This window comes from Uloborus diversus, chromosome 6 (genome assembly GCF_026930045.1).
Source record: "Uloborus diversus isolate 005 chromosome 6, Udiv.v.3.1, whole genome shotgun sequence".
Classification (NCBI taxonomy): domain Eukaryota; kingdom Metazoa; phylum Arthropoda; class Arachnida; order Araneae; family Uloboridae; genus Uloborus; species Uloborus diversus.
The window spans coordinates 143,482,549-143,543,496 of record NC_072736.1 but is presented as its reverse complement, the minus strand read 5'-3'; the positions used below and the strand labels follow the sequence as shown (position 1 = coordinate 143,543,496).

The 60,948-nt window shown below is 33.0% G+C and overlaps 1 protein-coding gene across 1 annotated transcript; it reads right to left on the bottom strand.

Moving 5' to 3' along the window:
- Positions 1-19,398: 19,398 nt before the first annotated feature.
- On the bottom strand, positions 19,399-52,801 carry LOC129224328 (COP9 signalosome complex subunit 2). The gene is made up of 13 exons (XM_054858766.1): positions 52,671-52,801; positions 48,626-48,739; positions 46,987-47,067; positions 45,298-45,423; positions 40,528-40,695; positions 38,460-38,564; positions 37,880-37,949; positions 36,146-36,245; positions 33,533-33,664; positions 30,655-30,752; positions 25,079-25,161; positions 21,770-21,828; positions 19,399-19,832 (listed from the first exon to the last, which is right to left on the bottom strand). The coding sequence occupies exons 1-13, from the start codon at positions 52,722-52,724 to the stop codon at positions 19,688-19,690; spliced, it is 1,335 nt and encodes a 444-aa protein (XP_054714741.1). The 5' UTR covers positions 52,725-52,801; the 3' UTR covers positions 19,399-19,687.
- Between the last annotated feature and the right edge of the window lie 8,147 nt (positions 52,802-60,948).

Here is a 60,948-nt window from a genome sequence, read left to right as displayed (position 1 = left end):
TAAGGCAAGGCGTAAATTTAAGTATTTGGTACGGATTCAGAAAAGAGAGTTGGAGCAAAGACTGGCAGATAACATAAACAGGAATCCCAAGAGGTTTTTTGCATACGCTAATTCGGGGAAAGTTCGAAATAGTCATATTGGGCCACTGGTTGATGAGCACGGAATTTTAATTCAGGACGATAGTGATATTGCTAATGTTCTTAATAACTTTTTTTCGAGTGTTTTTAACGATAACTGTATCTCAACAGTTGACACCAACAAGACACAAGCTATAGTACAGCTTGAGGACTTTGTATTTTCCAGGGATGACGTTTTACTTCATTTGAAAAAAATTAAAGAGACTAAGGCTCCGGGGCCAGATAATATTTATCCGAAAATTTTAGTTGAATGTGCAGAGGAATTAGCAGATGTAATCGCAAACCTTTTCAATGCTTCTTATAATTCGGGGACAGTGCCAGAGGACTGGAAGCTGGCTAACATTACACCGCTCTTCAAGAAAGGGTCTAAAGGGAGTGCGGGAAATTATAGACCTGTGAGTCTAACTTCGGTGGTTTGCAAAATTTTTGAAACATTGATGAAAATTAAGATAGTAAATTTTCTAGAGACTAATAATCTATTGACTAGTTTTCAGTACGGTTTTAGGAAAGGTAAATCTTGTGCAACTAATTTATTACATTTCTATGACAAAGTTACCATGGCTTTGGACAATAAGAAGCCTGTAGATGTTGTTTACATTGATTTTCAAAAAGCTTTTGATAAGGTACCGCATGTTGCTCTACTTACCAAATTAGCTGATATAGGAATAGGAGGGAAAACTTTCATTTGGGTAAAAAATTGGCTGACCGGAAGGAAACAAAGAGTAGTTGTAAGGGGAAATTATTCTAATTGGAGTGAGGTCTTAAGCGGGGTTCCTCAAGGATCAGTGTTAGGGCCTGTTTTGTTCATTGTCTTTATGAACGATATTCACAAAAATATTTCTGGGAACATGAACTGTTTTGCTGATGATGTCAAAGTTATGGGGACTGTAGAAAATGAAGAACAAGCAAATCAGCTGCAAGAGGATCTAGATCATATTACGGAGTGGGCTGATAAATGGGGTATGGCTGTTAATGTTGGGAAATGTCAAGTGCTACATTTAGGGCATGGAAATAAGTGTACAAGTTATTATTTGCAAGGTTCAGTCATTAGTCAGGCAGACAAAGTTACTGATCTGGGGGTCCTAATAAGTCAGGATTTAAAGTTTAGCCAACAGTGCAGCATTGCTAGCAACAAAGCCAATAAGATGCTTGGGTTTATCAATAGATCTATTTCAAATAAATCTAAAGAAGTTCTTCTGCCCTTATATAGAAGTTTGGTAAGACCCCATTTGGAGTATGCTGTTCAGTTTTGGTCTCCTTATCTTAAGAAAGACATTAATGTATTGGAAAGGGTTCAAAGGCGGGCTACAAGGCTAATAAGTGGACTTTCCCACTTAGATTATGATTCCAGGCTTAGAAGGCTAAAAATGTACAGTCTTGAGCAAAGAAGAGACCGAGGGGACATGATTCAGCTGTTTAAATTTATTAAAACGAAAGATGTTACGGGGCTGATGTTTAGCACTGAAAACAGGACAAGGGGTCATTGTTTTAAGCTATTTAAATCTCAGGCTAACATGGATATTAGGAAAAATTATTATTTTAGCAGGGTAGTGGAACCTTGGAACAGCTTACCGGAAGAGGTGGTAATGAGCAAAGGAGTAGACAGTTTTAAGAGGGCCATTGATCTTCACTGGGGATTGTAAATTGACTAGGACCAGTCTAGCTGGGCCCAGAGCCTGTTGCTGGTCGTCACTTTTGTATTTGTATTTGTATTTATTGGATCCCAAGCAGTTTCAGAGAATTTTTGTACCAAAAACCATAGGTTCAATCAAGGGGGAAGGGAGTCATTGTGTTCCATGTGACCTCCCTAAAATGGTAGTCTGTATCCACCCCTGGCTTACATGTACAGAATGTAACTACTGTATTAGGATTGACCAGTGCCGTGGTTGGGAGGAAACGCCAGAGTGAGCCCCCCCCCCCTAAAATGATAGTCTGTATCCGTCCCCGCCTTACATGTACAGAATATAACTACTGTATTAGGATTGACCAAAGCTGTGGTTTGGAGGAAACGCCAGAGACATTAATTGTGAATACAATGCAAACGCTATGTAATTTGGTCTCAAAACACCTTTTCTTTCAATGAGTTACCTCAAATAATTTTCATAACTACAGCGCTGGTATTGACTGCATTGAAACCTCTGGGGGGGGGGGGGTAATCCTCCCTCCCCCAGCAACAAAGCTAAAGCTTTATTTAGCTAAAAGACAAGTTAAGTGAAAATCTCATACTGAACAACTTTTTGAATATGATGCGTCACATCTGATTTTAAAGAAGTAAATTTCACTCAAGCGTACTAGTATAGTCTCTGTATCTATACAAACAAATGAAACAAGCCTTATTTCTGTAACATAAGATGCCTAAAGGAAGAATATTTTCCCAAAACAAAACTCAATTTAAGCCATCGTTCATAAGCTAGTGATGGGCATATCAAGTTCTTATAATTGAATCACTCGATTATCACGAGTTCTCGATTATCAGATCTCGAGTTCTCTACTATCAGCTCTAGAGTTCTTGACTATCAGCTCTAGAGTTCTCAATTATCACAACTCGAGTTCTCGATTATCTCACCTCAAGTACTTGACTATCACAGCTTGAGCTCTCGATTATTATATCCCGAGATTTTGATTCAAAATAATCGAGAAGTCAATTGCTCAAGATCTTGATTGTCAATCGCTCAAGTTCTCGGTTTCAAAAGATCTCGATTGTAATCACTCAATTATGAGAAGTACTCGATTATCTCTGGACTATCAAAAGTTCACGATTAAGCCCATCACTTTCATAAACTTTACATACAAATTTTACCTATACTGATCATGTGGAATAGCTCTTATTAACGATCAACGAAGCCAAAGAAAAACAAATAAATTAGATTATTACTTTTAATTATTTCACAGCAGTTTTTCAGAAGGTTTTTTTATAAAACTCAAATTTTGTCTGAAGGAATAACCAAAGGGTAATCTAGAAAAAGTTTGTAAGGTTTCTCGTAGACGCAAACAATTAAACTGTGTCGTTATTTAAACTCTGTGCACATACGGAAGATAAATCATTATCTAAAATATTTATGAAACCATTCATAGAGAAAAGGTTCTTAGCCGCAGCCAAAATCATTATTTTTCAGAGAAGTTTCTTTAGATGAGAAAAAAATATGTATAATACATACTTTCCCCTTCATAATCTGGTCTCGGAGGAGCAGGTGGGTTCTTTTTCTGTCCAAAAACAAGATGTTTCAATATTTTGGCCATAGCATTTAAATTTGTGAGGAAAATCCCAATGTCAACAAAAGATTTCAATTGATTGATGAGTCATCAAGACTTTCACAGACGAGAGAAGACCTTTAACAGATCCCAAATAAAAGTTTTACAGATGAAAAAAAACACTTTTAAATCCCCTGGTTTGATTGAAGCTGCTTTTCCTCCGCAATGCACACGTGTTGAGCTATTGCTAATATGTAAATATCCAGTTGAACTTGTTACAACCGCACATGCTGCTTCTGCTTCTGCATTACAAGTTACAAGTCAAACAGTTCATTCAACACTCGGAGAAACCATAATATTGTCGGATGGCCAAAAATAATTGCAAATCAACGTTTATATTTCCTCCAACAGATGCCGCTAGTAAACATCGGAGTTAGTCATACATGCTAGGCTGCATCTTGCAAAAAAAAAAAAAAAGTTTCCTTTTCTTTCTTTCGGAAAACTTGAAAATCAATTGTTATTTCAATCTTATAAGGTGACAAGATTACTAAGACCCTCTATTTTTTGTTTTCAGCAGAGCAAATTGCAGTCAGAATCCAATGGACAAGTTTTACTTCTGCGTTTTTTTTAATTCTGTATACTCACTTATTTATTATTTACACGCAGATAACACCAGATAACACCTCAAAAATGCTAATGAGGGGTGTTATTAGTTATTAACGGGGACGTTGATACAGATTTTGTTATTTTTGTTTTCATTTAGGGACTCTGTCCAAAGACTGAGAGGAGGCAGAGCCAAGAAAGTCACAAATGATCTGAAAGCATGAAGTGAAGTAAGTGCATTGTTTTGGTTCACGGTTCAGTCGAGATTACACGTCGGTCAATGCAGGAACGATCCTGGGTCCATGGTTACCATATTGGCGACTTCATCTATTTCAAGGCGAGTTCTTATCAATATGACGAACATGATGCCAAAAAAAAAAGTGCGATACCATAAGATATACAGTTGCAGTTTATTTTTCCTTTTTGGAAACACTTCCTGAAGGAGTATGTTCATTCCGATTTTAAGTGTACTTTTTTTCATGTATTTGGTATTTTCAAGAATGGTAAACATCATTAAATGCAAATTAGTTTAAGAAAATAAACTGGTTCGTTCTGTATTCTAAAGTTATATATTTTGAATTATAATAAAACAAACTAAGTGACGTTACAGTTTTTTCGCATTTTTTATGAAATTCCATTCGCACCAAAAAAATCTTTCCTAAATCAGAGATGCTCCTCTTCCCCCTCAAGAACAATGACGTCCCCTATCCTCAAATGCATCCCCAAAATGAGATCCCCTAAACACGACAAAGACAACTTTTAGCAAACCCTCCTCTCCCTAAAAATTTCAATCATGCTGTCTGCTCTGAAGTCCCCCTCGTTGCACTTTATTTATCCATTTATTTAGAAGCTAGACAGCTTCACATAGATAGAGGACTGCATGCCAAGCGCCTTGCCTCCGGACACACACACAGGAAAGATTTACAACACTAGAGAAGGAAATAACACTCAAGGCACAAGCGGGAATCGAACCCACGATCTTCGGCTTGGAAGACGGAGCTTCTACCACAGAGCTACGGAGGCCCCCTCGTTGTACTAACTACCTTAATTTTGATAACATATTAATTGACCCCCTTGAGTGCCCACTCAAGGGGGATCGTGGCACGAACCGTACCATAGAAATTTTAAGGGGTATCCTGGGCGCTGCTCCCGATTGGGGGGAGGGGACAACTACGAAACACATAGATGCAGAGGGGTACCCACCTTGGGGAGGTCATGGCGCACTGCACCATCGAAATTGTTATGCGGGGGGGGGGGGTATTTCGAGTGGTATTTTCCTTGTTATGGGGTCTTATTTTGGAGGGGGTGCACTCTTGCTCTTAAGGGGAGGGGGGAACCCCTAGATGCAGTAATTTTGCAAACTTTTTCTGCCAAATAATAGTTGTAACATTTTTCATTAGAAATGGTTCATTAAAAATTTTAATATTTTCTCTCTTTTCTTTTTTTGTAACATAGATACAGCATAACGCAACTTTCAAGAGAAACAATATTAACTTTTGTGTCAAAATGAACTGTATATCGCTTTTCCAACCCCATGCCGTTATGCATAAGCTTTGGAAAAAGCAGCAATAAATAGTTGGATACTGTGGCAATAAATATTGAGAGTTCAGCGATTGGTAATAAAATATGTATGACCTATTAAGAACGTGAGTAAAGAGCAAAAGTAGTACTTCCTTGCAAATAAAGAAATTCACAGGACATCAGTGGACGCCCAAAAACAGAAGCACAGCCTTAGATATTGGGCTTTTAGGGGGGGGGGGGCCACTTTAATTGGAGTCTCAAGCAATTCTCACTAATCCTTGAGTGCTTATAAAAACACGAAGATTGCTAATGAGCCACAAGTAAGTCCGTCGTCATTTAGGGGGTTCGGGGCATGGGCGCGCATAAGCAAAATTTTAAGGGGGGAGGGGGTCAGATATTTTTTCCATGGTTTAGTAAGATACTTTCCGCATAGAAACCGATTTCAGTACAGATTAGAGTTATTAAAATTTGACATTTTTTACAATTTATTCATTAATGGCTGGAGAAATGTTTTTACTTTCTTGCTAGAAAAAAAGTACTAAAAGCAAGGAAGTTCTAATTTCTAAGGTGGGGCTAGAGCCCCCACTTGCCCCCCCCCCCCTCCATGTGGTCGAAAGGGAGGAAGGTCGAAAGTCCCACTTACTTTGGAAAAACAATGCTTTTTATTAGTTATAAGTGGATAGCGGGCGTGTTTTTCGTTGTTTTCCCCAAGTCAATTCCCATTGAGTGCACACCCCCTCCCTCCATGTCAAATTTCGAAATGAAGGACCGCAGAAAAATATTTCTGATTGTGCTGCCCCCTAATAGAGAATATGTTAGAATTTTTCCCCCCTTCCTCTTGAAAGAAAACGCAAACCTACCTGGACTTAAGGCTACCCACCGGTTTGTTACGTTAAACTATTATTTATTAATTTATTGCAGCGAAAAGGCAAGGAGCAAGTTACTACTTCATTAAGTTATTTACTTAGCCCAATTTATATAATATGTGCATATAAGTATACAAAGGGCAAATGTATGTTCAAACTGACAAACTAAAAAAAATCCTATCCTCTCCTACTCCATGATTAACAGACATTAAATTAACGTGACTAGGGGTGCACCCCCACCCTCCCCGTTTAAAAATTCCCTACTCTTGATTTTCTCCTGCAATAGAAACTGAGTATTTTCCGCATCGTTCCCTTGGGTTTTTTTTTTGCAATGACGAGCCTGTCAGGTGCTTGTACACTCAAAACAGCCTCCATTAAAAAAAAAAAAAAAATCAAAACTATGACTTTTTAGTAATTAAAAAAAAAACGTTTAATACACAAAAATGTTCATATAGCAAACGGATTAAGGAGAAAAAAAACGATAACACTTGTTTAAAATGGAAAAGAATTTTCCAAGTAATGTGTTTCATATGATACATGATAGAATTCTGAATAGATTAAAATTTGACAAACTCTTAATAAAACTCTATGTGAAACATAAAGTTAAATAACAATTCTTAATAAAACTATTTAATATATAAAGCTGAATAATTTTCTTGTAAATATACAGGCGTCTCTCGTATTCGTTCCGTGTAGTATCGAAATCGTGTTATACAAGACTTTTTTAAACTTATTAACATATTTTTTACACTAATTAATCATGTACATAGTAAAAATCATGTCAATATGTATCGTGTTGTATCGAAACCGTGTTATACGAGACTTAGAAATAATGTAAATCAAAGCATGTCTATCGTGTTATATCGAAACCAAGTTTCATGAAAAACAAAGTAAAACCTCATTAGAGTTATCAAACATTAACAGAATGTATTAAACAAAAAAGAAATGTCTTCTTTATTAAAGATAACTTTCGTGTTATATCAAAACCATCATGAAGTATTAAATTGAAGTTTCGTACTGTGTAATATTGAGACCGCGTTGTGCAAGTACCGCGTTATACGAGGGACGACGAATGTACTACAGTAAATTTGTTAAAATCGAACGTCAATTACATTGATTGTATTATAAAATAAAACCTGCTAAGTGTGAAGCATATGCAAAATATAATGCTGTGGTTTTATTTTAATTTAGAAGCAAAATTACCCACTTATAATTGTAATGTGTGTTGTTTAAATGCTAACACTGAAAAACACAATTACAGCATATAACCAAATCCAGAATAAAACATTCTTAAAAATTGGATGGTATGATAAATTGAGGAATGTCTCCACATGCTTTTCAGCACTTATTCAACATGGTGCGAATATTTGTAATGCTCTTGCTCAAATGTTCTTGACATTGGAATATGAATATAGCTTAAAATTACTCCTCTGTTAATTTGAAAGGATAATCTTTTTAAAATCCCCACGGAAAATACATGCCTAATGACTATCATGCTAAACTTGTTACCAAACTACCATATTATTTTTACCATTAACTACTAATATAATGCTTTTGTAGAAAACAATAAATTATACAAGAAAAATATATTTGACCCAAGGAAAGACAATCGTTTTCTTTTAACTATAGCTTTGAAATTTAATATTTAAATACATAATTGAAAAAACTATATATGTCATTGCTTTGACGGGATTTTTGAAACATATCAATAACATAAAGCATATATACCACTACTATTATACACTTAAGTTTTGCTGATACCTTTTACTTAAAAAAAAATGCAATGTTGATTTAATGCTCATTTTCTTTTGATTCCCCTCACTGGAATATGCTTAATTTCTACTTTCCTCATACCTCTAATTTCTTACACCATAAAATTACAGATAGTGATCTCCAACTTTTAATGCTAGCATGCCAAAAAAGTCTTGTAAATGTTTTTTTTTTTACATTCATGAAATTTTTGCACCAGGAAAAACTTTAGAGTACTGAGCTAACTACAGGAATAACTTAGAGAAGCATATTCATTCTTGGTATGATAACAGCAAGAATTTGTTTTAAAATAGAATAATACACAGATTTTTTTTAAGCCAGCTGTGTTATGAATACAAATTGAACATTCAACTTCGGGGCACATTGAAATAATTATTTTTGTACTTATTTTCACAGGAAGTTTGTGCATCAGATGAACTTATAACTGATTTCTGGCTGCAAAGCATAGACCCACCATTTCAAAGATTCTAATGGTTGTTCTTGCTCATTGAAAGGTTTAGTTAAAGCATTATTACCAGCAAAATTAAGACTTTGCAGCAGACTTTAATAAAGTAACTGTCATGCAAAGTCTAAATTCAACTAGTGTCGTGCTTTAAGTTTCCATGAAATCATCCATCTTCTCGCTATTCGGGATCAAACAATTGCCATCTTGGTAAACTAACATGGAGAAACATTTCTGAAAAATATACAATAAGCAAAAAATGTATTCATAATTCACAATACAAATTGAACATTCAACTTTGGGCACACTGAAATAATTATTTTTATACTTATCCCACAGGAAGTTTGTGCATCAGATGAACTTAATACTGATTTCTGACTGCAAAGCATAGACCCAGCATTTCAAAGATTCTAATGGTTGTTCTTGTTCATTGAAAGGTCCAGTTAAAGCATTATTACCAGCAAAATTAAGACTTTGCAGCAGACTTTATCAAAGTAACTGTCATGCAAAGTCTAAATTCAACTAGTGTTGTGCTTTAAGTTTCCATGAAATCATCCATCTTCTCGCTATTCAGGATCAAACAATTGACATCTTGGTAAACTAACATGGAGGAACACTTCTGAAAAATATACAATAAGCGAAAAATGTATTCATAATACAAATAGAACATTAAACTTTGGGCACACTAAAATAAAGCATTTTTATACACATGTCCGCAGGAATTTTGTGCATCAGATGAACTTGGAACTGATGACTGACCAGTGAAAAACCCACAATCTCAAAGATTTCAATCACTGCTCTAACAATGACTGCTCACTGAAAGGTGAACTTATACTTCAGGTTCTATTGACAAATGTACCAGGTGCCCTACTAATTTAATAGAACAGTGTTTCATGCTTAAATAATTTAGCTCTTAGCAAACTACAAAAATCTTTCATTTGTTGCTAGACAAAGTTAAAGTTCAGTAGAGATTAAAAATCTGGCATATAATTTTAAGTAATGAATTAAACAGCTAAATAGTTTCAATTATGTAAGGATTAGGAAATAAGTATTTTACTCATGATAAACACCTATTTGTTACGCATCTATAATGCTGGATAAGAATATACCTAAAATGCATGAATTTTGACAGTAAATTAAACAGCATACTGATTTCTGACACTAAGAATATGAAAATTAATAAATGTTCATTTTTGGCACACCCGGGAAGGCTAATAGGGAGAATATTCAACAAGAAGAAAAGATATGATGGTTGAAGGGAAGGGGACTTAACAGGAAGAACCTTTAGAGTTAATTTTTGAAGGAAACATTTTGCCGGGAAATTGAACAGTTAAAGGGCTATTCCACAGAAAACTGTAATTTTTTCCCGCACGTGACGCTTCGTATATTTCATAAAAAATAATAATTTAAAAGGATAATGAACAAAATTTTGTTGCTTAAGACATCACAAACGCATGTGTGACTTCTTCAGCCAAAACTTTCTTCAAAAATTATTTCTTTTTTATGAAATACAGAAAACGTCACGTGCGGGACAAAATGACCATTTTCAATGGAATAGGCATAGACATATTTTTTTTTCAATGGTTTAAATAATTATTTCTAAACTTATGAGATATGTTTCCTTTGCATTGGAACCATAGCTTTCAAAATCTGCAATTTGTTTCGTCATTGTTGTATTAATAGAGCAAAAATATTAGCTTATCCACAAGCAAGTTACCAGAGGTTGACTTTAGATGTCCCGCACGTGACACATGTAAATAAATTTTAATTTAAATAACAAAATTGTTTCAGAAGTATCTTTGTATCAAATTTAAAGATTAAAAAAATTGCTTACCCCAGTTTCATTAAAATATTAAGAGATATGACGAAATGTTAATGAAATTTAAGCGTATTTTTGTCCCACATGTGACGGAGGAATGGCCCTAAATAGTTTCAACTATGCAAAAGGAAAAGAAAATAAATGTCAGAATGAAGTCATTTGATGCTCAACTACACAGGAGACAGAAAGAATCCTTACTTAAGACTTGATATCTGAAAGAAAGTTAATTTTGGCAGAAAATTAAATTTGCTGCTAAATATTCCTAATTGTTCAAGGAACAAAAATGCTTTATAGTACAATTTTCAATAGCGTTCATTAGAACACATCTTTGCACGCTAATGGCTAACAGGAGGAATCTGCCCTTAAGAATAGATGACAGGAATAAATTTAATTCTGGCAGTAATTAAACTAATTATACATCAAAATGGTTTTACTAAATGAAGGAAATTAATTTACTCACGATAACAGATTTCTAGTTGACGCAGATCTACGCACGCTAAAGGCTGACGGGAACAATTCTGACAAAAGTCAACACGTCTGAGAAAAATGATTGTTAATTTTGGATAATTAAGTAACTCATTAGCATTAATTATGCAAGGAAAAGGAAACATCTAAATGTTTCACAAAGGATAAACGTTTAATGATGTGAATACATGCACGCTTGCAGGAAGACTCCTTAAGGACGTCTTAAAGAAATATACGTTAATTTAGGCGGGAAATTAAAAGAAGCCTAATAGTTTCGATTATTCAAGGGGAGGGGGAAGCAAAAATCTCAAGCACACGAGAAACGTTTATTTAATGCACACCTATGCAAGCTAACGTCTAACAACAATTTCCATATTATATTAGATATCTGAAAGACATCTAATTATGGCATAAATAAATATAAATTTTGTCCGGATAGAAAGTACAGATGCACAGAATGATAATCTAGAAAAAAACCTAAGGCTTAGCCATAATAAATCTTAATACATGCTTTTAGTTTCATGACCGTTGTACTGTCCAACCACAGATTGCATGGAATTTTCAAACGTCCAGATCAACGAATCTATGTGAATAAGGGGGGAAAGTAAAAATTTGATGCGCGTATTCCGCTCATTTGAATGAGACTCTGCTTCTGCAAAAGCTGACATCGGTAAAAAATAAATTTATCCATTTCCGGCTGTAAAACGGTGTTTGTCATTCCATACAATCCGTGGTCACACAGTAAGCATAAATAAAGGAACATGCTCTTTTTCAAAATAAACAAAACAAAAAGATAGAACTTAATATAGTCACATCCAAGAAAATGTTTCACTTACTTTCATGCATATTTAATTGTAAAAATCTCATCATTATTAACACATTACTCATTACTACATTCTTCAAGCCATTTTTTAAACCACACACGAGGTACAGGAAGAATCCTTGTCGCCAAGTCTGAGAATGATATCATTTAGCGCCAAAATATAGGGTTGCCTCCCGTTTATCTGTCAGGATCGTTCCTGCATTGACCGATTTCCGTCGAGATTTAGAAATTTTCATGTGTAAATTTTTTTAAGGTGCTATACATGGAATTGTTTTTTAAAAGGATTCATATCTAATGCTATTCATCGGAAAATGTCTGCTTTACCAGGAATTTCGGAATTGCTGTCTAGCATTGACAAGAAGATCATGGTAGAACTTAGAGATGGTCGAGTATTAATTGGGTACCTAAGAAGCATGGATCAGTTTGCAAATTTGGTTCTTCACAGAACTGTGGAAAGAATTCACGTTAACAGCAAATATGGTGAAATACCTCTTGGTGTGTTTATAATCAGAGGTGATAACTTAGTTTTGCTTGGTGAATTTGATGAAACTTTAGACATGAGTAATGGACTTACTCGAGTATCTCAAGATGAGATTCTCGAAGCTCAGATATTAGAGCAAAAAGCAAAACAAGAAAAAGAAAAACTGCGTGTTAAAGCACTGAAGGAAAGAGGATTTAGTTATCAATTGGACACTACTCATGAAGATTTTTAAAAACATTTCTTAAGTTTTTATGTTTATAATTGCGAAGTTTCATTTTAATGCAAATATTTTTTTAATGTACTCTTCACATCATTTTGATGTCATTTTATAAAAATGTTCAGAATTTGAATTTTTGATATATGTATAAAATTATCTATCTGCTTTAACATTTATTTGCATAATTTGCTTTCAACATTAAAAGTACTGTGAAGAGAATTGCTTCAACGTAGTAAACTTAAAATGTACACATAATATATAACATGATTTTGCCGTAATGCAGTAAAGTTAACTATAACGTTTTATTTTGTTAAGAGATTTTGAGATCTCATTCTATGAATATCATGTTCTTTTATCAATTTATTAAAAAAAGTTTCAAATTTTAAAAGGTTTTGTTTCAATGTACACACAACTGTGTATTTATTTCTGGTATAACAGTAAAACTTTTAAAACATGTAAAACGTGTTTCAGGCAACTCTTTATCATACTTGGTTTCCCCTACAATTTTCTCTTATTTAATTATTTTCGTTTTTCATGAAAATGAATTGTTTTTCTGAGCCATTCCACAGAAAAGTAGCCAGTTTAACCTGCACATGCTAATTCATATATTTCCTACAAAAAGAAAAAGAAAATTCGAAACATTACATAACAAACGTTTATAACCTTCAAAAGATGAATCTAGACAAACTGAAAAATTCAACAAAGTCAGTCAGAAAATATAACTATATTTTTATTAAAAAACTAGAGTAAAATCCCTGTAATGCAGACACTAACGGGACAAATTTTTTTGTCTGCATTAGAGAGGTGTCCGCAGGACTGGGGTTTAATAATGTTATTTGTGTTGGAACTGGGGAATTAAAAATTGTCTGTTAAGAGGGGTTTTACTATATAAGTAAAAATAAATTTCTTCAGTTGTTCCAGAAAAAAACATTTTACCACCATCTCTAAATTGAAGAAAACCCTGAAGGACATACAGTGGTTATGTGCTATAAAAATGACTTAAAGTGCATACTATTCTTTATGCTAATAAGTGACTTAGTGGCAAAAAAAAAACGGCAAAAATTGTCGATTCAGATGTGACTTCCCTAAAAATTTCCTCAATTTTTAGGGAGGCCACCTAGCTGGGAAAAAGTCCTTTTTCATTTAATCCTTTCTAGTCTAAAAGTTGTTTTCTTATTCATCTTTGGTTGTCGGAGACGTTATCAGCTTCTGATATATATCCACACAGCGGTACCCACACGGCTTTGCCTGTAGTAGCAAATTAAAAGGTAACTTGGTTTGCCTGTATATTTGCAAATAATGGATGATGAATTTCTCGACAATTCGCTATGTTAATTCGCTCGCCCATGTTACGGTTCTACTTTATGATAATTTGGTAATTTACTCGTCCATGTTATAGTAATTTGCTCAGTAAAATTTTCTTAAAATTGGAATAGAAAAAGAACAAAATCGAATTTTTGAAAAATAGCTTTGAGGTGCTCACCCCTATACTACGAACTAATTTTGTGCCGAGTTTCATGAAAATTGGCCGAACGGTCTAGGGGCTATGGCCGTATCTGACAGAGATCCAGAGTTTCAGCTTTTTTACTAGTTAAGAAGAGAGGTACACTTACTTTAACTGATGCATTCTTCATGTTGCAGTATTCAAGCAAACTTTGAATTTTTTTCTGAATTGCATGTTGTGCTATTAATAGTTTAAAATATATTGGATTCTATTCTATTAAACCCCAACAAAATAACAATATTAATGAAAATTAGAATTAAAAATAAAAACAAGCTGAAATTAGAATGCAATTAAGTTGGTAAATTGGTTGAACATGATGGTTTTCGGCTTTCATGCATATTTTTTAAAAAATTATTAACCCGTTCGGGACAGCAGCTCGCAGAAGAAAGCGCTCTCTCAGAATGGCAGCTGTTACACACGGATTGTTCGTACAGACAGCGGCAATTTCTCCCGCTAAGCCTAATACGCAATTTTGGAAAGTACGCATTATATAATAATGGATAAAATGTACACTTTAGGTAGAAATGAAACCAATTTTTAATATATGGTAAAATATATCATAACAAAAAAATTTGATGAAAATAATTAGATATTTAACAATAAAAATACAAAATATATTGGTTTTTACTACAACTAAAAGTACCAAAATTAAACAATATATTTTGCATAAAACGGGAAAAAATATTATGAATTCAAAGCAGGGATCAATGCGCATTGAGCATTTTACACTCATAAGTAGTGTTACGTCTTTTATTGTGCTTCGAGCAAACTACACAACTTTCGCTAAGTTCTTGGACTTCTTTTTCAGCATATGATTTTAGACAGTAACTACTGTATGAAGAACTCTAATAAAAATAATTTATAGTTGTTTCAAAGTCGCCCGAAAGATCCATAGATGGATAAGTCATAAATTTAGATGTATCCTTCTCAGAAAGATAATGTGTTCACTATGGCTACACAAATGAATCTAAAAGTAAAACCCCCTCGCTAGAATACCTCCCATTATAAATGGAATCAAAACTAGAAACAGCCACTTTAAAATGAGAATATGATTCTCTTCTCACTTGCTGGCACATTTATATTTTCTTTTACAAAATCCAATAAATCACAGACACTCGATGGACCTTCATTCCGACCTCAGAGAGATAAATTAAAAACTAATGTTCAAGACCAATCATTTGAACGGAACATGCATAAGTAAAACCATCTGATAGTAAACATTTCGTTCCGAAACTAAGACGCAAATTAGGTCCCTTGGGCATCTAGCGCTGAGGTAGTAGAAATGCGTTGTTCGTCCCTAACAGATTAATGAACACTAATTTGCAATCCTGTTGAACCATATCATACAGAAAATGATCATTAAATTTTGGCTTGTTTTAGATTATGATGCAATGTTATAAGTCAAGTGTTTTGCTATTATTTCTTTCAAGAGTATTTGAAACATGTAATTTCACTCATCCTTTTTAATTAATAAAAGTAAAGCTGATGGTGTTTTGTTTTAAGTAAATGGTAAATTGAATTTTCTTTTAGTCTAAATTATAAGCATATTTTTGAAATTAAAGAATAACTTGAAAGATTTTTCTTCATACCTTACAAATTCATGTACTGTTAGCAGTGTACTTCCCTCCATTCAAAAATCACTAGTTTTACATTTTAATGCGTACTTGACTGTTGTTTGTATTGTATATGTTACCGTAAAAGGTCGAGATTGGAGAATGTCGACTTTCACTGGAAATATTTTGTCTTTCGCCAACATCGTTGGCATAAGAATGTTGATATTCATCATCTGTCAACATTTACCAGAATTTAGACTTTCACAGTAACGTATAAAGCTTGTTTCCAAAAGGAGTTAAGTTAAACTTTTTTAAATATTGACTTTTTGATGGAAAAGATAGCAGCACATATTTGACGATAAAATTACAAAAAGTAGATTCCAAAATTCAGCCACATTAAAAATGGGGGGGGGGGTGAAATTTATGTTTGTCTCCCAAGTAGATTGTTCTCTGTGTCCCATCTAAAATTAAACCTAAAAACAAAATAAAAAAGACAAAAAGAAAATATATTTTGAAAGTACTTGAAGTTTTGAGAATAAACAAATTGCAAATGTTTTTACTTTAGAAACAATCTTTCAACAGTGCATCTAACTTCTTCATTGGTACTACAGCCTGTTGCTGACCAAGATCGTCTCTCCACGTTTTTCCCACCTAGCCCCTATCCCGTGCAATGGTTCTCCATCGGTTCATTCCAGCCATCTGACTGGGGATCTTCCACTTCGACATTTTCCTTCAATGTTGGAGAAGGTAATTCTTTCCGTGGGGAATGCATCTTCCAATCAAAACATTTGGCTCAGCCAGATATTGCGCAACGCCTTTATAACCTTTAAGATGCTAGGTTCACCATACTTTTTGTAAATTTCATGGTTATAAGCTATTTTCCAACAGTTGTCTTGTTTTATTAATGCTAAAATTTTTCTCTCAAAAATCAATACAAGGTCTTCTTCTGCCCTGTTGAGAACCCAACATTCACTCCCATACAGGATAACAGGCCTTATCAGTGTTTTATATAAAATTATTTTAGTTTTAATGCTGATGTAATTCAACTTGAATAGGTTTTTAAGGCCATAGAAGCACATATTAACCATTTGCTAGCCTGTTTTTAATTTTAGTAATTAGGTCGTTGCAAGTACATCCAACACTAAAGTGAAAATAATATAAGTCTTTATATTTGGTTATTTGTTTGTGTCAAAAGGGTAAAAGTCATATAGTTTTATTTATTTTCAAATTTAAATGTAACTATACAGTCAGGATTTGTTTTTTAGGATTTATTTTTATTTCTCTTTAAAATAGTTTAAGGAATGAATTCTTTCCCCATGATGTCATTAAAAGAATATGAAGATGAAGTAAAAAGAATAAACATTCTATGAACAAAATGTCTTATTTGCCAGAATCAATAGGACTTAACTTCATTGGAAACTTGATAAAATCATTCAATGACTGAAGAAACAGTCACAATTTAAGAAAAAAGTTTTAAATGACTGACATGTATCAAAATTAAAAATTTTGTAGAATTTTTTTTTTTAAGTTGTATTTTTTGATTTTGTAAAATGAAGATTTTTTGTCAATAACAGACACATTTATTTGTACAACTAACAATCCATTGAAGTACATTTTAGAAGTACACTGCTCGAAATTGAAAATGCAACACCACGAAGGAGTATTCAGAAATTTATGCAAATTTTAGAGTAGACATACATTACTGAGTTATGTAAATGATGTGAAATGCGCAGCTCTCCGACGCACGTGAAGCAAGATATAAGGGCAGGAACTTGCAGAATGGGCAATATTCGTGCCGTTATTTCCGACTGGAGAATTATCGGAGAAATTTTGTTTTTGTCTTGGAGGATACGTGTAACACGAGAAAATGCCACGCCGCTGTCAACGAAGGAACTTCCAGCAGATAGACAATTTTACGAGGGGTATGGTGATCAGACTGAAAAGGGAAGGTTGGTCCGTACGTTAAATCGCAGCTAATACCCACATGGATGAGAGCACGGTGCATCAGCTGTGCCAAAGATGGAAGGAAGAACAAAATGTGGCAAGATTGAAGGGTGAGGGGCAGCCAGAGTGACGTCAGAATGCGTGAATTGACGTATCTACCGACAAGCTGTAGCAGACCCACAAGTCACTTGTTCCTCGATTCTGCAGCAGGTGCAAGATACCCTGAATGTTCCCATGTCAACCAGAACCATTTCCCGTCGTTTGGTCGCATGTGTTCTGCAATCACAGCGTCCGCTAAGAAGACTGCCATTGACCACACAACATAGACAGCAACGTGAAATACACCGCCAGTTCAGTCATTTCCAGCCGAGGACTGCAGTTTCGTGCTTATTAGCACTCATCAGCCCGGCATAGGAAAGTGACTGAGCTGGAGATGGAAAACCTCTTAAGGAAGCCAAGAGTGCGAAACAAACTGGTAGCTAATACAGAATTAGCAGACCAGACGAGTGAGCTGGTCCTTGGCTTCCTTAAGAGGTTTTCCATCTCCAGCTCAGTCACTTTCCTATGCCGGGCTGATGAGTGCTAATAAGCACGAAACTGCAGTCCTCGGCTGGAAATGACTGAACTGGCGGTGTATTTCACGTATTTCTACTTTAGCCCTGGCTAATGGGCGGTAATTTACTGAATATAGACAGCAACGTTTAGTATGGTGCAGGACTAGAGCAACGTGGATGACAAAATGGCGAAATGTCATGTTCTCAGATTAATCTCGCTGCTGTTTATCCAGTGACAGTCGCCACATACGTGTGTGGCGCGACCTGGAGACAGATCTAATCCGACCGTAACTGTGGAACGTCCCATCACACGACAACGTGGCATAATGGCTTAAGGCGCAATTGCGTACAATTCCGTATCACCTCTAGTTTGTATTCAGGGCACTATGGCGACCCAACGATACTTGGATAATGTGCTGTGGCCGGTGGTAATCCCTTACCTTCAAGGGCTACCTAATGCAATTTTTTAGCAGGATAACGCCCGACCACACAGTGCTTGCATCTGCCAACATGCTCTCCAAAACACACCTGTCACCAATCCAACATGTGTGGGATGTGATTGGACGCCATTTGCAGACTCTGTCCCTGCCTCGTTCAGAAGACGAACTGTGGAAAATGGTTGAAAGGGAATGGAGAGCCATCCCTCTGGACACCATCCACACCCTTATTGACTCTATGCCTAGACGTGTTTCTTCGTGTATCGCTGTCCGCGGCGGTCCTACATCCTACTGAGTCGAAGCCGTTCTTGCTCTGTATTCTGCCTATCACTTTGAAATTAAGATCATTTATTATTCCTTGCTGTCTCTTCCTTGCTTTTTTTTTTCCAAATTTCATCACTTTTTGACCACTCCTTCTTGGTGTTGCATTTTCAATGTTAAGCAGTGTATTTCGTGAAATTTTGATTTTTTATATTTTTCTTAACATTTCTAAGTTGAAAACGTCCTTTCATCAGGACATATCTTACCAAGCAAAGACTTACGTAGATGATCAACACGACTTTCTGAAGTTTTATTTGCATCCGAGGAAAACCTTTTAAACCAATTCAATATTGATAGACAACTACATGAAAAATTATCAAAATACTTTGGGCTAAAAACATGCTTGGAATGTAAAAAAAAAAGTACAACTTGTCAAGAAAATACAGTAAATAATTACTTCAAGGCTACGACAGGCTTTTTTGAGGCTTTGTGAAGATCAAGGCTCCATTGCAGCCATAAAATAACTACATCTCCATTAAAAAGAAAGACAATAGATCACATTTTGCCAAAAAAATCATGATTACACATCATCTCAGGAATAAAATCTGCTTAATATTCACATATGGAATCTCAGCAGTATGTCTGCAGTTATTAAGATAAGAGTAAAAAGACAAGTGTGTTTCTTTTCTTTCCTAGAGAATTGCATAGACTTTTAAATGGAAACAATACATTTGCTACCCAAGTGTATTTTATTAAAATAATTAAAACGAAAGAGCTATAGAATTTTATTTTGAAAAAACAGTAAAGAATGAAATCAAGAAATTTTATTGTTTTAGTAGTAATACAATACAAGATTGTTATTTTCATGGTAGAAGATCTCAGAATTTCTGATTGCAATTTGTTTCAACCACACAAATACTTTTCCCTAAGTCCATTGGAAGAGTCAATAAAAACGCTTTGCGACAAACATGGTTTTTATTTTTAAAAAAATGTTTTAATAGTATTGTACTTAACATCCTTTATCACAGGAAGAACGTAATTTCAATGAAGATATATGAAGATGCTATATAACTGTTAGGAAACTGCGGCAGTACAAAATTATGCCATTTTATTTACAATGGTTTGATGTAAAGTAGATAACTGTCCAGTCCATTTATCTAGGGCATTATACCTATCAGCATCCTGAGTCTTTTTGTCTAGTTTCAGAACTTGATTTTCTTGATCTATACGACCTTGAATTGTGCTGTACAAAGAAAAAAGGTACATATGAGTCATGAGCAAAGTCATATGAAAACATGATATGTTTAATGTAAGGTATTAAATGATCAATTGCTTGATTGAATTAGTGCATTCTCTTTCCTTCCCTTACACATGTGCATGTAGTTGAGTGCATTTAACTTCTAAGGTGTTTAAATTAGCGATGAGATTAGAGGAAAAAAAAACAGTTGGATTTTCTACATTTGCATAACTAAACCCCTTTGAAATTGATCAACGTTTAAGTCAATTATGCATTGAAATTGAAGACATTACAGATAGTTAAAAATGTGCTTGTAGATGCAAAAGTTTAAAAAGAGAGAGCTATGACCATAATACTTTTCCAGTCAAGCTGCTAGCATTTCTGTTGTCTTCTGGTAAGCTAAACACACATTTATAGTAGCCTTCCATTCATAGTAATAGTAAAATTATGGAAAGGACACAGATTGTACATCTTCTCAGATTACACCAAAAAAGTAACTTTTTGAAAGGACAGTACTTTTCAACAAAAACGTTTTGTGATCACCTTAGAATTAGAATATCCTTGGTATATAACAAGTCACTGGAGTTACTGCTGAGTCTTATTTAACTCTCGTCTCAAGAACATGGGCATGCTGGTGAACCTGAGTCTTTTTAGAGAAAAAAAATGGTTTTATGGGATGCGTAGACTTTTTTGCATTTTATTTTTCAATTATAGGGCAATTTGCCAGCACATTCCACAACTCCAGTTTTCACTCAACTCACGACAGCATATACTAGCATTCCCCAAACACTTTTTTGACTCACCGCACCCTTTGAAAAAGTAGTATTTTCTCCAGGCACCCTAGATCATCTCTATTTAATAAGGTGACCTAAAGCTTTATAATATAATATCTAACTGATTTATGATTTAACTGGATCTAGATTCCGCATATTCATCAGATGACTCATAAAAAATGAGAAAAAATAAAACCAAGTGAAAATTTAAGTTTCAATTATGTTTTTCAGCAGTTTTAACAAAGAAATGGAATTTGGCCTTGTTAGAAATAAGGCGTAATTTAGCTCACACCCCTACACATTGATACCAAGGACACTTCACAGCACCCCTCATCTAATCCTACGGCACCCCAGGGTAATGTGGTCCCCCAGTTTGAGAACCCCTTGCATTTCGTAAGTTCGAGTTCACAATATCAGCAAATCATTATTTCAGAGAAAATTGCTATTGTCTTTTATAACATTTATTTTCAGGAAAATTTCTTGATGTACGAAATAATCCAATAGTAGAAATAAATGCCATCTAACTGATGTACTTTTGAAGTGAGATTTATTTATATAGAACTATTTTTGATACATTTCAAAAGAATTAGTTATACCAATACTAAGCTTCACGCATTAAACTTATATTCGCAAATTCTCATACATTTTTTATACAGTATAACCCCGATTTAACAATTGTCAAGGGATTGGAAAAAGCAATGGTTAAATCGAGGAGAATGTACATTCAATGAAGTTAAATCCAGACCAGTAAAATGTATCATTAAATTGAAGAAATCGTTAAATAGGGCATCATGAAATCGAAGTTATACTGTAATAGAAATCATCCATTTTAAAACAGTTATGATAAAAATCGAACTTCACAGAAAATTTTTAATTTTGATTTTTACTCAAATAAGGAACTGAGAATTATTTGTTTTCTTTTTGAAAAACAAAACATCAGAAGCATTTAATATGCAACTTAGATACAGTTTTGATAAGATTAAATTTCATGAATATAATATTATAACTTAGGATGCATCTTTAAAAACATAAATTTTATAACAATTCTTTTTTTTATATATATGTAAGTTATTTTTCTGCAAAAAAACATAGACAAAATTCTTAAAGGTTAAACATATAATATATGCTTTAGTACACCTGTTGGTCAAACTTTTTAAAACTTTTTTTTACCTGTCTAATATACAAGAGACTAAAAGATTTTCTACTTCATTCACATCAATATTCAACTCCTTTAAAAGAAAAATACATTAAAAGCTGTATCACTTTTTTTAAATTATGATAAAAATTATACTCAAGCAGAATTTCTATACTTAATTTATAATTATTATTTTAAATTAAAAATGCTCAATTTTCAAAAAAGTTACATACATAATCAAAATAAAATTAAATAAAAAAAAACACTGAACTTCATTAGCACTTATACTTTTTAAAGTATATAATGGTGGGCACCAGTAACAGACAAGGGTCCAGTAACGGACAGTCAAAAGTAAGGATTTAAATAATAAGCCTTTTAGGAAGGTAAAGCTGATGTTGCTGTGGCCCATGAGTCCGGTGAAATCATCTATGAAATCATTTACCAGGCAGTAGTGGAAAGTTATGAACAGCCACCGTGAGGTCAGCTGGTGTTCAGAGCTAGGTCATGTTCATTTGAATTCATTAAGGCTTAAGTTCTAAAAATAGAGAATTTCTGCACATTTTGAAGAGAAAAAGAGAATTTTGTCTATTACTCATCCTTTCCACATGCTGTCTGTTACTGTGTATCATCAGATCGGTGTCTGATCTCCATCTGATTTTTCGGTGTATGTTACTAGGGGTCAGACCCTTTTTTCGAAATTGAGCAAATAAACATAGAATTAACTAATTCAGAGGATCCAGAAGGAACCAAATACAAATAGAAAAGTGATGACCAGCAACAGGTTCTGTGCCCAGCTAGACTGGTCCTAGTCAATTTACAGTCCCCAGTGAAGATCAATGGCCCTCTTAAAACTATCTACTCCCTTACTCATTACCACCTCTTCCAGTAAGTTGTTCCAAGGTTCCACTACCCTGCTACAATAATATTTTTTTCCTAATATCCATACTAGCCTGAGATTTAAATAGCTTAAAACAATGACCCCTTGTCCTGTTTTCAGTGCTAAACTTCAGTCCCGTAACATCTTTCATTTTAATAAATTTAAACAACTGAATCATGTCCCCTTGGTCTCCTCTTTGCTCAAGAATGTACATTTTTAGCCTTCTAAGGCTGGAATCATAGTCTAAATGAGAAAGTCTATTTATTAGCTTTGTAGCCCACCTTCGAACCCTTTCCAATTTTACATGAGATGTAATTGCATGAGATAAAAATAATTTTATTTTTAGTTAAAAGTTCAAAAGTATAAATACATTAAAAGGCTCTGAAAATTGAGCTAACCTGAGAGTGATGCCTTAAGCATGTCTGTGACTGGTGCCGTTACCCTATGAGGCAGTGAGAAGCAAAGGGATGTAAGTGCCAAATTAAGAATTTTGAGGACACCTGAACAAATGGTAAGGGAACCTCTCATCTGGTGCAAAGGATAGTACTAGTACCCCTGGTAGATTCTGCTATACAGCATGATTTAGAAAAAAAAAAACTCAATGAAAGCCTGCCTAGGATCTGAACTTCAAATGCAGGTTTTTCTCAACACCTTTTAAGTCCACTTTTTTAAGATTAAGATTTGAGTCCCACCCTTGCTTCTCACTGACACAAATAACAAAACTAACCTATTGGATTTTCTAAGTCTTAAATGTAATTTGGCGAACCTACATGAATTTAAACAAAATTTGCACAAAAGGCAACAAGTCTATGTCAGAAGGAAATTTTACCATAGTACAAACGAAAAATATTTTACAAAATTTGTTTGACCACCTTTTTTGCTATACATTGCACATTGCTTTTTTCTCTCCTAATACTATGCTCACCAACTTAAAATAATTATTTGTGCATTAATATTTATCCTCTTGAGCTTTTTTATAGAGAGCTAAAGAACGATTAACCTAACAAATTAATTTTTGCCCCAGATGACCATTAAACTTTTCTTCATGAAACATTAATAAAAGGCAGTATTAAGTAATTTAACACTTGCGAAGGCATCACAGAGGTGCTCACATCGTTTGCAAAATTAGAGGCCGATCCTTTACTTTAACTTTTTAAAAAAATAAAGTATCAAAAATTCTCAGCTTATACATGAAAATATACTTTTTTTATTGTAACTTCTCAACTAATAAAGACATTACTAGCTGCGTGCCCGGCGTTGCACGGGCTACCTAAAAAATGTAAGAGCAGTCCAGTTGATGCTTTTGTAGTACACTGACACTAGTTTCTAACGCGTTAAGGAATAAATAAATGCGCGTAAAGCAAGGTTTGCAAAACACCAGTAAAACATATTTTTGCCAAAACACCTCATCAACGTTAATAATCGTTATCAATGATACAAGTTATGAGTACATTTTCAGTCAGCACAAAAGGGGAAAATATATGCATTATAAACTATAATCTTTACTCACGTTAAACTGAATTACATCTGATAGACTATATCGGAAATATTTATGCACAATAACAATCCGCTTTTTACATAAAATAGTCTACTACCCGGCGTTGCCCGGGTGTTTATTAATGCAACATACTGCATTAATAAACACGTGGTCACGTGGTCATCACTATACACGTGGAAAACCTAATTTTATTTCTTTATATTCGAGAAAAAAAATTGCAACAGATGTTTCTTTTCAATGATTTTCTTCACGCTGTAAATTTTAATAAAAGCGTTCATCCGGAAAGTTGAGTTGAAGCACTGAATAATAATTTGAATGGAGGAAAGCCTTCGAAAAATATGGATTTTATTTTGAAATCTAAAAGTCATAATTAATAATTTTTAATTGATATCTCCGCTAATTATTATCGGAGGATTATGTTAAATAGCCAAACATGAAGACGGGAAGATGACGAATCCATCGATACCTGGTTCGATGGTCAGTTCACTGTCGTTCGGGAGAAGAAGCTTGGACATAGATAGATAGATACTCAGATTTTATATGTATAAGATTATTTATTTTCTTTCTGGTAATTCTGGACTTAACAGCACAAAAGTAGAAATTATAATATCTTAATATTTTTTTTTACAACTGCAAAAAAATATCTTAAAAATAAATGCTGAAGTTTACCAAATACCGAGATTTAACACTCATCTGTTAACTACAAAAAAAAAAAAAACTTATATGCTTCAGTACCTGGCATTATATATTTTCCGGTTTCATGTTAATTCTTCTTTATTAAAAATCTAATTCATGCAAAATGCATTTTAAAATAAATAAATGAATAAAATGTTTCTTCTACAATGTATATCATAATTAAAAGAATGTTTTCATAACATATTAAAAGTAAAACACTTTCAATACGAAAGTACATTAATAATTTAATTACAAACAAATTTTCAAATAAAATTAAATGTAAACTAATTTAACCTTTGAAATGAATGGTATATGAATTCTAGTATAAGGTTTTATCAACTTTATTAACACTTGTGTCCTAATATTCCTAAGCAGATCTGAAAAATAAAAAGAACATGCATCAGAAAATGATTTAAAAATGGACAAAACATTTTTACAATGTAAAATAAAATTTCCATAACTGCTTAAATCACAATAATCTTGATTTTCATCACTGAATGCATCTCACTAATGTTTCTCAAACTAAAATTTTCAATCACTAGATAGAATAACATTGAAGTCATGGCCAAAACTAAAATCTCTTTACAACAAGCAAAATCATTTTTTAAAACAAATTTGCTTCCAAAGAGACTTGTCAAAATATAAAAAAAAATCACTACACACCTTTCTGTTAGTACCATAAGTGCAGTTCGGTTGCCACCCCTGAAATTTTGTACTTTACAACCAGTTTAAGGGAAGGAAGTGTACAAGAATAAAAGTGAACTTTAGCTTGAGTTCATTTTTTCTCTAAGTGGAACTATTTTATGCATTTGGGCAATATGTGAAACTGTATATGTTAAAATAAATAGAGTACATAGAATACCACATTTGAAGCCAAGATGAATGTCAATAAAACATAATCAAATTTGAAACTTCATAATATAAGAATGACGATACTGTACCATACTATAAAAAAGGTTTTTAATCCTTATTTCATGAAAATTATACAAAATTAAAAACTGAAACAAAAATAATAGGTATAAAGAGAGACAAATTTTACAAATCTAAATAACTTTAAAATTGAAACAAAGATTTTATCATATTTCAAAAAGCAAATTGAATGGTAAACTAAATAAATAAGACAAATGAAATCAAATAGTTTCCTTTCTTCAAAACTAGTATGTTGTGGCCATCACGAAACTTTCTTCTATATTTTTCCTTTTTCTGATCCCTCCCCATGCTTGACAAGGAAGCAATATTCCCAACAAAAACAAAATTACACATGCAAAAACTTGACGACCATCGCAATGTCTGAATTATTGCAAAAGCAAAGCAAAGAGCGAAAATTGAAAGTTATTTTAAAAGCCTTGCTTGAATTAATTACAAATATTTTATTTGTTAACAAACATAAGTTGGCAACAGTTAAAAATTTTAAATCATTAAGATAATATTTCCGATCATTTCCATACAATTAAAATCACGAGAAATACGCAGACGACAATCTATTACGATTTATCTTTCTTATTGTTGCATTAATAAAGCTATTTTTATTCGCTAAAAAAATAATGATAATAAAAATAAATCAGCACCTCTTAGTGCGATTGGCGCCAAAGTTGAACCAAAGCCTGTTTACATATGGATTCACATATATTCCAAATTTCAACCAGAACGTAGCATTACTTCTTGAGATAGGGCACTCACAATGGAAAAAAAGAACGGGCGATTGCGCTAACCCCTTTTTAGCTGTTGACACCAAAATAAAATCAGCTTTTATACCAACTAAAGGCTACTTGCCGATAAATTTTTCTTTCATTCCGTTCATTATTTCTTGAGATACAGCAGTCACAATTGACGACAAAAAACGTTCTATAGCTCAACCCCCGTTTGAGTTATTGACACCAAAATTGAATCAGCACCTGTTCCTGTTACTGGCAACCAGGGACGTAACTAGCTCATTTTCGAACAGGGGCAAGACCTCGTTTCGGCGCCCCCCCCCCCCATACAAAACAAACAAAGCAAAAAAAAAAAAAAAAAAAATCCCCGAGAAACTTCATAACGTCAACACCAGGGCCCCTCACGTACATTACAGAGGAAATACACGCTCCCTATATATATATATATATATAATACAAGTAAAGAATATTGAAAAGACCAAACCAAAAGCCCATAGATGCGTAACGCAGCAAAACTAAAAAGCCAAGTAAATATATAAAATATACAAGCCAAATAACAGGTTTTAAACAATTTTTAAGAATAATAATGATGAGAAAAAGAAAAATACAATCAGCAATTAATAGAAAAAGTTGAAAGGTTGAATCAAGAGCTCATCAGCCGTGGAGGATTCAATAAGTATGGTCAAAAAAGACCAAAAAATTAAACTACAAACTAAAAAGAGAGTGTTTAAGCTCCGGTATATGCACGACAGAATATCATATTGGGCTAAACACACCACTTGGTAAACTACGTACAGTAAACAAGAACTTAAACCTAAAATTAAGAACTTAAATAAATCTTAAATTTAATTCTAACCATCAAATTTCAACGCAAATGGAGCAGAATCACGGAGGAGACGGTTACATTTGAGGCAGTGAGAAGCAAAGGGATGCAAGTGGCAAAGTTAAAAATTTGGAGATAACCAGTACACATCGTAGGTAAACCCCTCCTCTGTCTTGGGGCAAGAGATAGTACACTAGTAGCCCTGGTAGGTGCTGCTGTACAGCATGATTTAGAAAAAAAATCAATAAAAGCCTACCTAGGCTATACGCGTTTTACTCAAAACTTGAAAATGTCCACTTACATCCCTTTGCTTCTTACTGCCTCATATGAGCCAAGGACGAATTTTACACAAAATGCATTTGCAATTTATACATGTCTTGTAATGTAACTTTTCGTTACACCGTGATGGAGTACTCTTTAACCAGTAGAATAAATAGATAAATAACATTTAATTTGGTATCATTTTTGAATCGTTTCACCACTGGAAGCCATATTTGAATTAGGCAGTGATAAAGGAGGCCGCTGCCTCTAATGTCATAAGCCTTATAAATGCGACTTTTACGTAATTATAAGTTTTTATATAGCTTCATCACTGTATTCCTTTTTTAAAAATAGCGATGGGGGGTAAAAATCATTAAGTATTTTATTTATTATTTTACATACGAAGTTATTCAAGGAAAAATATTTTTGTATTTCCACAAGAGAGTAATTCACAACTTGTTGCAATATTGCTTTAAAAAAATTAATTAAAAATTATAACTTTAATAAAACAAAAATTTTCAATTATTTATTTTTCAGTATTTTAATTTACTACTATGAAGAAATTCGCAAAAAAAAATAACAATGTTCAACTACAAAAGAGCAACATATCGCAATAATGCGTGAAATAATTTAAAATCCAATCAAAAATTTAATAGGTTGTTTGTTTTTGTTTCTTACTTGAAATTAATTGAATATTACTATACTTGGCTTATCCTGACTGTGACATCTTACTGTAGTTCAAAAGGACAGATTATCTTATTTAAACTCTATCTCAATAATTTTATGTGCAACACATTTTAAATTTTCGCAATCTGTACAGTTAAATATTAATTGTTACAAGAGCTAATTTTTATAAAGGACGCACGTCCCCCAACTCTGGTATATAGTACACATCTGAGAAACAGTTAATAGAAAAACAGAAACCTAATGTGCTTGAGATCAAAACTCTTTCTGTTAACCTTAAAAAAAAAAAAAAAAAAAAAAAAAAAAACACATATTTTAAAAATGTTAAATATTATATGTTTTCAGTGCGCTTCCGTTCAGGTTATTTTCATTTACAGTACAACTTCATTTTTCCGAACTAGCGGGGACCAAAGGCAATCCGGATAACGAAAATCCGAGTAATTTGTAAAACACATTCGTAAACAAGCAGGCATATCTTTTATAACAGCAAACAACGCTGTAACAAAATTACATAGGATTGTTACTCGCAAACACTTAATCATTTATAGTTCAGATGATGTGGTGTAGGAAAGACACTCCAAATATGCCATGTTGTTTATTAGATGACTTTATTTTATTGCACGTCCTATGCAGGAGTTGTGTATTTAATCAAAATAAAGAGCAAATATTTGGTACATTGACAGTTTCGTTCCAACTATCATAATTTAGAATTATATCATTTCAGTGAATGTATTTTTTAACTTTAAAAATTTGATCTGGATAAGCCGGAGATCTGGATAAATGGGAGCAAGATAAACGAGGTTCTACTGTAATTATAAATATGCATCAAAAGTACCAAAGAAAAATTCAAGTTTAGAGCCGTAAAAAGTAGCTGATTTCTGACACATTGATTGACGTTGATGATTTAATAATATTTAAAATATTGTGTGGGTGGAAAAAATATATTGAAACTAAGTCGAAAATTCATCGTTTTAGTTCAATTTATCCTCAAAATAACCCTAGTACTTTCTAAAGAAAAATTGGCAGCCTCTCGAACTTTAAATTGAATCTCCATTATTATAGTGCGAGATTTTTTTCCCCAAGAATGAGAAAAATTATAAAATTCAACAAATTTGTATTACATCATTCAAATTATGTAAACAATGCCTTATCTACTCTCCTAAGGCCTTTAGCATTTAACCACGATGATAAATAAGATGAAGATTGTTGGGGGCCTCTTTTTCCTGGTCTTTCTCTCTCTTTCTGAATTCAGCTTCAGATAGTTTTTTCGACATATCATAAAATTGATTTAAAACTATACACGACAAGCAAAAACTATCCTGAGAACGGAGTAAAAAGCAGAAAAAAAGTGCGTGTTACGAGCTAGAGAAGATACTCTTTAGAGAATTGTTCTGTTGGAAAAGATAGTGGCTCCAATTCCTAAGCCATGGGCTACGGCCAAGGGAACAGTGTAACGATTTTCCCTTAGGCCCTTGGGGTATGGTAGATAAGTTCTCGTCATTGTAAAAGCTGAGAGGAAGACATCATGTTGACAGCTTTATGACGTTTAATTGTAGAAAAAGGACATTTGAGCATTTCCGTTGTTTTGTATTGGTGTGCACTTCCCTCAGCTTAGCTCCCATATTCCTCCTGCGAGAGGAGAATTCTTAGATAAGATATAACAAGTATTGGTCGCTGTGAGAAAACACATTCATGCTATTTACTGCGCCCTCCTATCCTCTCTCTGTCTATCCTTCCCACTCTTTATCCACATTAAACCATGCAAACTTTCTGCCAGCGCCTGCACAGCGTGTTTTTTTCCCTGGGGGGGGGGGGGGGGAGAGGGGAGTGGCTTCTAATAACTCGTCCTTTTTTTAAAAATTAAATTTAAACATTTATTTAGTCAGTTTAGCGCCCCCAAAATCTGGCGCCCGGGGCACGAGCCCCGTCTGCCCCCCTCTAGTTACGTCCCTGCTGGCAACATATGGACCAAATTTTGTTTGATTCCGCCAGTTACTTCCTGAGGAATAACAATCACGCGTAACTCAAAAAACGTCCCATTGCTCCACCCCCCTTGGATGAATTCGCGCCAAAAACCAATGGGCACAAGTTCACATAGGGGCACATATGTGAACCAAATTTCGTTCGATTTCATGCGGTAGTTTTTGCTGTAGAGCGGTCACAAAAAACTGGTCACACACAGACGTGACACACATACATACACACACACAGACAGACAGACATTTTCCAAAAATAGTCGAAATGGACTCAGCACACCTCAAAACGTTCGAATCCGTCAAAATTCGATCAAAAATCGTCAAAATCCAATACTTTCTTCTATATATTAGATATAGAAGAAAGTAAAAAGATGTTGACTTTCACAAAAAGCATGAGCTTGATTTAAAAACAATAACAATAAATATTCAGTTTTTAAACTACTAGAGAGCAATGGAAAAAAATATGAAACTAACCTTCAATATGCTCCCTAATGAAAGGATCATCCATTATGTTTTTCCGATTAGTTTTTAATATTTTCTCAAATTCACTGATGTCATTATTTTGATAAGCACTAGAGTAGAAAAAATTAAAAATCAAACATTTTGAAACTTATTGTTAATATTCAACACAAAATTCAGACTATGTACAATAGAATGAATTCCTTTTTATACTTAAAACAGAAATTCATTCTATCAAAAGATAGTAGGTTGATTCATTAGGACTATTATTTTGCAAAAATATGTGAAATGATAATTGCATTAAGTACACAAAAAGGCAAATTTAAGTTAACTAAAAAAATTCTAAAAGTTCAAGGACCGCATGCATGGGGATTTGCATTCAGAGCATTTGTATATCAAACAGATATTGTTGTAAATACTATTAACATAGCATGCTTCTCAAAATGTTCAGTTAAAAAGCATTAAACTTAATGAAAAGATTAGAGCAACTTAAAGCTTTGTCAAAATTGACAACAATAAACTAGTAGTGCCCAGCCTTTTTGAACTGAGGACAGCCTCACATTAAGATGAATCTTGCGAGCCAGAATATATTTGAAATTTAAACACATTTAAATTTTTATAGATAGCGTAGGAAAACAGGAAATGTAAAGAAAAAACAAATCTAAAATTGTTGCTATCATTACAACATGCTTACTTTGTAAACCAAAGTTTCTGTTTATTAGATGTCAAATTTAGAGACTATCTGCTCCAAATTTTCAACAACCATTTTCAATACTGAATGAAAATAATTGTTTGGAATTTTTCAGAAAATAGTTTTGCTTAGTAACTTGGAACAGAACAATGAGTAGCATGGATCAACTTTGTGAGCCCCATATAGCTTCTTGGTTGTAGGTTGGGCAATGGGCACTACTGAAAAAAAGTTTCAAACATGACAACCCTGCTTTTGCACATTCAGCAAAAAAAAAAAAGCCTGTAACTTTCAGAGTTTATTCAACAGTTTTAATCAGATATGACACAGGGATGCCACGAGGAAGGTTCCGTGCTGCAGACTGACCAATTGAAAGTTTTAGGGGGAGGGGGAGAGTGTTTTAAGGGGTTTACAGGGGTGCTTTGAGGGTCTCCACAGCATTTGAGGGAGTGTAGCGTGATCCCTTTTGGGGGGGGGGGGGCTGCTTAAGAGGATAAGGTCTTAATTTTGATATTGACGAAATACTATTATTTTGGATATTATACACTATATTAAAATTTAGCCACAAATTTTACTTAAAAATGATTGAAAAGTTAATGCTTTGAACATGATTTGAACCACTGATAAGATATTTATATTTCTCTAAAAGTAGAAAATCTGGTGTTACTAAAAATTTCATTTCAGTTTATTCCTTACTAGCCGTCTGCGGCGACCAGCTCATTCTCCTTTTTACGCCATTCACCTTATGCAAGCAGCCACCTACGGCAGCTGTTTGGCTAACTTGTCAGTCACTTTTTTACGCCAAGTTTGCCACCTTCGGAAGCTGTTTAAATAAATTTGGTAGTGGATTAATCAACTTATATCTGTCTATTTCAATATTAATTCGAATAAAGTATTTTTTTATCTATCTCCAGTTGCGTTTTGTGACATTCACCTTTTTACACCAAGATTGCCGCCTTCAGCGGCTATCTACCTTTTTGATCTATTATCCATCTCTATTGATTTTAACCTCCCCACCCATTCCATAATAAAAACAAAGATCACTCGAAAAAACGCTTTTTTTATTTTCTTAAACCGCGCATAAAAAGTTTTCTCCTTTATTCTACAAAGTGTGCAAAAAGTAGTGTGTTTTCCAAAGAAAAAAAAAAGCTCACCGTTTTAATTAAATTAAATGTGCACAACTATGTAACGTAGTTTTGATACAGCAAAACGTTTAGCCGGGGGGAGGGGGGAGAGAAAAAAGAAATAAACTAGAGCAATCCCTAAATAAAATAAGTAAAGGAAAGAAAAAAAACAAGTACTGCCGGAAGATAAAAAAAAGAGGATAAACATTGTAACGAATCAAGATTTCATGCCACAGTATGGAATCGAAATCCAGGGTGTGACATCACAGATAAGTGAAGAATAATTTTTTTAAATATTCGACTGACGCGTGAAGATTTGATAATGTTGTTCTGCATTTAAAAAATTGTAGAAAAAATCTATTGTGTATTTTAAAAAAAAATTCTTCTGAAGAGGGACAAATGTTTTGATTATTACGTAGTTAAATTTTGGAAAAGAGGCTTCTATACTTTTTGAGGGATGGGTTAAGCAAAAAATGAAACCCAGAAAAAGCGCAAAATAAAGCTCTTTTCAAAAATTCATAAAAATACAAAAATTGGTCGATCTGCTTTAATATTTTTCTCATCTTGTTAGGAATTAAATTTGTTATAATTTTAGTACAAAAAAATATTTTTCTGGCGCAATTGGTTCGGGTTCTGTGGGGTAAAAAGAGCTAAAAAATGCTAAAAATCACATAAAATATTGAATAACTTTTTTCTAATTAAAATATTGAAAATCGAAGCCCGAGGTGCACATCTTCAGCTAAAATTGCACCTGTATACTAAATTTCATCTTTCTAGGCTTACTGTTTTCCCAGGAAGCGCACCACACAGACAAACAAACCTCTTATTTTATTATATGTATAGATAGATTCAAAAAATATCTTACAGAATATAGGATGTAGCTGAAACATTACAGACATTTTAATGAAATAACAGAGTGAAGATCTATATCATACTAGAAAAAATAAGTAATTCATATAAAAGCTTTAGCACACTCAGTACTTTAATAAAATTTTAAACTTTAGTTTAGACGAGGGTTACATTTTAATGGATGATAAATTATAAGTAAACTATACATTTCCTGAGAAAATTAAACACTTACTTTACGAGATTTGTCATTGCCAAGATTTCAGGATCATTTTTGTAAGGCTTAGCTTCTTGAGAATCAAAGGGATTTATTCCGGACTTCATTAACATGTTGGCAAGCACTAAATACTTCAGACATGTTGTTCTCCTAAGTTTCAGAAAAGAAGAAATTTACTTATTTTATTATCAATGAAGTAGATATATAAATCAAGAAATTTTTCCTGAATGAACACTTCAGGGTATCTGCTACATTTCAAGTTTTGAAATCCATGAGCTTCCCTGACTTTCCATGACTTCTGCTCGTAACTTTCCATGACTCACGGGATGCAATTTTTCCAGAAAAAACATTAATTTTTCATAAATATACAGTAAAACCTGTAAAGTTGACCACTTTGTAAGTTGACCGCTTTTGTCAGGAACGGAATTAGTCCTATCTTATATAATGAAGGAAAACCTCTGTAACTTGACCACTTCTCTAACTTGACCTCCTGTCTATCTTGACCACTATTATACACCAGCTTTGGTTTGGAGTATTGTAAAAAACCCTTTATAAGTTGACCATTAGGCAAAAGCACTAGATTATACTTTAAGTTTCATCAGTTGTGCCTCAAATAAGTAACCAGACATTTTAGAAAAACCTATAAATATTTATGTTTCCATCGAAAAACATTGGGCTCATGTTAAGTCTCAGAAAATGCGCCAAAATTCAATAAGGAGTTATTTTGTTGAAAAGTAGATTACCATGGTTACAAATGTACAAGAAAAAATCAAATGAAGAATTTGAGTCACTTTTGACTTGTTATGAATTTTTAGGAATTGTTAATATCAAGTAAGTAGTTTTTCATAAGCAATGAGGCTTTTTTTTTTAAATCGATTCACAAGAATTTAAATTTGTATGATACTTTACACGTCATTCTGGTAAATAATCTCTAAAAATATTTAAGCAACATTTTTTCTTATTGTTTTAAAGTAATGTTAAACAATGACAGTGAGTTTAAAGTATTCCAATTAGTTAAAAAAAGAATGCATGGAACAAAAAAAAAAAAAAAAGTTTTCATTACTACCCTCTATAAGTTGACCACCTATCTAAGTTGACCACCAAAGTGCTGCACCGCAAGTGGTCAACTTACACAGGTTTCACTGTATTCAAATTTGCATTTTGTGAAAATTAAACTGCAACCATCTGATGATCTATGCTTTGGACATATGTTTATAAAAATTCAAATTAAAGTGAAATGTAACTAAAAAACAATTTATGCAACAATGACTAGTGATATGCAAGAAATAATTAGAGCTTCAACTTAATTACTTCGCTACCAAGGACATACATTCATAAATCTAAAATTTCTGGAAATATTTTTTGGATTCCAATAAATCATACAAAATTTTTATATAAGTAAGAATTTACATGAAAACAAATTTATTATTTTTTGTCAGAAAAATCTGATGTGATACATAATTATATTTCAATTACTAAAAAGTACTGAAAAAAAGGTTTAGTTGCAAAATGATTTTTCAAAATAAAAAAAAAAAAGCTTCAAACATGCAGCAATAATGATGTAAAACTAACAGTGAACAACCAAACATTTAAGCTTTTTTTTTTTTTTTTTGCATTTCTCTAAATAAATATTTTACAAACAAATAATGATTCTAAAACTTATTATTTTTATTTTTTTCAAAGCTACTAGTTCTCTTTAAAAAATCTGTGACTAGCAATAATTTAATAAATAATAAAATTATGTTTACAAAAAAATATAAACAAATAATCAGAAAAAATAAAATATTAAAGTTCTTAATAACTAGCTTATCAGAAATTACCAGATATACCACTGCTAAAGTTTTAGGATAGGATACAAATATTAAAAAAAATTTGCGATTGAAAATTCCCCAATTTCTGTATTTTACCAATGTCCTAAACGTTTTTAATTAATTCTTAGCCCAATTTTATTTTCTAAAATGTTCGTTAACTTAAGACACTGCTAAACATTAATGATAATTTTTATGAGTCTCTTGAATCAACTCGGATGCAAATGACTTAAAATTGAATGAGAGTGGCAAAATTAAAAATATACAAGTCCCCAACTACTAAACTAGACATAAAAGGAGGTTAAAAATAATTCTAAATACAAAATTACAAATGTCCAAATGGTAGAATAACATCGTAAAGAACAACGAGCGAGTATTGTAGAAGCGGATGCAATCGGATTTCGAAATGTGTGAAAAATCGGAACTGACAGGTAAAAGCGTAAGAAACAGCCGAGATGAGTAAATTTTGCATCTAATTTGTAGAATTCGATGAATGCATGTTCTTGAACCCAAAATCCATGACCAGATGTCAGTTTCCATGATTTCTGATCAATTTTTGCTGAAAATCATGACTTTCCATGACCATTTTCGATCCTAGTCGAAATCCATGACTTTCCATGATTTTCTCTGACTTTCCATATGCACGGACACCCTGACACTTGTATAACTGATAAGAATGGATTTTTTTTTTCTTTTTTAATCTAATTATCAAATGAACTAAAATATCTGTTAAGTTTACTAAATCAATCACCTGCAGCCATAGCAATTAGATGTGTATAACTCAGAGAAAAAAACAAAAAACAATACCAATAATTAAAACTACCTGGGACTCCCTGATTCATCATAATTTTTAAAAGCTTCAAAAAAGTCTGTGTGGGCTTTGTCATACTCTCCTTCCCGAAGATGCATTTTTCCACCACATTCTGAAAAAGGTGTAAAACATTGAGTTTGAACATCATTTAAACTAGAAACAATATATTCAATCGTACTGTTGAATAAAACACAGTTGGGTAACATTCATCGAACTTTATAAATACCCAGGGTTCGTAAACACTTCTTTAAAACAAAAGTAAAGACTTATAAAGATCAAAAAATAAGGACCTCTGAATAGAATTAATTAAATTGGTGCACACATTTTCAAATTCAATCTATTAGAGTATAATGAAGAATATAGAACAGAGAAGATACAATAAAAATAATAACAATGAAAATTCTTAAAAATGTGACACTATAAAATGATGGAGGGAACAAAAATCAAAAACTAGCAAATCAGATTAAATGTCTTTTAATTCCGAACTTTTTTCCTTTAATTTTACATCCAAGGAATTTATTTCTATTTCTTTCTCAGTTAGTGTTTTCCTTAGTTCATGTGATTGAACGAACAAGTTAATGTCATTTGATTTTTCAACCTCATCTGCCAAATGATTTGCTTTCGCATTTGTTTGCATTATGTCTTTTGGAGAAACATTTCCTTCTTTTTAAAAACATGTAATACCTCCTTTAATGCTTTATAATTCTCTTGTTTTCTTTCATTCTTTTCCTTTGAGTTTTCATTTTCCAAACACTGGGTGTATTTTGTTCTAGTGGATGTAGCAGCTGTCCTCATTTCTTTGGCTATTTGTACATCATTAACCGACCCAGACAATTTAATATATTCATTAATTACACACTGAGAAATTTAAGTGCCAGCAGCGATCAGCTATTGCAGCTCAGTTTTTGTATCAGTTGTTTAAGATAGACCAATCGTATCAGATTTGGCTGTTGCGCTAATGGATGTGGATTCTTAGAACGAGAGCCGAGATAGGGTCGCATTTGCCCCCTCCCCCATTCTGCAAGAGTTCCCTAAACAAGGTGTGGGATTAATAAAGCTGCCGCCTACTGGAAATAGAGCGCTTGCAACCACTTGACTTTTCACCACTGTAATCTTGCCCTGCAGCTAAGGGGATTGCTTAATTAAATTAAGCAATTAAATTTGTTAAAATACTGCTGCTTGCAATCCACAGTTTGGGTGATGAAGTGAGTCGCAAGTGCTCCATAAGAAAAATGAAAATCTATTTTAAATAATGGCAAAGTAAAAATAAGGACTTAAAAGGATTTGGGGCATTAAAATAAGGACTTGTAAGTAATTGTAAGGACCAGTACGAACCCTGAATATCAATACAATTCGTTACTTTTAAGTGGATACTCAGTAGCAGATTTTTTTTTTTTTCTTTTTTTTCATCCACCAGCAATGCAGGTAAAAAATTCAAAAATATTTTGCAAGCAAAACTTACTTAAATTTGTCATAAAATCTAAATTGGCACTCAAAAATATGTAAAAACAAAATTATTATACAAGTAAGTGCTACGAATGGCTTATAGTCCAGAAAATACGCACACATTTTCGTTAGCTAAAATTTAAATTTTCATCTTTAAAAATTTTAGGTTTTTGATCTTTTCCAATTAAAAAAGTCTTCAGAATTTCCCAAGTGTCATGCTGTTTCTCCTATTGCGGTTGAAACACATTTTCAATTCAAACAGTAAGAAAAAGAAACAGTACAAAAGAAATTCAATCATACCACGTATGACACCCATTATCAGAGGATGAGGAATTGCAGATTTTATGTGCAGAGACTGTTCATATAATTTCTGTTTAAAGAAACAAAGATAAAATTAATTCAAAAATACCTTTCACTTTTTAATTTAAATGTCTACATACTGTTGAAAAATATATGAATTATTTTTATCACTTATTACAATTGCGGCATTTGTTGTTATTCCGTGTCACAAAAAACACGCTGATATTTAGAACTCAAAACGTTTTATTCAACACTGAAAAACTTTAATTGAAAAAAGGTAAAGACATGATATTGCTTATGAGTGTGTGCAAAACACGCGGCACACACACTCTGGAATTCCAAAACAGAAGGAAGAGAGTGCCGGTTCTCGTGAACTTGAATTTATACCCTATTGCACTACCCGAAGGTACAAGCCAATTTGGAGAGCGCCAACATCCCAGTTTGGCTACTGCAGCCGCACAATGATTACAATTATAATTATGATTCAAATTTGAATTTATGAACTTTTGACAGCCCACAATGAACCCTTTAATATACACACTTGTATATAGACTACATTAATTTCATTTAAAAAACACACCTTTAGTTTTTTGTTATTTTTCTGAGCTGTATACATTTGAATTTCCAAAGCATAAATTTCAAGCAGTTGTGTTCCTTTCTTCAAATCATCAGATCCATCATCAGTCTGAAAAAAATGTGTAAAATATAATGCATAAGGAAACAATTATAAAAGAAACACTGAAGTAATAATTGCATATGTTACCATTTAAGTGTAAAATGTTATTTCATAGATTAACTAGGTGTTATATGAAATAACTGTACAAATCAATTAAAGTACATAAAATTATAGAATTCTACAGTTAAATTAGGTATTCTACAACATAACTACTTGATCGTAAAGTACCAAGACGGCACTCGACAGTTCTTTGAACCAGTTCCAGTTGCTTTTAGTCAGTTTTGAACTGCTTATAGCTGCTCTGCAATGTGTGTGTGTACACTTCATTATAATGCTTTTAGATGTAGAATTTAGACGAGGTATTTGTTACTTTTCAATAATAAGAAATTATAGCACTTGGTTTTCCTTATTACTTATCAACAAGAAAATCGCCGATCAAGGTATGACGGGTGAAAATTGCTTCTACATTTGAACGAATCAATTGCTTGTTTGGAGATGTTTTGATCATTGAAATTTTAACCCTAACTCCAGTGGATGAACTATAAACTCCAGTAGATAGCGTTTATTGTTACCCACTTTCTCGTTTCTTCATTCTTCTAAAATGACAGTCTTACCAGTAAAACAGTTAAGATATCGGATCCAGTTCAGACTGACAAATGAAATATTCATTTCCTTGCATGTCAAACATCACAAAAAAATATTGTTAAATTATCTTGTCGTGGAGGGAGTTTCATTGTTGAGGATGTCAGGAGCTTTACTCGATCATTGGCTATTATATATATGAGGATTAATCATCTGCCAAAGGGATGAAATATATTTTGCAAGTTGTTTTTGCTATCTATTATCCATAAAATAACTTTGATATTACTTATTTTCACTTTAACAGTTTACCTTTAATTATTTTGTAGAATAACTACCATATTAGCTGGCATGCCTAGAAACTTGGGGTTCACCTGGTTTTCAAAATTTCTTGCTTGGTGTTTTCCGGCATGCCCAAGATAACGAGATTAGAAAAATACACCATTTTTAATATTAAAAAAAACATAATTTTGACTTAAAAATTGAGAGCTCAATGTGTTATCTTATTAATATCAATAAACGGTTACATTTCATTTAAATATTAACAATGCTATATATTTATTTTTCTCAGCAGAAAAATCTAGTTCATTACGAATAATTTTATGAAAAATTAAATTAAAATGCGGAAAACATTTGTAGTCCTCAAATTTGGACTGCATTATTAGAGTTATTATATAAATTTATTATTTCACAATTATGTAAGGAACTGAGCATAGCTGTTTACTGAATGAAAAAATTAATTTATCTCTCTGAAAAGAATTTAAGATAGTTTATAAAAAAGTTTAAAATGAATAACAATTACTATGACTGCTTTTAAGTGGATCATTTTATAGGCATATAACTAAGTCCATACAAACACATACTAATTTAATCTCATTTCTTCCTGAAACATTTGTTCTCTTGATAAAACAACAAAAAAACATTTTCAGTCTACTTTGTTTCTTTTTCGCTGCAAACCCCAAATTAATCGGCATGCCAAACAATTTGAATTCCCTGGAATGTCAGGTAATTTGACTTTCCCTGCATGTTGCTCAACCTCAACACTTATTTGCGGCATGACGGCTGATGTGGGGAGGTACGATAATTATTTCTCAGAATAACTAGGTTAAATATGAAATTTGTTATCTGTTATATATATATATTAACTAAATCGTCTAGTTAAATCATGAAATACCCAATTTTTCTATTAAATAACTGTATCATAGAGCAAATAAATAAGAGTACAAAAAGAGTAAAAAGACATAGTAATATGTTTCACAGAAACCTTGACTTATTAAAAGATTGAATTTCAACGCTATTTGTTGAGCCAAATTATAAATAACACCATTCCGTTGGTTTTATTCTGCTATTATGGTAAAAGAAAGAAGAAAAGTTCTTTTCAAAGTCACCATACCTGGCAGGACAAATGAAGCTGTTTCAGAATTTTAGCAAGTTTATTGTACTCTCCTCTATCAAAGTATAATTTTCCAAGTTTTGTGTTAGTTTTGAACCATAATCTATCATTCTTTGCATCTTTCAAGGCATCCAATGTTGTTTCATAGAATTCTTGTAGCAATTCCATCTGTAAGGATAATTTCATGAGTAAAATTTATCATATACTATAAATATTTTTTGTTTTAATTCAAAAATGCACTGAAGCAAAACATTATCACTAGTTTTTTTATATTAAAAGATATGTAAAACTTATATCAGTAAATATGTGTGGAGAGGGCTCAATTTGATTCCGCTCGAGAAAGTGTAACAATATAGACTAAAGGTATAGTGCCTAGAAAGAGTAGTGTGCCGACCGGCGCTTTTTTCCCCACGATTCGTGAAGACAAATTGTATGAAAACCGCTAGATGGCAGTGCAGTCGAGATGTACGTTCAATTTCGCGGTGTTTACATTAGTAGACGCGGGATTTTGTTACAATTTAGTTCCGCGTTTCTCTTTTTTACCTTTATTTCGTGAATATTTCATGAAACAGCGTTTAAGGCTCTTAATGGAGGCATCAAAGTTGAACATTGGAAGAAATAAAGCTTTATCTTGTTTCGTACCAGGGTGCAAAAGTGGGTACAAAACATGCAAGGAAAAAGTTACACTTTTTAAAGCTCCAGCAGATGAAGAAAAACTAAAGTGGAACTCGTTAATTCCCAGGTTACATAAAGTTTTTGATAAATATTGCTCAATTTGTGCTCTGCATTTCGAAAAACATTTTATTGAAACGCATTTTAAGCATATTATAAATGGTAAGGAAGTTTTGATTCCTCGGGGAAAAACTTTTTTTAAAGATGAAGCAATTCCGACAATTTTCCTAAGTCTGCTAACATACTTTACTAAAAAATTACCAAAGAAAAGGTCCATCAGGAATCATGCAGTTAAGAAAAATGTTCCCTGTTTGAAAAAAATAAAACTTGATCTTTACGCAGATGAAACTGAAATAACCACGTATAAATCTATTATAAATGAAATTGTTCATATTAATTTGCCTGACGAATGTTGGGTTTGTATGAAATTTAAAAAACCTCCAAATATTGTAGTTTTTGTATATAATGAAAATTATGTGGAAAATAATATTGATGATAAAAAGATCATTATTGAAGTAGAAACAAAGACAAGAATGTTTTCAAAACAAAATTTTACACAATTGACTGAAAATTTGATACTTATATTTTAAGGCTAATGTATTATCAATCGAGATGGCTTAGGGCGCAGTTTGTTGTTGTTTTTAATGCCACTTGGGAGACTCAAGCCCCATTCATGTAGCCAGCATGAGTTTAAAGCAGAATGGAGCGACTCCTGAGTCAATGAGGCCCCTAAATGAGAAAGAGCCTGACTTGGGCACGGTATATGGTAGCATCACCTCTACAGTTTATAGGTCTGGAGAATAGGTTGGAAATCACCAGCAATGCTACGACTGGTAACTGTTAGCGACCGACCATTCAACTTTCGGACAAACGGAATCAACGAGCACGTAAGTTATATTTAAAAAGAAATTTTTTTTTAATTTTATCCTTTTAAAATCCTGTACAAAATTGATAATTATTTTTGTTATCGTCCCCCGTTATCGAGATAGAAGGTATTTAAGTCTCCCGAAATTTTAAGAAAAGTGGCAAATTTAAACACTTGGCGAGGGATTGAAGGTACCAATTTCTCACAGAAAAAAACAGGTCGGAGTTGGTAGGTTTTCAAGCGCCTCCGACTCTTCGACTCAGACTGTGAAGCCCTGATAATTTTAATTAGCTTAAGAATTTCGAAGCAGTTTTATTTTGAAAATAGCGGTACCCGCAGGACTTTGCCCGGAGGAGAAAATTAAAAGGTCATTTGATTAGCTTGTATATTTACAAATAATGGATGATGAATTTCTCGCCAATTGGCTATGTTCATTCGCTGTTCCCACATTACGGTTCCACGTCATTATAATTTCGTCATTTACTAATTTTGCTCCGGAAACTGTTCTTAAATTGAAATAAAAAAAAGAACAAAATCGAATTTAAAATCGCTTTGAGGTGTACACCCCATGCTACAAACTAACTTTGTATCAAATTTCATGAAAATCGGCCGAACGGTCTAGGCGCTGTCCGCGTCACAGAGATCCAGACAGAAATCTGGACAGAGAGACTTTCAGCTTTATTATTAGTAGAGAAATAAGAGACGCACAGTTATTGAATACTTAGGGGCCATTCATTAATTACGTAAGGATGATTTTGGCAATTTTTGATCCCCCTTCCCCCATGTAAGGGTACGTAAGATTTTTCACCCCCACCCCCTATTCTTACGTAAGATTCCATTTCGTTTTTCAAAATGAGAAAACAACAAATCTTGGAATCGTTACATCACTGGAATCGTTATTAAATTCACATTATTAAATTAAACTTTTTGCGTAAAGAAATAGTTACTGAAAAGTTAGAATCTAGTTTTTTTGACATTTTTTTTTTGATGTAATATTAATTAAAAATAAAACATGCCATATATAATGTGACTCTTTTATTATATTTTACACTATTCATTCTTTGTAAAACAAATAAAAAAACATCTTATCCTAACACGTTTCTTACCTTCCATACGCAAATGGAACATAATCTCTGCCAAATCACTTGTTGACCGCGCAATTTCTAATGTGAAATACCGACTTGGAAAATATTACGTAAGAATTAGTTTGACCCCCCCCCCCCAAAGGTACGTAGAGGCTTTTCCAACCCCCCTCCCCCTCGGGACCCTTACATATTTAATGAATGGCCCCTTATAGTCTACTATTTTCATTGAAGATAAATTAGCATAAGGTAATTTTATCTTCTTCAAAAAATAAATGAACACCCATGTAACAAATAGCACTTATTACAGAATTTGTCTTTTGCGCAGAAATAAGTTCAATCCGAAAAACGGGGATTTTAAACTGTGAAATGAGCATGCAATCGCTGATTTAAAACGAGTCTGATTGAGGAGCATAACGTACACCTCGAGCGCAGCACCTTCTGGTTTTTCCTCAGATCTGACCTCACTTTTTCCCTGTCGATCGGCACACTACTCTTTCTAGGCACTATACTAAAGGTAATTTCAACCTGTTGTTTTCTATTTTATAAAAAAAAAGTTTGAATTCAATATTGTTATTTTCACCAGGATCTCATCTAAATTCGAAATTATCCCTTGAAGACTAATTTTCCACTTAATTCAAATGCTGTAAATTTAATCAATGTTTTAAATCTTAATCAAGTATAAGATCTATTACTAGTAGAATGGTATTAAAAGAGAACACTAGAACACTAAAATTCCATAACAACAAATACCAATACAAAGAAATATTCATTTCAACGAAATACAAATTCAGTCCCCACTGAATTGTCATAATATTACTTTAATTTCATTACAACAAAATACCTGTTTGAACGAACAAAAGTAGCAGTCCCTTGAAGATCATTTGAACAGGATTACTGTATTTTCATCATTTTCAGTTATTCATAAGCATGTAATAAAAAGCTTTAAAAAAAAATGTTTGACTGAACATAATACCAAAAATATATTCAACTGCACATAACAAAGTATGTTGAACACTTTTAAAGAGAAAATTCCAATTTCTATTAAGGATGCAGAAAGATTGCATAATTCATGTCATGGACGATGTAAATGAAAGAAATAAGTTGATGGAAGGAAAAAATAATATTTTCACAAAAGATAAAATTTTCCACTTCGGGGATGTATATAGAATTTCCCACACGAACAAGTGACATTTTTCCTCCCTCTGCTTTCCTCACTCAAAAGTTTTTAAGAATGGACTCATGCTCTTTTATGAAAGTGTTTCGAATGTTCCATGGACATGAGTACATGATCCTGTCCCTGGGGCCATTTCATAAGACTCATTCTTAAACATTTCTGCTTAAGTATGGTTAGCCTTCATACTTGAATTTTAGTTCTCACAACTTCATTTAAAATTCTGTCTCCATTTGAATTTTCTCACTGTTTTAATGCAAAAAATTAGAAAAAGGATAAAATCATAACATACTCTTTGCAAGATTTTCCAAAGCACAATTGATAGGTAGATGCGGAGTTGCAATCTAAAACTTTGTTCATTGTGCAAGTAATTACAATATGTACACAATAAGGAATTTAACTAATGATTCATTTATTAGTGACAGTTGAAGGTTGAAGAGAATATTTTCAACAATATAGTTATTGTTTTATAGAAAATGTACTTCTTTATTTCTATAAAAATACAAGATTTTGTAAATTAAACCTTTGAATAATTGGATTTTTTAACCACTTTCTTATAGATTTTTTAACCACTTTCTTTATCTTTCAGTTTAAGCTAGAGTTATTTAACTGTGTCATATCTTTAACAGATTGCAGAGAAAACCTTACAGGAATCACAATTACTGTAATAACAATTTTTAGCAAAGAGATTTTATCTTAATTAACAGGAGTATTGCTGCAACACTGTTCATATTTTTTTAAAATGCATTTTACTCATTGAGAAAAGTTCTGACAATTTAATAAACATTCATGACCATTTCATTGTTATAAGTTCAATGAGACCTAAATATTGCGAAATTAACACTTTTAAATAAAAGTTTAGGGATAATTAAAAACCAATCACTTAAACGAAAATAAAATTGTTAGACGAAGTTGAAAAAGAAAATAAGGATATAACATTAAATTTAAAAAAAAGGAAAAATAAAAGCAACACCTACCTGTTTTGATGTTGAAATGTAATCTAAAATGGAGTTGATAGACTTTTCAGAATAATTTCTTGTAACAGCACTTTTGATGTAAGTTAAGAGCTGTTTATATCTGTTCATCATTTCTCCATATTTCCCCTAAAAGAATGAGATATAAGTCAAACCGAAACTTCAAATTGATCACAAGAGCTTGGATTATATGAAAATGTATATTTTAGCCCCTTTTGACATTAGTGCATTTAAGTGTAATAAAACTGCAATTTAAAAAATAAATGCATATTACTACATTTTTCCCAACATTTTTCTTTACTTCAAAAAGATTTTATTATCTGCAGTTTATTTTTATTGCAGTTAAAGTAATTAATGTACATGTTACCGTTAGAGTACGAAATTCATTATTTTATAGAACACCTAGTTATTTCATGGAATAACTGATTGTGTCCATTCAAGTGTAAAACTCTTTGTATTTCATAGTTTAACTAGTTACTTCATAGAATAATGATCTGCAGCCCGTTAAAGTGTAAAATAATCTATATCATATACTTTGCACAACAAATACATTTACCTTCCACCCCTGTGTTACTCCCAAAATGTTCATGTAAAACTCAGTGTATCAACAAAAAATGCTTTTGTTTTAGAAATAATGTTCCTTACAATTCCAAGTGTCGATTTAGTAATCCTTGTTGTAACAAATGATTTTTTGGTATGTTTCCATAAATACCATTTATATGCTGCATAAATTAAATAAATTGCTTCTTTTACATTCTTAGTTAATTTATAGAATACCTAGTTATTTCATTTTAGATAATATGTTTATTTTACACTTTAACTGTCTCTCATTAGTTAATTTATAGAATACCTAGTTATTTCATAGAACTAGTTAAGGTGTCAAATTAATAGCATATTACCCCTTTTAACAGACACGATCAGTTATTTCATGGAATAACTATGTATTCTATAAAATAACTGCATTGTATACTTTAACGGTAACATACATACCACTTTCTGTGTAAATATTTGCTTTATCATGTAGGGTTGGACCCAATGTTTTTTTTTTTTTTTTTTCAAAAAAAAAATCATTTAAAAAAAACATGAAGATATAAAATTGATGTTTCTCCTAAATACCTCCCCCTCCCCTGAATTCCCCGCAAAAAAATTAAAAACCACTTATTTCTTGAAAAGAAAGTTTTAGCTGGGTTAAAAATTTTTAAAAAAAACCCTGGGGCTATTTACTTAAATTTAAAAAAAAAACACTGTTTTTTTGCCAACCCTAATAATATGTATTTACCATATTTAGTAACAAAATAAAAATAGAGAAGGTGATTTTTTTTTATTCAGATGTAATAACTTTTCTGGAGTAAATTTAAAAAAAAAAAAAAGTAGTGCATATTTTTAAGTTTTAGTGCATTTTTTAGGTATTCTTGAGCATATTTTCATGATTTTTATCATCATGATATTCATATAATTTTAGTTCTAAATATCACCCTTGTCAAACTGATTGAGTCATCTTAGCCTGATATATTAAAACATTACTCTCACATGCATTTAAAAATAATTTTACGATCCTTTTACGAAAAAAATACCTGAAAATTAGCTATGAAAATTAGTTAATATTTACTTTACATCACTTTTTAACATTTTTATCTTTTTAACACTTTTTATCCAAATTAATAAGAAAAGACTATTATCATTTAAACTTACCATTTTAAAATCAATCTTTATCATTTGTTTCAAAGCTTTGAAACCCCATTCTCCTTTCTCACCACCTTCAAGATCCAGAACCTAAAATGATAATGCAAAAGATTATTTTCATATATGAATATGTCAACATAGGAATTGGACAAAATAATATGAGCAATTTACATTAGATGGCATAGCTTTAAAATACTCAGAAAATATTTCTTAAACTTTGACCACAAAAAAAAAAGCGTAAACTGATGTACTTTAAAAATTCTTATTTGCTAAGTAAGGAGTCACCCCGGAAGGGATTGGCTTTGTGGTCCCTCCTAGATGCAGCCTGTATCATAGAATGAAAAATTCGGTTATGATTTTTTTTCTTTCTCATTTATTTTGCTGTTTAGGTTATGCATGCATTGCATAAACAGTGACGGATCTATAACTTTTCCTACCCAGGGCAAATCTTAAAACTGCTGTCATTATTCAGATATTGTATTTACAATTTTTTACCAGGGCTGCAGAATCAGAGGCGGTCTGACTTTGGGGTAAAAGAGTCGAGAGTAGGAGGTTTAAAATATCAACAGGCAGAGTCTGTTATTTTCCTACAACTCTGACAGTACTTGCAGAGTCTGACGAATTTTGGAGTAAATGGATCAAAAAAAAAAAAGTCAAAGGGTCTAACCCTCCCGGAGTTGGAGTCGGAGCCAATCATTTTCCCTCTGACGCTATAGCCTGGTTTATACACATAACTACAGACTACCTTTTACAATTTGTTTAAAAAATTATTACTTTAGTTGTTCAACAATTTTTTGTCTTCAAGGTTTAGTTTTTTAAACATGCTTTAAACTTCATTTTTACAAAGTTGATAATTGAAGCAATGTTATTTTTTCAATTTAATTTTACTACTTTATGCATGCTCATGTATACATTTTCCAACATGTTTCATGTGTCATTACATTTTCCTACTACTCTACCTTTAGCATCATGTTTTAAGCATGTCTCTCTTTTTTTTGGTGGGGGGGGGAGGGTGCAATTTTTAGACCTGGTTTTGTTAAATTCATTTACATATATGTGGGCCTTTTTTTTACAACATAACATGCATGGAGTTTATAGCCTTTATTCCCTAACATCCTGGAAGAATTTGAAATTATGGCCCTGACTTTAGGACAGCCTTATAATTTTTCATTAAGTCCTGGAATAAGTGGCAAGTAAAAAAAAAAAGCTATGAAATAAAGTGTTTGCTGATGACAGGCAAATAATTAAATATTTGGATTTTCACGTCAAGTTAACAGAATGCAGTTTTACAAACAATAATGAGAACATGGTCTTACAGAATTTGAATAAAATGTTAAATATTACTTTTTAAAAAGCTTGAAAATGGAGAAAAGTAAATCATCAGCCACACAAATAAGCATGCTAATAATTAATTGTGTCAAAATGATGAATTTAAAAAAGGACGACAGAGAAATTGTAGCATTAAAAGTCAATATCTTATCCATTAGAATTAATTGGCAGCCGATTGCCAGATATTTTCTGCGGAGCAATCGAAAATCGACCAATATGCTTATCAGTGCAACCTTACTAGAAAAATTACAAGTTCTATAATGATATACATGTGTGTATAATTATGGTCTGTATAAAAACAATGCTTCTAAACTTTTACCTTTTGAAAACTATTAAGGGCTTCATTTGGATTGTCTTCCTTCAAAGATTTTGAATTATAATACTGATTTTCTAAGTCAACATCGGGTTCAGAATTGCTGTCTTCAGAATATTCCTGTAAGAAAAAAAATATTTAAACTTTGAAAAAGATTATTATAGTTATAAATATATTACAAAAATAACAAATGAAGAAAATTTCTGAAATTTACAGTATAAACTAACAATGAGTTGTTGCATGAAATTCTGAAGGAAGAATATCATTATGTACTTAACGATAATTAAAAGTGGATCACTTATTCTCCGTAAAATAACAAATTGACATAAATGCATTTGTAGAAACAGAGTGATCAAAAACATGTGAATTTGCAAAGCAACCGTATCTAAGAGGCAAACGAAAAGTCAGATTACCATGAAAACAGGAGTTAAATAAGGAGCAGGCACTTTATTTAGAGGGATCAGGGGGTCAACTTCCGTGGTTATTCTTTGATGTTTATGTATAAAATGCTGTTTGATGATGTTAATAATACTTACTTTCTTTTTCCATTTTTATAGCTAATTTTGATAGAGTGAAACCTGTGTAAGTTGACCACTTGTGGTGAACTACTTTGGTGGTTGTATTTTAGTAGATTTAAGGAATGGGACATACCCCCCCCCCCTTTCCAAGAAATAAATTCAAAATTACCAACTCTGAATTAATTTTAAAACTTCAACTTGTGAAGTTTCATTCATGTTTGGCTTGCCCGCCCCTCCTCAAATAAATCCCTTTATGCGTCCACGGGCGGGACAGTATGAATTTTAAAGAGCATTCCTCGTTCATTATATCGTTCTCATAAAAATGTAACACATCAAATGACTAACAGTACTGCAATATTATGCAATACAAAAGTTTTTATTGGTAAATACAAAAAAAAAAGGAATGAAAACATATCTTAATCATTAAAATATACATAAAATCACTCTAAGCGAGAAAACTATTATCAAGTTTCATATTGATGGTCCTCTGTCACACTGCAATAACCATAAAGAAAGTTTTAAATTTATAAAACACGCAACAAAGCATGAATATCAGGTAATAAAAATTACTTAAAATCAAATACATTTACAGAAACAAATATTCGTTGAATTGCTAAAACTGACCGTAACGTGCAATAAAATAAAAATTGCAAATAGTGAATGAAAAGTAAAAATAACTCTCTAAGTTTCACAGGAAAAAAAGACAAGGAAATTGATTAGAGCTTGGCTTATATGCACTAAAAAATTATGAAAAAATGCATGCATATATATATGCACTAAAAATATTCACTAAAAACATTAAAAAATGCGTTAAAAACAATTTTTTTTTTTTAACTTACGTGAAGAAAAATCTTGTGAAAAACACAGTAATATGCCTTTTTTTTAATTACCGTTTTTATGCATTAATATGCATGCACTAAAATCTCAAAAGGGGTCAAAATTAGCGATTACATATGAACATGAAAAAGGCGATTTGGTAACATGATGTTTGGTAGTGATCTTTCACCGAGGAAACTTGATCTGCAACGAAATATATCATGAGTGCCCACAGAGTACATGTCCTAAGGTTCCGATAGGAACCTCACCATTGTATCACCTGAGTTAACAATTAGATAGATAATAGATAAAATAGTTCCACACCAGCAATAAACGGACAATAAACAAAAGAGGGTAGCAAAAAGGGAGAAACATATCTTGTTGGTTAATTAATTACATATATTTTTGTGGGGGAAAAATGTGCTTTTAGCAGTTTGTTGCCCTGCAAGGGACTTTTGTTCAACAGTGACAAAATGGAGGCCACAGAGGCCGATACCCCTCCCTCCCCCCTTCAATGCGATGATAGTTCCGAATTTTCAATAATTTCCTTTTTTAAAAAAAAATCTTTTACATAGTAAAAGTAGTGTAACACGATTTTTGAGGGGGGGGGCAGTTGGCCTCTGGGGGACTGCCCTCCCCCCACATCAAAAAAAAAAAAAAGATGCCTGAAAGAAACACTGGTCGACTTGCGACACAACGCGATTCCACAAGCGCGAGTTTTTCATGAATAACAAATTTTAGAGCTAATCAGAGTTTCTCGCCCACAACACAAAAGTTTTGGGCAGGAAAAATTTAAATCAATTCATCACTCTTTCATGTTCTGATCAGGGTTGACAAGTTTCTTCCAAGATGGTTAAAACCAATGGTAGAAACCGGTTAAAACCGGCATGGCAAAAACAGCTTTCAGCCACTTTGCGGCAGAAACTGGCAAAAACTCACAAAATGAAAAATTAATTCTTGATATACAACAGAAAATGCATGGAAAAAATAATTAATTGTTAACCAAAGCACTGTAATTTTATTACAAAATTATCACAATTCAAAATCAAATGTTACATTGTTTGTACCCTGCAATTGCCTCTTAGAAAAGGTGGTTTGAAAAATCTAAATAGGTTCTCAATTTAATATGCACAAATGACAAATTTTGGAATATTCTTGAAACAGAAGAGCTAGCAGACAATGCATCAAGGAGCAAGCAATATATTCGTGAAACTTTCATCTACTGTGAAACTGGTCCACCATGTAGTAACTGGGGTTGTGGTAAAAATTTAACTGGAAAAATAAGTTTTGAGAAATGGGGTCAATTTGTTTTGCAAAGCTTTGACATTAGGTACAAAATGTAGGCAAGTAAAATTCTGGCACTTTCTTCTTGAAGCACATGACAAGATAATTTCAATTACAAACAATTTAGAGGAAGCATATAAGTGAGCAAATTACTATGAGTAATGCCCGTTTAATTCTGTATGTCACTCATCTTTCCTAAGCACCCATATGATTTTTCATCCTTTGTTAGATTAATCCAAATATTAAGAGCCTCTGCAATTGAAAAGTTCTCTTTCTGAACTAAATCAAGGGCACTAGCATTGGATTTTGTTTTTTAAAACGATGAAATGATGTTTAATTTTTTAGTTTACTTAAACAAATATCATTTACAAATTACTTGAGTTATTAAAGACATTTTAAAGTTTTTGCCAGTTTCTGCCGGTCTTTTACCAGTTATAATCAGTTTCTGTCACTGGCACGGCAAAAACTAGTTTCTGCCAGCAGAAAGCCAACCCTGGTTCTGATGAGTTGCCTGATGTGTATGCGCTGTCAAGGAAAGACTGATGACAATCTGATCACACAGCATAAATTATCATCTTCATTTTTAAAGCGACAATATGATTACCGTTTCTACTGTACAGTACTATTAGTGCTGCATTTTATTATAACTACAAACAGTACTACCATATACTGTTTTTTTTTTCTTTCTCTCCCCCTGATCATTGATTTGGTGCATTTTAACAATATTTTATGCTTAATAGTATATCGTTTTAAAATTCACTTCTTTGTGTAAGAAATGGTAATATATAGTTAAGAAATGGTTTAAAACAGAATTCCAAAAACAATTAGATATGTTTATTAAGAATTTATATACCCTTACCACAACGCGAAATTTCGACTTGCGCGAGGGGTCTTGAAACGCATTCCTTGCGTAAGTCGCTACTCGACTATACTCAATTTAAGATTAAAAATAAGGCAAGATTTCGATAATTGGGAATCTGGCGCTCTTTCTTCGTTGGCGTCAATCTTTGGTTACAGCGCCAGCGCGAGAGGTATTTTTCTTGGCAAATCTAAACAAAGAGACCAGAAACATCTATACACATAGGGTTACTATAAATCAGCAGGGTTACCAAAATAAAATTATTTGAGCCAAAAATGAGACGACAGCGCCAGATTCCCAATTATCGAAATATCCCCAAATTAAAGAACAAATGCTAGGGTTAATTTAAAATTTGTCGTTTTAATACTTTGCAAGATTCATTACTTTTCTGCCTTTTCATAAAAAAAATTTCCAAATAATGTTAAAACTGCGTGAAGTTCGAAGATGTAAAGTACGAAAATGATTCAATCGGCAAGATTTGTGACAAGACGCGAGTATGAATAATGAGTGCTCTCTTCAGTTGTAAATCATATAATATATTTCAGTTATTCAAGGAAAACACAAAACATATTACCAAATCATAGTCTTCTTCGTCATCGCACATAAAATCATCTTCAGCATCCGACATTATACGAAATTTCTTATTTAAATCTTCTCTCTGTTGTTTATTTAACTCTTTATGCCGGAAAATCAATTCAAAACATTGAAATTATGAGGAATAGCAACTTGCATGCTGCATAACGCGAATATTCTTCTTTGCGCCTGCCCACTATAGTGAGCACATCATAAAAAGGCGTGGCTTCGACGGATTTTTACCACAAACGCTATTTACGTGACGTATTACGTGAGGGTATAGGGTATGAGCTAGCGTTCTAGGAAGATCGGGCGCCGCAGATTGGGTGCCGCATATTGGGCGCCGAGCATTTTGGGCGCCGGGAAATTTGGGCGCCGGAAACTTTGGGCGCCGAGAACATTGGGCGCCAGGGGCGGCATTTCAACATTTCAGTTGGGGGGTCGAGTTTTTTTGAATCTGAGTTCCCTTGAGAATGAAATAAAATGCATATTGGTGTACAGGATAAAATAGAAGGTTATTCAAAGAATTCAAGTTTAAATTACTACAGTTTTAACTTCTTTTGTAATAAATTATATCACAAAATACTTTAATACTAGAGTTTTTACCTTTTAGAAAGTTTTAATGTATGGTTTTCAGAATCCGCAAATCTTGTTACTTGATTCCATTAATGTGCAGTGTGGTACTTTTTTGCCAATACAATTGAAGATGAAAGTTTTTTTATTCCATTGTGCTCGGAAGGTAATTTTCTAACCTCCTAACACACAAAAAACAAGTTCAAGCACAGTTCAAGCAACAAAGTTATGATAGAAAACACATCGCCAAGATTTTTCTCCTTAAAACAACGCCAGCCACTTTGAAAATTATGCTAGTCTTCGTTTTTCATCATTGAATAGTATAGTCGCTATTTGCAAAACAATTCCTCTTGCTTTTGTGCTATAACTTTTACTTATAATTGTAATATTTTATTTCTCTTTTTCAATAAAATATCATTATAAATATTGAACTTATTGGACAGCAACACAGATATAAAATTTATCATAAGCTCTTGTTTTAATTTCGTCAGAAACTGAATCTATTATTATCTTATACAAAATATTAATTCACTTTTATGACTTTATATCATCATGTAGATTTTTGACACCTCTTCTAAATTCATTTGGATTTTTTTTTAAAGATTGGGCCGCAGTAAGATTTTTTTTTCATTTCACTCTTGGTTAAAATATACATCAGCGCAAAAATTCCAAATTGTTTCAATTTTAGATTAAGCTGAAGCTTGGACAGTCCGAAAATTCAGGCAGGAGGATTAAAGATGTTTTGATAGAGTAAAGCATTTTTCAAAAAATCTTCACAGTACAAACAAAGCGAATAAAAACTCAAACAAAGTCATACATATACATGTTAAAGGGCATCAGGTTTACCACCATTGAAAGAGCCGCTTTCAAATGTTCAGATTTAACAAGGAGGGCTTTTACAGCTTTAACTCTAGAGACCATCTTGTGTCACTCAGAGATTACCAAGTTAAAGAGCACCCAGAAAATGAATTTGTTGATGTGCGACCTTTTTCAAAAAAAGCATGTCTTTTGAAAGAGTTTTCTATGAAAGTATACAATGTATTGAGTTGGTGAAATGTGTTTCTATTAGAAGAAATTGGTGTTCACTCACTAACTTGACATACATTCGAAATATAAACGTAACAACTTATGCAAAATTCCAGTAAAATCGTGCAGCCCTCTCTGGGTGCGTTATCATAGCACTGGGCACACAAGTATGAAATATTCTGCCTGCATGAGGAGAGTACCTCTTTAGTTGAAAAAAACTTGGATCCTCCACCAGTTTTTCGAAAAAGACTACAAATGATTCAAGATTTTCCAAAAGTTATCATTCAAATACTGAATAATACTTGCTTGTGTCCGGAAATGTTTCAAGATTGATCAACTACTATGGAGAATCAGCTGGCGTTTTTTCTTTTTTGGTTGTAATTTCCTTTTGCATATGATCAGTGATTTGCGATTTACATGAATTACATTTGCCCGTTTCTTATCATTCTGAGCCAAAAATTTGGGGGTGCAACTGCCCCTTCTCGCTCCCCCTATTTGCCGCCCCTGTTGGGCGCCGAGCATATTATGCCCAATATTCCCGGGGCCCAAAATGCTCGGCGCCCAATGTTTCCGGCGTCCAAAATGCTCGGCGCCCAACGTTTCCGGCGGCGAATTTTGAAACGCTCTCAATGCTTGCGTTCGACGAGCTCAACCGGTAGCTACCGGTTAACCGATCACATGACATCTAATGATCACTTGCTTCAATCAACTAATCAACAGATTAATACGGCAATCGGTAGATGATAGAACTAGTGATGTGCCGGATCATTGAAAAAGTAGATCCGCGATACGGATACGGATCCGGATCGTTAGTGTGAAGATCCACGGATACGGATACGGATCTTAAAATTTTTTAACCCAATTTAACTATCCAAGTGTAAAATTTGTTACGAAAGGTATTCCCGTCAGAATAATGGCAGTTTCTTCAAAAAATGTAAACTGCGGCAAAAATGTAATCAAGACTATGATTTACTCTTTAAAGAAATCTCCGTTCAAATTGAGGGAGAGTTGTAAGGAATGGGTCAGCGCTGCATTAATGCTTAGATGAAATGTGAAAAATTATTTCTAGCTTACTCGGTAGATGTAGAATACAGGAGCAAAAGTTTTTCACATTCCATCTAAGCATTAATGTAGCGCTGACCCATTCCACCGAACTTCTCCGAGAAAAACGAAAATCAAGAATAACAGAAGGGCCGTGGTAGCCCGATCAGTAGAGTGTGGGATTCGGGGCCGGAGGGTCCTGCGTTCGAACCTCGATGGTCGAAGACCCACCGTCGTCATTATAGGGGACTGGGCGACGTTAAATATGCTCGTGGTCTCAATGTCCTCCAAGTGAAACGATACCTCTGGGGGTGCTAGCACCAGGTAGCTATTAGCTCCTGGTCTAGTTCTAAATTCTCATTAACTGTTCGATCCGGTGATGGTGCTGCCATCTATAGGTATAAAAAAATAATACAGGCAAGGCACTTAGTATGCAGTCCTCGACATAAATACAGTTGTAGTCAGTTGTGACTCGGAATCGGAATCGGAAGAATAACAGAAACCCCAAATCAATAACAAAAACTAATATTAAATTAAAAATTAAAAAAACAAAACATGTTCTAGAAAGCCGACCACATATTAAGATGAATTTCGCGGGTCAGAAGACGCATTTGTTCATAAATATAAACTGACAGCAGGAAAATTTTTTTAAATCATTGAGCTTTTTCTTCTTATCTTCCGACTTTGAAATCGTTACTAATCACATGTATAAAGGCTTAGAACTGCATTTAAAATTTACTTAACAAGATTATAACTCCTTCTGTTTATAAGTTGGAAGTTTCAAATAAATACCAAACGCAGAAAACTTCGTTCTTTCAATTAGGGGCAACATTTTTAACGTACGGGTAAATTTTTGCTACCATAATTGTGAAAAAACGTTAAATCGGATTTTAATTCATTTCTCCGGTAGTTAAAGTTCTACAAAAACGAGGTCAAGCTAAGAACACTTTCGATCAAGTCACCTTTTGAACTAAAAATGAACTATCAAAATCGGTTAATCTGTTTAGAAGCTACGATGCCACAAAAAGACACACTGATACACTTTTAAAACTTATTTCCCCTTCATTTTTGCAACGGGTGGGGGGGGAGGTACAAATTGCCGTCTGAAATGATACCTTATAATTTAAATAGGATATAAAACCTAATTTAAACGGAATTTAAGAGTCTTTAATTCAAATATTTAAAAAATTTTAGAATAGAAATGGTCCTTTTAAGATCCGTCAAAATAGTAACAGATACGGATACGGATACAGATCTTGATTTTTCCCTCGGATATCCGCGGATACGAATACGGATATCCGGAACATCACTAGATAGAACGCAGCGGTTTAGCAACCGGTTACTCAGTGGTCGACCGGTTAGGATCGTCGAACAAAACCAATTACAGTACATTGGCGAAACGAGAAATGAAAACGAGCGCGTTCTCTTAAACAGCATGGTAACCTGAATACATTCAACCTCGAGTAAAATGTAAACAGAGTCGCCCCTTTAAATTGTGAGGTAGAAATTGCAATGCGAAATATTGCTGTTTAAGTTTTAGTTCGTTTTAATTTCACGGTTTACTGTTTTTTGTGTTGTGAAATATTTTTGTTTTCGTCGGGTTTCTTCTGAATCTTAATTTACGTCTGTATTGTTGTTATGTTTGAAAAATTCTACTCGCTGTAAACATTCGCAATAAACTCACATTGAAAGAGACGCAGAACAGATTTTAACATGATAGATAATACATGCTGTTTCAAAATGAGTTTCTTTGACTGTTGATTTTTTTTATATTCTTGAGAATAGTAACTGAAATACGATCTGAGTGTGCTTCTCTTATGTTGTTGATGTTTTAATTTATTGGTTTTCTTTGAACAATGTTGAAGATTTTGGTTAGTTCATCAAGTTTTTTAACGATAAAAATGTCATGAGAAAATCTAAAAAATACTACCATTTAATGATCTAAGAAATACATTTTATCTCAGGAAAGAATATAATCCTTTTCATTTAATTTGCAATTTCACCTTCATCTGTCTCAGTTTTTAGTTTTATAAAAAAAAAAATAAATAAAAAGGGGAAGAGATGGGTGGGAACATATTGAGTCACTGATCCTGTGCTCTGTGGGGCTTGTGAGAATTTGAACGACCAGTGTCAGGCAGGTACCACGGTACTTGAAAATTTCTCACAGCCACAACACCATGCTCAGTTTTTAGAATGAAACTAAACTAATCATTCCCTGCCCATTAAGCACATGTCACGATAATAAAAAGAGCAGCTCTAAATAATTTGACCTTATTTGTCATTTAAATTTTTAACAACGAGCGTACATTTTAAGCACAGGGATGTTTTTAATATCGTCAGCCTCTGTGAGTCCGGGCCCCTATTCGTTTGCCTCCTCTGCCCCCCTTGTCGTCGGCCCTGCCAATGGATGATGAAGTCAAAATATTTACGAAAAATGTCATGTTATGTAACAAGAAAAATATTGTTTAATCTTACTAATATTATATATGCGAAAGTTTGTCTGTATGGATGGATGTATGGATGTATGGATGGATGTATGGATGTTTGTTACTCTTTCACGCAAAAACTACTGAACGGATTTTGATGAAACTTTACAATAATATAGCTTATGCATCAGAATAACACATAGGGTAGTTTTCGTCCCGTTATGGGGGGGCAAAACCCCCTTAGGGGGGCAATAAAACACAATTTTTGTATAAATTCTCTAATATTGGGATGAAAAAATACTTGCACATATTTACATTATATCTCCATCGAAAGCTCTGATTTTTCTGCTGAAGATGGCACCTGTTCGAAATTTCTAAGTAGAATAAAAAACGAGTTATGAGCTTTTTAGATCCATGTTCGAAGGCTTTCCTCAACTCAATACAGTATTTAGTGTATCATCTCAACTCCCTGTCGATAGCGACAATTGTTGTATTGTTGACTTTCTTTGCTTTTCGTGATTGTTCAAGGCTTTTCTCAAGTCAAATCTTGAAGTAAGTTTTTTGCACAAGATTGGCAAATAATACATGATTTGGCTGATGATTTTCCATTTAAACGGAACTTTAATGTAATTAATGGTTTTTATTATTGTTTATGCTGATTGAACACTTACTCATTATCCAAACAACCAGCAGATCGCCAAAATTTTTGCAGAAAGATTTCCGTAGCTGATGCATTTGGCAGTTTTTTCAACGTTGCTGTTTTTGAAGCCGAAGACTACGTCATAATGTTTCTCAGCTTTCACCATGTAAACAAAATATCGCCAATCAAAGAATTTTCAAAAGACTTTTTTTACTGTGTTAAATAATCCAGCAACTAAATTAGGCAAATCCATAAACAGCACAAAAACTCCCATTAATTTTCCTTTTTGCACAATTTCAAACAATCACCAAATTTTATTACTTATTTTGGTAACATTTCGGATGAAACTGTTTAGCGCCATTTTATGGTGACCAAAAATATCTCAGCATCTGGCGACGATATCTCTGTAACGAAAATTAATATCATATCGTTTTACAAAGTAAGGAAAGAATGGGGGTGCATCATCGAAGGTACCCCGAAACGACTTTCGCAAATTCGGTAAAATCGCACCAAGAGCCACAATGATTGAAATCTCCCGAAATAACTAAAGCAAGTATAAGGGGATTACGAGCGCAGCTACTTTTTTTTTAATCACTTCGTACTTCATTAGCCATACAGAGAAGGTTTTAGACTCCGTGTTAAAAAAAAAAAGTATCAACAGATTAATCTTTTTAAACATGAGAAGATTAATTTCATGTTTTTTTAAATTTGCATATGCTTAAATATAGTGCTTTCGGTTCTAAATCAATACTACTTTGTTCTTTATACTTATTGCTATTTTAGTTTTATGGGTAAGGAAGAAACTCGATTTTTAATCACGTCAAAAAGATGTGTTTTAAATTCTTTCACTTAAAACAGAAAACAAAAGCAAGTAACGATTTTTTCTAATAATTATTACTGACCCAGGCAACGCCCATAGGCGGATTTACGGGGGTGCCAGGGGGTGCGCCGCACCCCCAAAATTTTTGGTTGGGTTTTGAAAAAAATTAGTTTAGTATATTTCATTCAGAAACGCAGTTGGGGGGAAAAAATTCATAGCAGCTATACTAGTAAATTTACTTGAATCCAGTGTATCACCACAAGTCGCTAGTGCAAGAAAAACATAACTGTGCTCATATTAAGAATTAAAGTAATTTTATACATTTGGGAAAAAAACTAATAAATAATTTCATGCAAATAAAGGAATTCTCAAGCAATTTATTGTTCAGTGCTGTGTTTTTGTATAGAATAATTGCATGTTCTGTGATTGGGCATTTATTTGTATATCAATACCAATTCTTCTATTTTGAAACAACAATGGCTAATAAAGTCAAAAAAAAAAAAAAAACATGGCTATTGCAAGAAACTTTATTAATAAAATCTACACCGAAACCAACTAAAAACAAACATTTTTAAGGTAAATTTTCAAAAATTTTTGAAGGAGGACTCCAGGACATTTGGCTGCAGTGGTGCATCCAGGGGGTGACCGTCCCCACAAAATGCTGAGTAGATGTTTTAAAAAAAATATTCTTTATTATTGAAGAGAAGAAAAGATCTCATTTTGGGAAAACGCAGTTATTTTACGAAAAAAAAAAGAATGTTGCGAAAAAAATCTTAACTTCTTTTCAAAAAGAAATATTCAATCAAAAAAAATTGACATTTAAATTTTTTAACAGCTTCAGATTGTTGGCGGCAAATTGTGTGCCTTCTCCCACAATCCTCTTTCTTTCATATCCCCCCCCCTCCTTTTTTTTCGTTTTTTCTATTTCGTTTTCATTTTTTCTATTAGTCCTCAAAATTTTTCTTCTCCAAAGCCCTTTTTCCATTTATTACAGAGTACCTCAAATTTCGTTTCTTGGGCTTCACTTTCGCAAAACTTCCAAGGAAGATCTTCTAATTACCTAAATACATTGAAAATCGTTTAAATTTGCGTTTTTGGAGCTTCAGTTTTGAAAAACTGCAGTGTCCCTTACGTTACCAAATATGGTCTTACACTCAGGTGTTTAAGACTTCAATTTTGGAAAGTATTTGAACAAGGGCCTCCGAACCTCTTTCTCTAATATCATCAAAGAGTGTTGATATTTTGATTTTGAAAACTACTATTTCGAAATATTTTGGAAGAATCTTTTTTTTTTTTTTTCCTTTTAATACCATGGAGTATTGCAGAAGAACTTCCTTTTTAGGATTTCAATTTCGAAAATTTTCCACGGAGAGCTCCAGAACACCCCGTCCGGTAGCATCAAAAATTGTCCTCCGTAGTATTTTTGGAACTTCAATTATGAAAAGTTAAAGAGGTAGCGTGGGGGAGGGGAGGGGGTATGTATTTCTATCTGCTTTTCAAAAAATCGATTGGAGACAGTTTCTGAGTCTCATTCCAAACCCAAACTATATATATGGACTATAATCACATTTATGAGACTAAAATTTCTAAAAATAGCCTTGGAGTCACACGTTCCTTTCTCACCCCTAGAATATCACCAAGAATTGTAGAACTGCGTTTTCAAAACTACTATTTCAAATTTTTTCTGGGGCGTGAATCCATTCCTAATCAGTAGCTGCATTCACCCATTGCTTCTAATATCGACTTTCGTCTA

Excerpts from the sequence above, each read along its gene's own strand:
- LOC129224328 (XM_054858766.1), bottom strand. The coding sequence starts at position 52,724 with ATGTCGGATGCTGAAGATGATTTTATGTGCGATGACGAAGAAGACTAT. Across the intron at positions 40,696-45,297 it reads ACATTTCAACATCAAAACAG|ATGGAATTGCTACAAGAATT; the intron begins GTAGGTGTTGCT and ends TTATCCTTACAG. Across the intron at positions 33,665-36,145 it reads GATGAATCAGGGAGTCCCAG|GAGAACAACATGTCTGAAGT; the intron begins GTAGTTTTAATT and ends TCTGAAACTTAG.